General features: G+C 37.2%; 1 protein-coding gene across 1 annotated transcript; it reads left to right on the plus strand.

The window, feature by feature from the left end:
• The first annotated feature begins 22,204 nt into the window (after positions 1-22,204).
• On the plus strand, positions 22,205-25,561 carry LOC149145808 ((+)-alpha-pinene synthase, chloroplastic-like). The gene is made up of 10 exons (XM_089453076.1): positions 22,205-22,546; positions 22,662-22,864; positions 22,956-23,068; positions 23,177-23,385; positions 23,474-23,568; positions 23,843-23,941; positions 24,035-24,250; positions 24,481-24,619; positions 24,743-24,991; positions 25,098-25,561. Exons 1-10 carry the CDS (start codon positions 22,280-22,282, stop codon positions 25,395-25,397), a joined length of 1,890 nt encoding a protein of 629 aa, XP_089309202.1. The 5' UTR covers positions 22,205-22,279; the 3' UTR covers positions 25,398-25,561.
• Positions 25,562-72,089: the final 46,528 nt, after the last annotated feature.

Raw genomic sequence — 72,089 nt, forward strand, 5'->3', positions numbered from 1 at the left:
CTCTCGCATTGTTTATTTTCTTTGTTTAAGAATTCGTATGCAGGCAATTTCTGTACATGGTTAAAACCTACATTTCTTACAACTATACCAAAATATTAATGGCATTCTTTAATTTATCTCGGCAGTGGATTTCCCTAGGGTTGTGGACCATAGTCTCTAGGGTGTTCACCATGGTGCCTCGAGCTGGTTCCTTTGAGCAGCTAAGTGTGCAAGATCGACGGTGTTCTCACAATCTCCAAATCAGACGATGGGGACGCTTACCCGCCGAACAAAGTATGGTCAGACCTTTGGTGCATTTGTCGTTTGCTTGTTTGGTCTCATGCTTAGTTGAGAGGCTCCTCCTCTAGTAATGGTTTCTTCTCACACTTTCTCCTTCCAAAAGTTATTATTTTTCCTCTTGGCTAAATGTTAATCTCCAGAATTGAGTTCTATCCTTGCATGGTGGAGCGGTTTGGTTGTATCGATTTCTTCTTGAGCAGGTAAATTTCCCGTGATTCCATCTCTCTGTTATTAGTTATTGATTTTTCTTTACTTAAGTATTTGCATTAAAACTAATCCTAGCTGTTTGCCGCGTTTTTGACAGGCATTTCCTGCTCCAGGTGTGAAATCATTGAGGTTTCATGTCCAACTGCCACAGTTCATATTTCTCGATAATTCCCTTACCGGGTATGCGAGTTTTGGAGGGTTTTAGTTAAGAGCCAATTTGGGATTTAATTATTTTTTCCATTTTCATGCTAGTTGGAAGTGTTGATTCAGTTGGCCTGAAGGTTTTTCGATGCAAACCCATGTGTGTTGGTTTTCAAGCTTAGAGACATAGTCTCGACTTGTATCTCCGGGAGTATATTTTGTATAAATGTAACGGAGGTCAAACCCTCGTATGGGGTTTAGTTCTGTATTTGGCTATTTTCCATTACTCTAAACTGAGGATGTAATTTCATGTTCTTATTTTGGAATAATTTAACTCTATTCATAATCCATAAATTTCCTTGTTCGTATCGAAGCATTTGTCTTCTATATTTAACATGTAGCACAATTATTTGTGGGTTTACTATGCATACCATTTGCAATATTTTGTACTTTCAGTTCTGGTTGCAATCTTTTCTAGTTTAACTGTATCTACAATGGGTCCTTAGATTGTTCCGACTCTGCCTTCTAAGGATTGAGCGACTATGGTAAACTTTACTATCATTTCCTTCCTGAGGACTAAGAGCTATTGCTCGCTCTGGTGCGGAGGTCGAATCCTCGTTTCTCCCTGACTGGGGTTTTTCGCAGCTTTCCTTACCACTTGTTTATTTCTATAATATTTAGCACAAGATGGTTCCTTTCCTTTACGGTATTTAAATTATGTTTTTATTAATTGTTGGTGAACAATTTCCCCTAATTTCTTTTGGGTAATTTAAGCTCAGTGAACGACATTAATGTAATATAGCTTATGGACTTATGAAATGAATGAGGGTAATTTTGTTATAGCTTATTGTTTCTACAACTTGACTGTCTTTTAAATTGACAATGAATACCTCAATACCCTATTGTTTTACTATCCTTGTATTTAGAAATTATTCTTCAATTTTTATTGTTTTCCTGTGGTAACAGTGCATAACCTCATTAACTTCCAGATTTACTATTTTTGTGAAATAAACGTTAATTTACAGGTCTACTATTTTTTATTTCGATAATGAATACCATCATCAATCTATAATTTTCTATACAAACCCTTCTTAACTACTGGAATGATATTTCTCCTCATATTTAAATTGCTTAAGAAAGGTAACATGTGCATCATGTTATCTAAAAGATAATCTCTCTAGCTAGATTGAGTTATCAGATTATACTTATATGTCTCGTTATTCCCAGTTGTACTGGATTTTTAATCCTCTGATTGTTTTTCCTCCCAACCTTAATACCACTGCTGCTACGCTTGATATCTCCCCTCGAGCTACCCTTCAGAGGGTTTCTCCTCAAGAACCCTAGTCTTGAATAGTAAGAGCTATCTAGTCTTAACCAGACGTAGCTAATATATCGCTGTCTGTCCTTCCAGCACATATAATCTTTTCTTTTTCTTAATATATCGAATCTCTTCCTTTAGGTTTCAGATGCCCCCCATTCTCTTGATCTCTTGGGATAATTTTGTCTTGGAAGTAGTTAGGGTTGGGATAACTAGCCAACTTAACTGTTTGATAAAAACTGTCATCCTTTGATAACTTAGTCTCACATAAGTTTAATCAAATAATTACTGCCATAATTCCAACATTCCACTTTTCATGCATTTAAAACAAAATTACTATTTATATAAAATTAATCAGTATTCAGTTTGATTAAAAATGTAGTAAATAAATATTTACATATATGGGGGACATCACGTCTGCCCCCCCAAGATTGAACATCTTCCTGATGTTCTTCTATCGGAAATAACCTCAGAAAAAATTCCCTCATGGTCCTTTCATCTGTTGGAAATAATACTGAGAAGGGGGGTGAATTAGTATTATCAGGTTAATAATTGTATTTCCCAAATAGATTTGTATACGCTACATCAGCTAAGTGAACCGGTGTGTACATGTGACTGTACTTAAAGCAACCAGTGTATATGCAGAGAAATTTTGATTTACCCAATTTATCATGCATTGAACTTTAACTAGTGTATCAGAGATTTATTAGACAGTGCAATCAAAATAGAATAAAGCATCACACATAAGCAACACACATGAACACCAAGATATAAGGTGGAAACCCAATGTGGTTAAAAAGCACCTGCTGATGTCGTCTCTGTCTTCTTTTAATAATAAGAAAATATGTTTACAATCTTGTATTGCTGCAAACTTATACCAGTACGCAGGCTTCTACCTGTAGAAGGTTACAACCTTCTCTCATTCTCCAACTTCTACTAGAAGGGAGCTACAACCCCATAACTCTTGTACTAGTTGATATGTTTACTAGTACGTAGGTGGCGACCTACAGAAGGCTACGACCTTCTTTCTTCCTTCAAGGACCACATTTCATAAATTTTCAGACCGGATCCATCAACAACATCATAATTCAATCATCAAATACATCTGCATAAAAAAATCACAGAAACTCAACCCCAACTGAGTCAATCAAACATTTTGACAACTCATCGTTAAATCACAATCAATCTGATAATTCAGAATACTATCACCAGAATACAGTAACCAGAACCCAAACGAGAACCCAGAACTTTGCAACAGTAAACATAAACAACTGAAACATACTTTATGATGTATACGTTATTTCCATGTGTCGAACCTGCGTGTATACGCGCTTTTATCAAAGCCAACTAGTGTACACATCTGCAAATATTAATTCATAATTCTGCAGCTATTCCGGACTTCAGTTATACCCAGATCATAATATTTACAAAACAACACATGCGTCAATATTTAGATCTAGACTATACATGTTCAAACCACATAATGATAATTCATTTCAAGCCTTAAGGTCTCGATCCATCATTAGATCTTATCCGTCATCAACCGCTAAGGTTCATCCTTGGTTCAGATCAAGCACAACACCACCAGCCAATAACCTGCATACTAGATCTCACACTTCATCGGATATTCGATACTTGCACACCTGGCCTAATGATATTCTCCTCCTTTTGATAGTTTTAGGCCTTTCTCAATACCATGGACGAAAACCACTTAGGACCAATACCTAGGGTCAATACCTCGGACTAGATACCTTGGACCTATACGATGGATGAAAATACCATGGACCAAATACCTCAGACCAAAAACTTAGCTTTCCAAGATATACACGCTTTTCCTTTTGTGAAAGTGTGTGTGTACGTATACGCTACTTGTGGTCAGTGAACCTGTGTGTATATGCAGCTTGGTCAAGGTGAACCTGCGTATACCTCTCTTTCTTCATTCTTTGTAGTCTGATCTGTAATTCTTTATTGTTAACCTGTTGTACTGTGATCTTTCATCTGAGTGAGTTGCCATCAAGGAAAACATCTGTATCATAATGCCAACAATCTCCCCCTTTGGACTTGATCGCAATAACAACACGAAGTCAGCCTCCCCCTTTGACATCAAGGGCAAAGGGTCATGCTCCCCCTTTGACATACATTATGTTGGTCATGCTCCCCCTGGGTACATGCTGAATTCTCTGATATACTGAAATCTACTGATTGAGCTCCCATTATTGAGTCCATGCTCCCCCTGAGCACAAGAAAAGTCTGCAAAAAGATTTTCTAAAAGAATAACATGATTCTATAACTCAACTATGTGAGGATGACCTTCCTATCATACATACATCCATCTCCCAACCAAGTGGGTATATACCAAATTTGACTCATCCACCCAGCCAAGTGGGGATATACCAATTGTTTATACATGACAAAAACAAGAAATATTACATCATCCATCCCATGTAAAGTGGGGATATAAATACATCATTTTTCCAAGTGGACCCATTCAAATGTATGAGAAGACATATCACACCCTAGACTTTTACATGACTTGAGTAGCAAATGGTATAAATATCTGAAGTCATAGCTGGACTCAGCAACCATAATGCCAACAATGTTGAATGTATGTTAAGTCTAATGCCCCCCCTGAACTGGTACTACTTGTGCATTGTTAACAGGTCAAAGATCAATGCATCTTTGTTAGTGAGATAAAATTAATGAAAAATGCATATTAATCATCAATATCAGTCAGAGCACCCATATCAGAGCCTGCCCCACTATTTTTCTTGTCTGAAAAACATATACGCTCCTTGACCCACAGAAACCCACATGTGTATGAAACTACACTTCAGGAAACACGCGTATAATCACCTTTCTCTGAAAATTTTGATTTAACAGCGGGATGATGCAACAACTACTCCCAACATTTGTCTGAGATATTCAAATGTCTCTCTGGGCAGTGGTTTAGTGAATATATGAGCAACCTGTTCTTTGGAGGGAACATATTCTAATTTGACCTTTTTTTCAAGCACTTGTTCATGTAGAAAATGGTATTTGATGGGTATGTGCTTGGTCTTGGAGTGCATGACCGGATTCTTTGAAATACTAATGGCACTTGTATTATCACATAGAATGGAGATGGGTGGAGTACATGTGATCTGAATGTCTTGCATTGTTTACATCATCCAAAGTAGTTGTGTGCAACAAGATGCAACGGCCACACATTCTTCTTCAGCTGTAGATAACGCAATTGAACTTTGTTTCTTGCTGAACCAAGACACTAACCTAGAACCCTTATAGAATGCACAACCACTAGTGCTTTTTCTGTCATCAACACTTCCTGCCCAATCTGCATCTGTATATGCATGAAGAGTAAGATCTATATCTATGGGATACCATAAACCAAAGTTCTATGTTCCTTGAAGATATTTGAAAATCCTTTTGACTGCCTGAAGGTGTGATTCCTTTGGATTTGCTTGGAATCTTCCAACTATTCCTACTACATGCATGATGTCAGGTCAGGTACCTGTTAGATAAAGCAGACTGCCAATCATGGATCTGTAAGTTGGTTGATGTACTGCTGCCAATTCATCATTTGAGTTGAGACTGCATCCCATTACCATTGGGGTACATACAGGTTTAGAATCTTGCATAACGTACTTTTTCAAGATCTGTTTGAGATATTTGGTTTGTGAAAGAAAAATACCATCTTTATTTTGTGGAACTTATAGACCAAGAAAATAGGTAAGCTCACCAAGCAATGACATTTCAAATTCTTGCTGCATTACTGAAGCAAAATTCCAACTCATGGATTCTTCATTGCTACTAAAAATGATATCATCAACATAAACAACAATTATTAGCAATTTATCAATGTCAATCTTTGTATATAGATTGCTATCTGCTGACCCTTTTGAAAATCCCTATTGGCAGAGATATTTGTCAAGGCGGTAATACCAGGCCCTTGGAGCCTATTTTAGACCATAGAGAGCCTTTTTTAGTCTACACAAAACTTTTGCATCATTCCAAGAATGAATCCTTCTGGTTGTTCAATATAGACTTCTTCTTCTAAGTCTCCATTAAGGAAGGAATATTTTACATCCATTTGGTATACTTTGAATTTCTGAAAGCTAGAAAGAGCAAGAAACATCCTTAGGGCTTCAAGTCTAACATCAGGTGCAAATGTTTCTTCAAAATCTATACCTCTTATTGAGCATATCTTTACAAACAAGTCTGGCCTTGTTTCTAATAACTTCTCCATTTTCATTCAACATTTTTTTGAATATCCATTTAGTTCCTATGATATTTTTAACATGAGGTCTAGGAACTAATTCCCAAGTATTATTCATTTCAATTTGCTCAAGTTCTTCATTCATGGCCTTGACCCAACATTAATCATTGCATGCTTCATTTAAATTTTGAGGTTCGGTGGAGGATAGTAATGCTAGATAGCTTGAGGTTTCTGTAATAGTTCTTCTTGTCTATACACCTACCTCTTTTCCCCTAAAATTTCAGTTTCTTGATGATTTTTCTGAACATACCTGGACACAGTCTTTTCTTCTACTGTTATCTCTTCTTCTGGTGCTTCATTGGTTTCTTCTTCAGAATCATTGTGATTTCATGTGGGAAAATAATCCCCATCTTCTTCATTGTCATAATCTTCAGTTTTTATCTGTTTTGGATTTTTGCATGCTTCATCAACTATAACATCAATACTTTCAACAAGTTTCCCAAGTCTTTTATTATAGCATTTATATCCTTTACTTCAAGAAGAGTAATCAAGAATAATACCTTCATCTGCTCTCGGCTCAAACTTACCAAGTTTTTCATCAGTCCTTTTGATATAACATTTTCTTCCAAAAAATTTAAAGTATTTTACAGTAGGAGTCTTACCATACCAAAGTTCATGTCGAGTTTGAGTGTTGTTTACCCAAACATTTGCTTGGTTGAGAATAGTTACGGTGACGAATGCAGCTTCACCCCAGAAGGTTACAGATGTTCTAGATTCATCTAGCATAGCTCGAGCCATTTGTTAAACAATTATGTTCATTCTTTCTACCACTCCATTTGGCTGAGGAGTCCTTGCAGTGGAGAATTGCCTTTTTATTCCATGTTGTTCACAAAAGTCAAAGAATTCATCAGAGGTAAATTCCCCTCCTCGATCAGATCTAAGGAATTTGATTTTGCGATCTGATTCATTTTCAACCAAAGCTTTGAATGCTTTGAACTTTTCAAATGCTTCATCTTTATGCTTTAGAAGACCTATCCAACACATTATAGAAAAATCATCAATGAACAAAATAAAGTATTCTTCTTCACGAGGTGCCTTTTTCCTTAATGGTCCACATAAATCAGTATGGACAACTTCAAGAGGCTTACTAGATGACCCTTCATTTTCAATGAAGTGAGCACTGGTTTTCTTACCGAATTGACATGGTTTGCATATTGTATTTTCAGGGATTTTGATATTTGGAAGATCATGAACAGCCTGGAATCTGCATGCTTTTCTTATATGAGAAAAGCTTAGATGTCGCAATCTTCTATACCACAGCCAGTTTTCAACTTTTTTGCTTAGATAGGACTGTTGTTGTCCTCCCTTGAGTATGTATAAGTTGTTTGGAGTTCTTGTACCTTTGATCACGGTTTCTCCTTTATCAAGCTCACGAACAACACATCCGTTTGATTGAAACACCACTTCATTTCCTTGATCACACATTTGACTGACACTCAACAGGTTATGCTTTAGACCATATACATGCATAACATTCCCAGCTTTAACCTTTTCTTTCAAGAAAACAGAGCCTTTACCTTTTATGATAGCAGGAGTGTCATTTCCAAATGAGAAATTCTTTTCCTTTTCTAAGGCATTATATGAGTGAAGTTTTTCTTTGTCACCTCTCATATGTTTTGAGCATCAACTGTCGATTTATCACTAATTTTTCCATCCTTCTACATACAAGGCTATACCACATCTTTCTATTTGAGGTTCTTTCCTTCTCCATATCTTGGGATTTAATGGAGTTTTCTCCTTTTGAGATGTTTGCTGAAATTTGCTCCTGCATTCAGATTCTTCATGGCCAAAGTTGTTATAGATTGAGCATTCTATATCATTTTAAAGAATAGAAAAGTTATTATAGGAAATTTTCTTGATCCCTGTCACATACCTTTAATTTCGTGCTTCTCTATTCATGATGGTTTTGTAAGCAAAACATTGAGCAGCTTTGTGTCAAAAATTATGACATGAGAAACATTGACCATTAAAGAAGTTCCTACGATTATTAAATCTATTGACCTAGTGATTGTAGATTCTATTGATATTCATGTTTGGAGCAAACTGAGTATGGTTTACCTGAGATTGGTTGTGTCTTCTATTCATCCTTGAAACAAACTGAGTTTGATTTACCTGGTGATTTCCTTTATGCCTTTGCTGGCGATTGTCATACTGTTCATTGTTCCTTGTTGCATCAAGATAGCTTTTAGTGGAGGTTGACGTCTTCTGTGATTGAGATGCTTCTTCAGTATATCAAAGACCTGTCTTTATCAGAGGAGAACTTTTCACTTTGATAATTTCATTTAAGGTTTATGATCCTTTAGCAAATCTAAGATTGAGAGATTTCGTTTTCTTAAGATCCTTTCTTAGACCCATAATTTCACATTCTAGTTTTTCATTGTGTTTTTCTTTTTCAGCAAGTTGGTATGTCAAGGTATCTATAATCATATTCTTTTATTCTAAACATACTTTGATTTTAGAGATTTCTTCATGAAGGTCATATTCTTCTAAAGCATCCCAAAAAGTATCATCATCATAAGCCATTAGAAGTCTATAGTCATTGCTATTTTCATCTTCATCACTTGTTGATAAACCATCGCTATCTTCATTAGTATAGTAACTCTTTTTACTTACAACTTTTTTTCTACTCCATTTGGCATATTGCTTCCCTTTATCAGATTTATCTTTATCATGACATTTGGCAGCATAATGACCGAATCTACCATAGGCAAAACGTTTGAAGGGTAGTTCACCTCTATATCTTTCGGAACCCCATTGAAGCTTCTCGATAAAGTTTACTTCATCTTCTTCTTCTGAAATATGTCATGATTCATTGAGTTATTCCTTTCCTTTTGCTGAAGCTTTAAATGTGGCTTCTCTCATATCTGATGGACCTCCTTTTCTCATCTCAAAGGAAGTTAAGATTCCATGAAGCCGTGTCATAGTGATAGTCTACAGATCCTGTTTTTCTTCTATGACAGACACTTTTGATTCAAATTTAGCAGAAAAGGATCTTAAGACTTTCTTGACTGAGGTAACTTCCTTTATAGCTTCACCCAGATTATTCATACAATTGACAACCTCATCTATATGTAAGAAATAACTAGTTTTACTTTCATTGTTGTGCACCTTAAGAGTTTCATATTGAATTCTGAGAGTTTGAAGTTTAGCACATTTTACCTGAGAGTCTCCTTCGTAGCTCATAACGATTTTGTCCCATATTTCTTTGGCTTATTTGAGCTGCATAACTTTGACAAACTATGATTGTGATAGACTCACAATAATGTATTGACATTCCTAACATTGGTTTCATATTGCTTTTTACTTACCGTATCTGTAAGAATTGCTGATGGAAATGTATATCCTCATTCCACAATTTCCCAGACATCTGTTCCAAGTGATTGTAGATAGGTTGTGGTTCTTATCTTCCAATAAAAAAAAAAATCTCCCATCAAAGATTAGCGGTCCAATGGACCCCACACTTCCACACTTTGTTGATTAGTCATGATGATGGATCTCCATTCAAGCGATCAAGCTTCTTCCGAAGGACCTGCTCTGATACCAATTGTTGGAAATAATACTGAGAAGGGTGGTGAATCCATATTATCAGGTTAATAATTTTATTTCCCAAACAGATTTGTATACGCTACTTCAGCTAAGTGAACCAACATGTACACACGACTATACTTAAAGCAACCAGCATATATGCAGAGAAGTTTTGATTTACCCAATTTACCATATATTGAACTTTAACCAGTATGTCAGAGATTTATTAGACAGTGTAGTAAAAGAAGAATAAAGCATCACACATAAGCAACACACATGAACACCAAGATATAAGGTGGAAACCCAATGTGCGTAAAAACCACTTGTTGTTGTCGTCTCTGTCTTCTTTTAATAATAATAAAATATGTTTACAATCTTGTACTGGTGCAGACTTATACCAGTATGCAGGCTTCTACCTGCAGAAGGTTACAACCTTCTCTCGTTCGCCAGCTTCTACTGGAAGGGAGCTACAACCCCCTAACACTTGTACTAGTTGATATGTTTACTAGTACGTAGGTGGTGACCTACAGAAGGCTACGACCTTCTTTCTTCCTTCAAGGACCACGTTTCATAAATTTTCAAACTGGATCAGTCAACAACATCATAATTCAATCATAAAATACGTCTGCATCAACCAATCACATAAACTCAACCATAATTGAATCAATAAAAAATTTTGACAACCCATCATTAAATCACAATCAATCTGATCATTCAGAATACTGTCACCAGAATATAGTAAATAGAACCCAAAACTCTGCAACAACAAACAGAAACAACAGGAACATACTTTATGAGGTATACGCTACTTCCATGTGTCGAACCTACGTGTATAGGAACTTTTACCAAAGCTAATCAGTGTACACATCTACAAATATTAATTCATAATTCTGTAGCTATTCCATACTTCAGTTATACCCATATCATAATATTTACAGAACAACACATGCGTTAGTATTCAAATATAGACTATACATGATCAAACCACATAATGATAATTCATTTCAAGCCTTAAGATCCTAATTCATCATTAGATCTTATCCTTCATCAACCGCTAAGGTTCATCCTTGGTTCAGATCAAGAACAACAACATAATCCAATAACTTGCATAATGGATCTCACACTTCATCAGATATTCGATACTTAAACACCTGGACTAATGGTCTTCTCCTCCTTTTATAGTTTTAGGCCTTTCTCAATACCATGGACCAAAACCACTTAGGACCAATACCTTGGACCAAATACCTAGGGTCAATACCTTGGACCAGATACCTTCGACCAATACCATGGATGAAAATACCATGGACCAAATACCTCGGACCAAAAACTTAGTTTTCCAAGATATACACGCTTTTCCTTCTATGAAAGTGTGTGTGTATGTATACGCTACTTGTGGTCAGTGAACCTGCGTGTATACGTAGCTTGGTCAAGGTGAACCTACGTATACCTCTCTTTCTTCATTCTTTGTAGTCTGATCTGTAATTCTTTTCTGTTAACCTGTTGTATTGTGATATTTCATCTGAGTGAGTTGCAATCAAGGACAACATATGTATTATAATGCCAACATCATCTTCCTAAGTAGCCTCTTTAGGCCCAAAATGCTGCCACTGCACTTTAACTTGAGTGGTAACTCATCTCCATAGCATTACTTCTCTCTGATCGAGTATACCCATTGGTTCGACCAGGAACTCGCCTTTCCGTTCGACCTGTATGCCACAAGTAAAAATTTTAGTTACTTTATAAAACCAAAATATAAATAAACTATATATATATATATATATATATATATATATATATATATATATATGATAGGTCAATGAGAAATTTAACTCTCCCTATTCACCTGTATTTCTTGCCAGCTTATTATGTGTTTGGTGTCATAAATATATTTCTTTAATACCGAAATGTGAAAAAAATTATGCACCTGAATATGGCTTGCTAAAGCGAGCTGATAAGCCACCAGCCCAATTTGTGCTAAAATTTAAAAAGTACCGCAAAATCTAGGTGCCAACTTGGCCCATCCATTCCATTACAGTGTACTCTTCTTGGCTCGAACACGAACATAGACATGATCCCCAAGTTGGAATTCCTGAAAACTTCTTTTCCGATAAGCAAAATGCTTTTGTCGTTCTTGGGTGTCCTTTAAAATTGTTTGCACTTCTTTAACCATTTCTGCTAACATATCAGGTCCTAACATTAACTTTTCTTCTCGACCACCTGCAATTTGAGGGAGTCCTACATCTATGTTCATACAACACTTCAAAAGGGCTCATTTGTGTAGAAGTGTGATAAACGTTGTTATACGCAAATTCTACAAGATGTAAATACTCTTCCTACTTAGATGGTTGTTGCATTACATATGCTCGTAGCATATCCTCTATAACCTAGTTTACTCGCTCAGTTTGCCCATATGTTTGAGGGTGGCAGGAATTACTAAAATGTAGCTGAGTGCCCAGTCCTTCAAACAAGGATTTCGAGAAAGATGATGTAAATTTTACATCACGATCTAAAATTATAACTTTCGGTATGCCATGCAGCCTGAAAATAGTTTGCATAAATATATTAGCAATCTGTACTGCCTTATAAGTAGATTTTACATGTATGAAGTGGGTAGATTTGCGTAGCTTATCCACTACCACCATGATTGAATCATTCTTCTTTCTTGACATGGGCAGGCCTATTATAAAATCGATGGCTTCCCATTTCCATTACGGAATAGGTAATGGGTGGAGTAAATCGGATGGATGATAGTATTCTGTTTTGACTTGCTAGCATTCCAAACATCGGGCCAAATATTCAGCCACCTCCTTCTTTATGACGGGCCAAAAATATTATTTTCTAAGAGAGGTTATCAGTTTCTAATATCCGGGATGGCCGACATATGGAACCTTGTGATATTCATCTAAAAGTAAATCTTTAATGGCCTTTATATTGGGTACATACATCCTTGTTCTATAGATCAACAAACCTTCTTGATTTATCTCATATCTGAGCTGTTGTTCTTTGCTATTCAGAATTTTAGTTGGTTGCCACAGAGTTTGATACTCTGCGTCTTGCATTGTTGTCTCCTTATTTGTTCTTTAAATGTGTTTTGCACTTCACTGAATGATATTTCATATAAGAAAATAGATTTTCTATTTAGTGTATCCGAGACACAATTCTCTTTGCCTTTTAGGTGCTTAATTTCAAAGTTGAATCCTCTTAGGAAATCAACCCAATGAGCTTGTCAAGCATTCAAAGTGGGTTGTCTAAAATAATTAGTCAAATTATGATGGTTGGTCATTAACATAAATTTCTTACCCATCAGGTAGTGTCACCATATTTTTAAAGCATGAATAACTGTTGTCAGCTCCAAATCGTAGGCTGAGTACCTTTTCTCATGCTCCTTAAGCTTTCTAGATTCGTAAGCAACGACCTTGCTTTCTTGTGTTAGTACGCCGCCTACGCCTTCCTTGCTAGCATCCATACGAAACACATAATCTTTATTTGGATTAACAATGCTTAATATGGGCGCAGTGGTGAGTAAATGTCTAAGCCAATCGAAAATCTTTTGGCATTCTATACTCCATTTAAAAGCCTTCCCTTTCTTTTGCAGTGAAGTAGTAGGATATGCTACCCTAGAAAATCCTTCAATGAATCACCTCTAGTATTTGGCTAGGCAATTAAACGACCTTATGTTAGCTACATCTTTTGGTACTAACCACTCCATTATGGTCTTTATTTTCTATGGGTCCACAACTATTCCATCTTTAGCAATGACATGACGAAGATATTGGATATGTTCTTTAAAGAAGTCACATTTAATGTACTTGGCATATGATGGTGTTCCCTTAAAACTTGCAGAACAATCCGGAGGTGCTCCTTGTGCTCCTCTACCGTCCGAGAGTAAATCAAGATATCATCGATGAAAATTAACACAAACTTATCCAAATATTGATGGAATATACTGTTCATAAGGCACATGAAGGTTGCAGGTGCATTGGTTAACCCAAAAGGTAGCACAACAAACTCGTAATGCCCATATCAAGTTTTCTACGCTATTTTTACTATATCTTCTCCCTTGATCCTAATTTGATGATAACTCGAGCGAATTTCGATCTTTGAAAACACAGTTTCCCCCTTCACTTGGTCAAACAATTCATCTATACGAGGTAGGGGATACTTGTTTTTAATGGTTAACTTATTTAGTTGATGGTAGTCCATACACATTTTCATGGTCCCATCCTTTTTTTTAACAAAAAGTACCAGGGCTCCCCAAGGCGACACACTTGGTCAGATATATTTTTTGTCATTAGTTCTTGAAACTGCATTTTTAGTTATGTTAATTCTAGTATACTCATACAGTAAAGGGCTCAAGGTATCGGTGTAGCCCCTGGAACTAATTCAATAGTGAAATCCATATCTCTTTTTGGTGGAAGTCCCGGGATTTCCTGAGGAGATACATCTGGAAAATTCTGCACTATCGGTATATCTTATAAGGCAGTAGATTTTTCTTTTGAATTAGAGTATCTTACTTGTATTGCATAAATTTGGCACCCTTTCCAGATACATTTGTCTAGTTGGGAGGCTGTCATGGGTATCAGCTTTAAGGGTCTTATTATCCCTTGAATTTCCTATCTCCTGTCATCCTTGTCCATATAGTTAATGGTTTTAATTTTACAGTTGATGAGAGACAAGTATTTTTCTAATGAGTCCATACTGATTAAAATATCATATGACCCTAGGGGTAACACATTCAAGTCTACCATAATGGGTTGACCTGCTATCTGTAGGGGACAATTGCTAACCTTGGCCAGCACTCTTCTCTTGGCCCTCATAGCTAATTGCACTAACCAAGGATTCTTAAACTTAACAGCCTGCAGACTACATTGTTCTACTATTTTGGGGCTAATGTAACTTAAGGTAGCTCTGGGGTCAATTAAAATAGACACGGTTTGGTTGAAGATTTTACCTTCAAACTCTATCATGGTCGGTTGGTACTCTGCCTGATGGTCCTCAAGAGCAGCATTGATTTTTGGCATGCTTCTTGCCACTTCCCCGACTGTCGATGCTTCTTGAACCTGTGCTACCTGATCGGTTCCTCTACGATGTGGACAATTTTTAACATAATGAGGTCCTCCACATCCCCAGCATTGTACCGATGATCTAGCTGCCATTTCCACTTTAGTCCTTACTGATTGTTCATTTTCCTTGGTATCACTGGGAAGTTTGAAACTCGATTGATTTCTGTTCTGATTTCTATTCATCTGCCCTCTAGGAGTTTTATTGATCACAAACTTGTTTATTTTATGGTTGGAAGAAAATTTACACCCCTTTTTGTCATTCCGTTTCTTACTCCTTCCCCTTTCCACTTATTTTGTTGGTAGCATACTCGAGCCTTCTATATGACCTCATACATGATTTTTTGTTATCGAACTCAAGACGCTCTCTCATAAACAACAGCAAGTTGTGAAAAAACGTTGATGTTTAGCGAATTTGGTTATAAAATCATCCATAGTTAGTTGTCCCAATCACAGGTCATGAAATTCCTTAGCTTTCTCGTCATAAAATATTTCAGTTAGATACTTTTCCTTGAAATATCTTTCAAATTTGTCCCAAGTTATGATCTATTCATTTACACCACGAACTGTTTTTACTTCCTCCCACCACAAGGCGACTTTTTTCTTGTAACTGAAAGATGGAAAATCGAGACTTTAACTTATGGTCATATTCTCACAACTAGAAATACTTGTTCATGTTTATGAGCCAAGCTTCTGCTACCTCTTCTTGTTCGCCATCAACGAGTGGAAGTTTTATCTTTCGAAATTCTCGCTGAAGTTCCACTTTTTGTCTCTTTTGCTTGTTGTGTTCTGATACATTAACATATTCTTCTTCCTGGTTCTCTCCACCGCCTTCAGTTTCTACTCTTTCAGTACAAAACTCTTGTTCTCCGGTCATGTTTCCCTTCTCAGGACTGGAAATTGTTTGGCATTGATTTTGTTTATCTGACAGACTCTTCATGATCTTTTCTTGTTCCTACATCAACCGTTCATTATCTGCTCGCAACCGATGTTGGAAGTAATGCTTCCATGACTTCCAAGTTGTTCTTAGTTGTATTGTGTGAGTTCCTAAGTTAATAGGTGTACTAGCTATTTTTAGTAATCTAGACCCACCAGTCTTAGATCTAGAAACATCATGTATTCCTATATATGTAATGTCCATGAGATGAATAAGACATACAATGTTTGGTGTTGTGTTTAATTGATCTCTTTTTTTTCTCTCTATTTTCTAATTTGGTATCAGAGCCAGTTCTGGCTTGACTCTCTCCAGGGAGAGCCAGGAAGACGTGAGAGAACCTTGAATTATATTGCTCTATAATTAGAGTAATTGTAGTTTAGATGTGTGCTAGAAAATTTCTGGTGTGGTAGAAAATATTGTTGTGTTTTGTGTGCATATTTATCCCACTGTCTATATCTGAGTACCATGTGAATAATATTTCTCTGTTCTCGATTTCTATTTTCCTATGTGTAGATAGATATATAGATCTTCCTTTCTGATAAATTTTAGTGTTGAGGGTTCAGTGGTAGCTTCCTGAGCTTCTCCTAATATGGACCAACCACATCCCTCAAAGTTGAACGGTGACATATCTGTTGTTGTTCATAACGTGAAGGGGTCAAATTGCATGGATCAAATTAGCCAAGGCAAAAAGATCCAATCTGTAGGATATTTGAGGAGGCATCGAGGGTTTACCTACTGCCTGGATCTGCTCCCTACACTGCTTACAGAAATCTTCTCTACAAGTCGAACACTGTGTATTTATCACCATTTTTGTTTCAGAATAGATCTGTTGGGTGATGTCAAGTACATGGAGGTTTCTCAGAATGTAAACGCTCTCATCTCAGCTGGTTGCTACAACGTCGTTCACAAGTTCAGTGGGCGTCAGAGTGAATGGAATAATTAAATATTGTATTCACTTTATGGTGCATTCGTTTACTTTAAAGGTTTGATTTTATTAAAGGAATCTCATCCGTAAGTGAAGAATAATGTGTGCATGGTTTAAGGAGACATAAGGGATTAAAGATTAATTTTTTTTTATGGTAAATTTTTTGTGGTGAATTTTTTTTATGGTGTGTGAAATAAAGTTGTGGTGATTAGTTGGTATATATTAAAAAAAAGGGTTGTTGGTAAAAATCAAATCATGCAGAACCACAAAGAAGAGGCTAATTATTCAATAGATTAATATGACTCATTGTGCTCCGGGAGCATTAGTCACAGTTATTTCTTAATATGTTCAATATGGTGTGACTCGTTGTGCTCCGGGAGTGTTAGTATAGGTTAGTTTATAAGGTCAAGTCGTAGAATTGCCTGTTGAAGACATTCTGTATCCAGAATGCTATCCTAGATATCTAATGAAGGCTACAGAGGGTCATGGATTCACATATGGTGGCAGTTCCATAGGATGGTTCAATATCGAGACTAACCCATTGTGCTCGGGAGGTTGAGACGCATCAATTCTGCAAAGTTCATCAACGATGGTTAGAGGTAATTACATTTTAAATGGAGGTCAAGTGACAGCTCAAAGATGTGGCGGTGAAAGAGCAGTGTTTACAAGATTCTCGAGTGGATGTGGGTGTTAAAGATGACCATATCACGCAAATCTAAAAAACATTTATTTATTGTTGTAATGTGGGCTTTTAATATTTTCTACATGTAAGCATTAAGGGAGGGTGTTGGAAGTAATGCCTCCATGACTTCCAAGTTGTCCTTAGTTGTATTGTGTGAGTTCCTAGGTTAATATGTGTACTAGCTATTTTAGTAATCTAGATCCACCATTCTCGGATCTAGAAAGATCATGTATTCCTATATATGTAATGTTCGTGAGATCAATAAGACATATGGTGTTTGGTGTTGTGTTTAATGGATCTCATTGCTTTCTCTCTATTTTCTAATTGTCGAGCCATCTCTTCTTTTAATACTTGCACAGTTTCTAAGATGGCAGTGTTAGTATTTCGTGGCCCTACTCCCAGTTGTACCCAAACTTTAGGATTAGTTTCTGGGAAGGTTGTTGCTCCTGTCCCTATCATCGTTCGGTGTGGTATGGTTCCCACTCTTCTCATACTAGCTTCTTATTACTTCTCTTTCTCTGTGCACATCACACAATTGTTGTTAATCATTATTTTCCAGAGGCCTCGTTCTTGTAACCTGAGCACTCAAATACAACAGCCACAAACCCATATTTTAGAAACCTATAAAAAAATAAAAAAATAAATTGTATAACAAATAACCACATTGACATTCATGGTAAATTCTAAAAATCTATTTTAATGATCGACATTATTACATTGGTTAAAATCTTGACATTAGAGAAAAGGACTATATTACACCACAAATCTTAATTATTTACGGATGTCATTATGGTACAGGAGTATTAATGTTTGTTTGATTCGATATGATTAAATGTCTCTTCGCATTAGCTCAGTCACATTTCAAGCCTTAACTAAATTCAATGCTTATACACATTTGCCTTACAACTATACCAAAATCTTAATGGCATTCTTTAATTTTTCTAGGCGGTTGATTTCCCTAGGGTTGCTGAACATAGTCTCTTGGGTGTTCACCGTGGTGCCTCCAGATGGTTCCTTTCCGCGGGTAAGTGTGCAAGATTGACGGTCTTCTCACGATCTCCAAATTGAACGATGGAGACGCTTACCTGCTGAACAAATTATGGTCGGAGTATGGAAGTCGAACCTTTGGTGCATTTTTTGTTCGCTTGTTTGGTCTTAGGCTTATCTGAGAGGTTCCTCATCTCGTAACGGCTTCTTCTCGCACTTTCTCCTTCCAAATGTTATTCTTTTTCCTGCTGGCTGAATGTTAATCTCTAGAACTAAGTTCCTTCATGTTGCCACAACTTATCTTTGGTTCTATCCTTGCATCGTGGAGGGGTTTGGTTGTATAGATTTCCGCTTGAGCAGGTAAATTTCCCGTGATTCCATCTCTGCGTTATTAGTTATTAATTTTTCTTTGCTTAAGTATTTGCATTGAGACTAATTCTAGTTGTTTTCCACGTTTTTGACAGGCCTTTCCTGCTCCAGGTGCAAAATCGTTGGGTTTTCATGTCCAACAACTGGAGTTCATATTTCTTGGAAATTCCCTTACCGGGTATACAAGTTTTGGACAGTTTTAGTTAAGAACCCATTTGGGCTTTACTTATTTTTTCCATTTTCATACTAGCCAGAAGTGTTGATTCTGTTGGCCTGAAGGTTATTCGATGCAAACCCATGTGTGTCGGTTTTCACGCTTAGAGCCATAGTCTCGACTTGTATCTTTGAGAGTATAGTTTGTATAAATGTAACGAAGGTTAAACCCTAGTATGGGGTTTAGTTCTGTATTCTGCTATTTTCCATTACACTAAAATGATGATGTAATTTCTGGTTCTTATTTTAGAATAATTTAACTCTATTCATAATGCATAAATGTACCTGTTCATGTCGAAGCATTTTTCTTCTCTATTTAACATGTAGCACAAATATCTTTGGGTTTACTATGCACACCATTTGTGGTATTTTGTACTTTCAGTTCTGGTTGCAATGTTTTCTAGTTTAACTGTATCTAAACTGGGTTCTTGGATTGTTTCGGCTCTGCCTTCTAAGGATTGAGCAGCTCTCGTAAACGTTACTATCATTTCCTTCCTGAGGACTATGATATATTTCCCGCTGTGGTGCCAAGGTGGAATCCTCGTTTCTCCGTGACCGGGGTTTTTCACAACTTTCCTTACCACTTGTTTATTTCTATAATCTTTAGAAGAAGATGGTTCCTTTCCTTTACAATATTTAATTTATATTTTTATTAATTATTAGTGAACAATTTCCCCTAATTTCTTTTGGGTAATTTAACTTCAGTGAACGGCATTAATGTAATACATTTTATGGTCTTATGAATTGAATGAGGGTAATTTATTTATAGCTTATTGTTTCTATAGTTTGACTGTCTTTTAAATTTGTTGGGTATACGACCAAAGTCCCACATTGACTAGAGGTGGGGAGGATCATGGATATATAAGGATGGACAAATATCTCCATTGGTATGAGGCCTTTTGGGGTAATTCCAAAAGCAAATCCATGAGGGCTCAGGCCCAAAGTGGACAATATCATACCATTGTGGAGATATGTGGTGTCCAGAGTCCTTACAAGTGGTATCAGATCCATGCCCCGAAGTTAGCCAAGTTAGCAAAGTGGATGAATCCTCGGAATATCGAACGAAGGTGGTGGGCCCCGGTAATATCACGATGGGATCCGTGGATGAGCTCGGTTAGACAGGCTGTGTGCTCCGGATTCTTCATGGACGTGTCCTGGTCCCAACATGGTGAAGAGGAGTTGACCTGGGATAGAGCAAGCTCTCGAGGCAGGTGGTGTTCCATGTAAGGCGTGTGCTTCCAACGCATTGGAGCGGAGAATCCTAGTTGGTAGAGAGTGGACGGATGGATAATCATTTGAGGGGAGGCTCGATGGTCCTTTGTTCGAGGGGAGGATTGTTGGGTATACGACAAAAGTCCCACATTGACTAGAGGTGGGGAGGATCATGGATATATAAGGATGGACAAATATCTCCATTGGTATGAGGCCTTTTGGGGTAATTCCAAAAGCAAATCCATGAGGGCTCAGGCCCAAAGTGGACAATATCATACCATTGTGGAGATATGTGGTGTCCAGAGTCCTTACAAAATTGACAGTGAATACCTTAATACCTTACTATTTTACTGTCCTTGTATTTAGAAGTTATTCTTCAGTTTTTATTGTTTTCCTATGGTGACAATGCATAACCTAATTAACTTCCAGATTTACTATTTTTTCCAAATAAATGTTAATTTACAGGTCTAGTGTCTTTTATTTCAATAATGAATACCATCATTAATCTATAATTTTCTATACAAACCATTCTTAACTACTGGAATGATATTTCTCCGAATATTTAACTTGCTTAAGAAAGGTAACATGTGCATCATGCTATCTAGAAGATTTTCTATACAAACCCTTCCTAACTACTGGAATGATGTTTCTCCTAATATTTAACTTGCTTAAGAAAGGTAACATGTGCATCATGCTATCTATAAGATGATCTCTGTAGCTAGATAGAGTTATCCGATTATATTTATCTGTCTCGCTTTTCCCAGTTGTACTGGATTTTTAATTCTCTAATTATTTTGCCTCCCAAGCATCCTCTGATTATTTTGCCTCCCAAGCTTGAGACTGGCACTGCTCCTCTTGATGTCTCCCCTGAGCTACTCTTCACAGGGTTTCTCCTAAGAACCCTAGTCTTGAATAATAAGAGATATTTGGTCTTAACTAGCTACTATATCACTGGCCTTAACGAGAGGTAGCTACTATATCATTGTCTGTCTTCCTAGCATAGTTAATATTTTTATTTATTTTTTAATATATTGAATATCTTGGTGGTCTCAAATGCCCCCCATCCTCTTGATCCGTTGGAATAATCTTTTCTTGGAAGTAATTAGGGTTGGGGTAACTTCCGAGTCTAAGTGTTTGAGAATAAAACTGTCATCCTTTGATAATTTATTCTCACTTAAGTTTAATCAAATAATTACTGCCATAATTGAGCATTCCACTTTTCAAGCATTTAAAACAAAATTACTATTTATATAAGATTAATCAATATTCAATTTGTTTAAAAATGTAGTAGATAAAAATATTTACATATATAGAAGACATCACAATAGCGCTTAGCATAATTAGATTTTATCCACATAATTTCTAATTAATAACCATTTTACCAAAAAATATTTTAACAAAACACCCTATATCACTATTTATTTTATACCAAACAAACTTAATTCTATAATTATAATATATAAAAAAAAAATATTAATTTATTATTAAATTTATTTTAACCATACATTTATTAATTTAAATAAAATATTTTTATAACTTTTTAACTAATTTATATTAGTTAAAAATATAAATATTGATTTACTATTATGAATTTCGAAATTTATAATAATAAAAATTAATAATAATATTTTTATTAGGTTTTTGTTAATGTGACTCATCTAATATAAAATAGTTAAGAATGTTGTGACCAGGCAAGTTGATTTACTATATATGACCTTTGAGCCTACTTTGTTTTAAATTTAGAATTAATTTTTTTATTTCTTTATCTATTTTAATGATTTATTTATTAATTTTAATTACATAATTATAATTATTAATTTATTTCAATAATAAATTTATTAAAATCTTCACTACCTTCATAATTTATTGATTACCTCTTAAATCGTCACGACGTATGGATAGAATTTCTTCAACTTATCTTAATATTATAGGTATTGACTTCTCTGCAACTATAGTAATATCTCCGTAGAAAAGTGTGACATAGACGCCGTACATGGTAATCAATAATGCTGAAGTGATGTGAGTGGTGACATGGTGGGGGAGCAAGAAAGCTCTATATATGGGCCACGGCAGTAGTGTTCCACCGCATATATTTTAGTTCGTTATCTTGAGCTATCTACATAGGCCAAAACCTGTCATAAGCCAACAGAAATGGCTCTGGTTTCTGCTCTCCCGTTGGGTTCTAGATTGTGTCTGTGCAGAACGTTGTTCGGTTTTTGTCATGGGCTGAAGGCTATCCATAGAACAATACCCAATCTTGGGATGTGCAGTGGAGGGAGATCCTTAAGTACACCTTCTATGAGCATGAGTTCGACCACCTCCGTTTCTAATGATGATGGGGTACCAAGACGCATAGGTGGTCATCATTCCAACCTTTGGGAGGACGATTCCATAGACTCTCTCTCTACGTCCTATGAGGTGGGTAACTAGCAACTTCATCTGAATTTCTTCTTCTTCTGCATATTCCTTTTCTCGTTCACGACTAGTTCATGGATTAATTTTCTGCTCCAATTTACTACTGTATATGGTTCAGGCACCTTCTTACCGTGAACGTGCTGATAGACTTATTGGGGAAGTAAAAAATATCTTCAATAAAATGTTAGAGGAGGATGGAGAACTTTTCAGTCCCCTCAATGACCTCCACCAACGCCTTTGGATGGTCGATAGCGTTGAACGATTGGGGATCGATAGGCATTTCAAAAATGAGATAAAATCAGCGTTGGATTATGTTTACAGGTCTGTCCGTCATCATTTTTAATCCATGCTTTATATATATATATAGATATATAGTACACGCGATTATAACAAGAAATTATTTGCCCGGCAGTTATTGGAGCGAGAAGGGCATTGGACGTGGGAGAGAAAGCGGTGTGACTGATCTCAACTCCACCGCCTTGGGTCTTCGAACTCTCCGACTACACGGATATACAGTGTCCTCAGGTATATGGGGGTTTTATTAATTAATAATTACTCTTTGAAGTTTTCATTATAACTGAGCCGGCATTTACGTGGAGACGTTGCCTGATGTTACTTATACATTTATGCCAGATGTTCTGTATCACTTCAAAAACGAGAAGGGGCAGTTTACCTGCTCTGCTATTCAAACAGAGGGATACATAAGAGACGTCCTCAATTTATTTCGGGCATCTCTCATTTCCTTTCCTGGGGAAAAAGTTATGGAGGAGGCTGAAATCTTCTCTACAATGCTTTTAAAAGATGCCCTACAAAAGATTCCGCCCTCCGGTGTTGCACAAGAGGTGAGGCAGTAATACGAATACCACTTACCATGATATTTCATTATTTGTTGCGACCTGTCTTTTAACGTTTCAAATTTGTGGATCGCAGATAGAGTATCTTCTAGAATTTGGTTGGCACACAAATCTCCCAAGGATGGAAACAAGAATGTACATCGACGTATTTGGACAGGACACTATATTTGAGTAGGTTCATCAATTTTATTTCCACGTTATAAAGTCTGCAATGTTATTTTTTTTTTGTTTATGTGTAGTTCAATGCACAAATACTACTCGCAGAGAAATTCAAAATCTTACTATAAGGTCTGAGCTGAAGATGGATGAATCTGAATATATTGCATGAACAAACACAGCTGGGCCTGGCCATATGACGTTGTTTGTCTTCCTGGAAATCTGTATTTTCGTAATTTAGTATCCATGTAAAATTTTCAATTGATTCCTGATGCAATTTTTGGTTTAGGACGCCATATTTGATCACGGAGAAACTGTTAGAGCTTGCAAAACTGGAATTCAACATTTTTCACTCTGTAATAAAGAGAGAGTTACAATCTCTCTCAAGGTAATGAGCTGTCATTGCATATCGTGTGCAAATTAATTCGATTTGAGTCTTCAAAAATTCAAGAATGTAAAAATGTGAAGTTTATATGTGTAGATGGTCGAAAGATTATGGGTTCCCTCAAATAACATTCTCACGGCATCGTTACGTGGAATACTATACTTTAGCAGCTTGCATTGCAAATGATCCTAAACATTCTGAGTTTCGACTCGGATTTGCGAAAATATGTCAAATTGTCACGATTCTCGACGACATCTACGACACCTTCGGAACAATGGAGGAGCTCGAACTCTTAACCGCAGCATTTAAGAGGTGATAATTGCACTTACATAGGGAAACCTATTTTACAGTGTAACCTTAAGGCTCTCTGGTTTTTGTTGTTCATATATATATATAGATCCCCACACACATATACCTACCCTCTCGCTTTCAAATAAATTTACTGTGAAATTAAGAAAATGTATATTACGAAATCGAGTGAAGCAATATACCCTTTGCATAGAGAAACCGACATGACTAAAAAATGTGTTTATAATGATCAGATGGGATAAGTCTTCTATAGAGTGTCTTCCAGACTATATGAAAGGAGTGTACATGGCGGTTTACGACAACGTAAACAAAATGGCTCTAGAGGCGCAGAAGATTCAAGCACGAGACACTGTCAGCTATGTTCGAAAATCTGTATGAAGAACAATAAAACATACATATTCAAATATTTCTTTGTGAGAACCTTAAACTTAGGAGAATGATTTAACTGAGTGATGATCAGTTAATTTTGTTTTGCTTGTTCTTGTACCTGTTCAGTGGGAGGCTTATATTGATACGTATATGCAAGAAGCCAGGTGGATTTCCAGTGGGTATCTTCCGACGTTCGAGGAGTACCTGCAGAATGGGAAAGTCAGTTTCGGCTCTCGCATAGCCACCCTCCAACCCATGCTGACGTTCGGGTTTCCTCTTCCGCCTCGCATCCTGCAGGAAATTGACTTTCCATCGAAGTTCAATGATTTGATATGTGTGATCCTTCGACTGAAAGGTGACACTCAATGCTACAAGGTAATCCCCATAACCTTTTATGTCAAAACAAATGAAGTGGGATATGTTCTGCAATAACAAATGAAGTGGGATACATATTATAGTGACATTGGCATGGTGAATGTAGGCTGACAGGGCGCGTGGAGAAGAGCCTTCGTCCGTATCGTGTTATATGAAAGACCATCCTGGAATAACAGAGGAAGATGCTGTGAATAAAATCAATGCTATGGTCGATAACTTAACCAAGGAACTGAATTGGGAGTTACTTAGACCCGACAGCGGTGTTCCCATCTCTTACAAGAAGGTTGCTTTTGACATTTACAGAATTTTTCGTCACGGTTACAAATACAGAGATGGGTTCAGTGTTGCCAGCATTGAAATAAAGAATTTGGTGACGAGAACCGTCGTTGAAACTGTGCCCTTGTAACCACACTTCAAATGTACAATAAGTTCCTGAACCTTGATGTTGAGTACGGATGTCAGGTTCATTAGTCAGCTAATAAAGACATCCGTCTCATTCTATTGAGGACACGTTCGAATTGGTTGGGAGCATAGAAGATACAATATTACTACAATATAAAATGTGTGGCTTCATGTCAGTCTATTTTACTTGGATATAGTGAGATCATCAATCTAGAGGAAGGGATAACCCTAAAAGCACCGTACGTGTAAGCACAGTAGACCATGTAAGCCGAATTTAAATACAGGAAATTGATTAAACCTGAACAAAAGAACATAATCAAATTTAAATAAACTAACTAATAATACTGCATAATTCATATAAATATGAATGTTAATTTATTTCAATTTTAATTTTAAAAATATAAAATATTATAATTAACATTTATAATTGAATTCATACGGACTTCTGTTTTCACTGTTCTTTGGACTAAAGGTCAATTATTGTGTTAAACCGTAGTTATCTTGCATCTAACTTGGACAAGTTTACAGATGAAAATATTCGGTGTACATTCGCACAGGACCTTTGCTATTGAAGGTTGTGAGAGTGTTTTCTTACGCATCAATTTCGAAGGAAAATTCGGACTGTCGTGGTTGTAAGTTTTTTTCCCTTTAAAATCAAATAAACATTTATTGGTTTCAACTCCGGAAAAATCCAAAAGATAATCTTCTTGCAGCATGCGTAGAAATATTGGGCAGCTAAATATAGGTGGGAAAATTTTAGAGGTTAATATGTTTTTTCCAAAAATAATATTGGTCCTTTTTTTTTTTTAAAATTGATTTGTCTAAATTAAAAAATTAAGAAAAGGTACAGTCCACGATAATGGGTACCTTTATTTGATATTCAATTTATTCAACTATCTATAGTGAATGCATAATCTAGGAGTTCCATTTTTCTCCTTTACAAACAATACCCGTGCGCCCCTTGTCTTTTTCTCATTCAATTTATGTTTTTTCCCCTTGTCTAAACTAAAAAAATAAAATAATGTAACAAAAAATAATTAGAAATTTGAATGTATCCATAAAAATATAGCCAAACCTTTTATAACTTAAATGTTAGGGTTAGTAAAATTGGTCAAGGTTTCTAACATTTAAGATAAATTTTCATCATTAAAATTTTCCTAATAGAAGAACTAGAATGACTTCATTGCTTTAAATGATTTCATTACAACAGTATCATTTTGCATTTGTTCAATACTATTATTAGATGCAATGAAATGGTATACATATTTTATTTTTAAATAGTTTTTTAAAATGGAACTAATTATACTATAATACATTGTTATCTCTCATTTTTTCTAAATAGGTTAAGGTTTATGTAACCCAAAGAGCTCTCACATTAGGCTGGACCAATTTAAGGATATAAGGATTACATGTTACTCTAAGACTTTTTTGTATTTTGTAGGTAATCTAAAAGAGAGTGTGTTATTAGGTTTTCATTATTGAATGTATTCCTACTAGCACTACAATATTTGAGACAATATTTGCTTTTAAGACAATATTTGAGACAATTTTTGGGTAAATTGTCTTAACTTGAGAAAAAAAACTAGCTTATTATCTTAAATATTGTCTTTAAGTGGGTGTCTCATATTATTGTCTTAAAAAATGTCTCTAAAAAGACGACAGTATATAACACAAGTATTATTGTCTCTCAAGAGACAAATTCATTTCTTTCTCTCGAGAGACAATAGTTGCAATTAAAGAAATATTGTCTATAATATGTCTTTCACCCTACTTATTGTCTCTTGAGAGACAATAAAAAATTATATTCAAAGATAATAAAATATCACTTTTGTCTCTTTAGAGACAATATAAAACAATCAATCCAAAAAAATATCTCTCCATTGAAATAAATCAATATGAAAAGTATTTATTTAAAAATAAAATTACAATATCATTGCTTAATCCATGGTATGTCACAATGGAATCGAGCCACCAACCTCATTCTTATAAGGCATGAACTCTTCCATTGAGATAACAACCTTTAGAGAATTATGATTAGTGATGTCAAAGGCCTCAACACATATTCTGTAGAGAGTGTCGAGTCTTAACCACTCTTCAATACATTGGAAATAGTTTGGTAACGTCCTTGCAATGATTTTTACCCACCAGCTTGCGAGCTTCAATCTATTGGAGCTAGCATCGAAGTTTGTTCTATATTTGTATTTTCGAAAGAGTTGCAGTATCAAGTGCCATTTCTGAAACTTTGAACATGGTGCTCTTCTTTGATGACCACTTCTATATTTTCTCTTCATTCTCCAATCTAGACATGTTCTCCCATTGTTGCTTCAAAAATTGTCACACTGCTCTAAGGGAAACCCTTGCTAGGCACTTCTGCAAAGAAAATCTTAAGCCACCAATTTATTCATACAATAAAATCCCTACTAATATTAGTAACAATAATGTTACATGCAATACCTACCAAAAAATAATGGACAATAAATAGTGTTGATTCTTATCTCTATGCAGTAAAAGGTTTAACTTATAACCAAATATCATCAATGTTATAAAGAAAACTAAATATAAGGGTTAGGGCTACACAAGGTATGAGTTGGAGCTACACTAATATAATATTTCATAGAAATTTAGGATAATTGAACACCCATTATCATAGTGAGCTATAAACCCAAATAAATTTGAGCTTTAGAACCAAACCGAGTATGATATGGAATTTGCATCAATCCATTATGTCATTGAAAGTTCCAATTATATAATTACCACTACCATCCTGAGCTCGGTCCTCATTTATTTTATCTTCTGATTTGAGATTCTTATCTTTGACTAAATGTTAAATGCCCGCCTCATCCTTATTTATTTTATACTCTGATTCTAGATTCTTATCCTTGACTAACTGTTAACTACCCAACCTTATCATTACACTTATCATCGTGAACCTAAATTTCATAACCATTCTTCATTTGTAATGCACCTCCATCTGTCCACAATAATTCAACATTGTCATTCTAGGAAATGGAGCTAAGATCCAAAAATAAAACAAAATTAAAGATCATGAAATGTGTAATGTTGGAGAAAAAATCCCAAGATAGATTTTGAGATGCATCAAGAACCATGTAATTCAATACTCCATCAAATAATCATTCTTGGAAAAACCATCAACAACATTCTTGTGAAGCAAGTGCAAACAATATATTGATTCTTAGCACCATCTAGCATAGCCCTAACCATACACAAAGTCGTATTCTTAACCCATACATGAAACTTGAATACTATGGAGTTATGATGCATGCCTGAGCCTATGTCCTTGTGCAAAAAAATTACTTTTATAAAATGTATTAAGGGCATAATGCATGCTTAATTATATGTTCAACCAAAGTAAGCAATAAACCACAAAATTACATCGCTGACATTACAATCGGGCATCATGAAAATGGGAAACAAGCCATCCAAAATAATAATAAAAAGTTGCATAATGAGCAAACAATGTAGAACAATACTATTGCACTCTTGGTAGCGTAGTGGGATATGCAAAACATAAGAAAAAAATAACCCACTCTGGAAATAATGTCAGTGTGATTGATCCAGGTGGATATTGGTGGACACCTGCCTATTCCACTTGAACCCTCACCATTGTTTCTTTCATTTTTTCAATTTCCTTAATTGTAGCACAGCTTACTATTTTTGGCAGTTTTTCAGGTCCTGAACTTCTCGAGCCGTTTTTTGGCAAAATACCTCTCCGAGGACTACAATTGCTGACATAATTTCCATAACAATCGTCAACAGTTTTTTGCCAAAAAAATGTTGTTTAGGGCCTCAAAACGGCTCTAGAAGTTCACGACCCGAAAAACTACCAAAAATAGTAGATTGTGCTACAAGTAAGGAAACTGAAAAACTGAGAGAAACAATTGTGAGGGTCGAAGTGGAATTGATTTGTCTTTGTATGATTATTTTTTCTTGCTAATAACAATTACAAATTTATAAACATGTGCATGCTTATTGCTTCTTGTGTTGAGGTTTCATTAGCTATTTGTGCATACAATCAGGTAACTTTATTTAAGTTAAAAAAACATTCATGAGAAAAATAGCTTCAGAAACAAACAATAAACATGTACAGTGCAGCAAACCATCAAATAGAAACATTAACACAATGTTTTGATGGAGTTCACCCCTCATGGGCTACATCTCGTTGGGCCAGCTTCCATGGCTTGGGCCTCTGTATTAGCTCAATGTGGAAAAAATGATATTTACAAAGATCTATGGCTCCTGATACCTGTACCAATGTGTTCAGAATGTCCAAATTAGCCAAGAACACCTCTTTCTGAGCTCATTTTAGTCGAAATTGACTTCTCTAGGGCTCAGTCAGTATTTTCCTACAGTTTCTCCTCTAAATTTGGAACATCTGCAGTTAACCCTACTAAATTTCATGGGAGGCACAAATTTGGGGGAAACACCGAATTTATCACCAATTTAACTGCAGTTAATTAATATATAAACTACACTTAACTAAATTGAATGTGGTATTAGTGCTAAGCACAAACTGTGGCCTTCAATGACAATGTTGGACTGTTCACATGGAACATTTAAGTCACATTTAAAAAATGCGGTTATGTCTGTCAGAACCGTTGGAACTATGGTCAGAACTGTCAAGTTAACTAAAAGTTTGGGTTGTGGTGTTCACATGTTCGGTTTGCAGAACTGTTTGGTTGGAGCCACCGACGACTGTGGCGGTCTATTGTATTATGTTCACATGGGGGTAGGGCTAGCCTGCGGGGTGGCATTCCCCTAATCACCAGCCTTCAAATAGTTATAACTTAAATACATGTCGTGAACACAATGGTCAAGTGAAATCATGTAGAGCGGATGGTTAAGGCTTGAGGTTGGTATGCGGTAGGTCGTGGGTTCAACCTCGACCACCACCAATAAATTTTGCTCCATAGTAGACCACCAACCAAGCCCTTGCGAGGTACCATGTGGCGGACTTTGGGCTTGCCATGTGGAATTATTCCACTGGTCCAAAAATGTACCAATAAAAAAGCACCAAATCACCTATAAAACCTAACCATATGGTGACACTTGTTCGATCCTGATTCATTGTTGACCAATCATTGACCATGCCTAGTCACTTTCCATATCAGTGGTACGGACTACTGACTGTGCAGTGACTAGGCATTTTTTTTAAATTTCACAAGTTTAGAAAAGCCATCAGAACACAATAACTTCCTCATACGAACTCTGTTTTCAATGAAACAAGTTGTGTTATGATTGTTCTTCAGAGACGGACGTGGTCATTCAGGTTTTGAGCCAATCTGAGAACTTCTATTTTTGAGCTAAATACTCAGCACCTGATCATTCCTCCCCAATAGAAGCCTTTTGAACCCAAAAAGATACTATCAGTTGCTCAGTAGGTGAGTGTATAGCTCCATCACCTTCTTAATATGCGACCATTTGGCTTGAATAGGCTTTTGTCCCTTGAGTCCCACTCTATGGTATTCAAAAACCCCTCTCTTTGATGTTTTGGTTCTCTTGTCAAGCATGAGATCTTGTTGAAGCTCATCTAGATATTCTGGCGAGACATCATCTATTGATGGTAGTTGAACATGATCTCCTTGATCATCAAACAATGGAGGCTCAAACAATCTCAAATTCTCAACATTAACAAGAGAGTATATTTTCATATAAGGAGGCAAATCAAGCTTAAATGCATTGTTACCAATCTTTTCCAGAATTTTAAAAGGACCATAACGGATTCGTTTAAGACTTTTAGGTTACCCTCCAAGTCTCTCTTTGTTAATATATAACAAAACTTCGTCTCCAACTTCAAATTTGTGATCAACCTATTGTTTTTCGTGCCTTACCTTGTAGTTGCTTTGACTTTTCTCAAGTTGTTCCTGCATTGTGTGATGTATCAACTGAATTTTCTCTATGAACTTCCTTGTCTTATCGATGTCACTATGACTTTCAATGGCAACATCTTTCTCAAATATGAAGTCCAATGGCGATCTTGGCAAGTACCCATAACATGCATCAAATGGCAATGTGTTTGTGGAAGAATGTTTTTCCCTATTTTATACATGTTTTATGTCATGCAACTATTCATCCCACAACTTGGGATTTTTTCTACAATATCATCTAAGAAGATGAATAACTATTCGATTGACCACATCGGTTTGTCCATGTATTTGTGGATGAAAGGTTGTGCTTTTCTTCAACTTTGTGTCCATCATGTCCCACAAATTTGACAAAAAATTCCCAACAAATCGAGAATCTCGATCACTTACAATAGAACTAGGAAGACCAAAATGAATCCAAATGTTTTGGGAGAAAAGATGGGTTGTTTGTTCAGCTATAATTTTCTTTTTACATGGTGTTAGTATGCACATTTTTCTAAACCTGTCTACAACTATATACAAGTAATCATGACCTTTCTGTGACAATGGAAGACCTCCTACAAAATCCATTGAGATACTCTCCCATGGACATGAAGGTACCGGAAGTGGAGTGTGTAAACCAAGTTTCCTATTTCCAAGTTTACTTGTAGCACATAAAGAACATCCTCTTATGAAATGAGAAACATTATCCAACATGTGTGGCCAATAACAATACCTTTGAAAATTCGCTACTGTCTTGCCTACACCAAAGAGTCGGGAAATCAATGAAGTGTGTACCTCCCTTATGATATTGTTTCTTTCTCCCTGTGGAATACAAAACTTTCCCAAGTGATAAAACAAACTGTTATGCACATGATAATCCAACTCTTCAATTTCATTTCCTTGACTCAAGCTTGCATATACTTTTTGAAAGTCACTATCATTTGCATATTTTTATATGTAACTTTCATGCAAAACAGAATTATGCTTGAGTATAATAGATGAATTTACAATAGGCCTTGAAAGCATATCATCTACCTTATGTCTAGTCAATTTAGTGCCCTAAATTGCTCTACATAAATTATCAATTTGGGTATCGTAAACTGATGAAGTGTAATGCACTATAAGTGCTTAGTTAAATTTTTCTTACTTCGTTGTTTTATAGTTTATGTTGTTTTTGGGGCTTTTGTTTCTTATGCTTAATGAAATTAATCTATGAAAGAAAGTTATGCTTCTAGATGAAATCTCTAAATGTTAATGGACAACTAAATCTAATGACTTTTAATATTAAAATCTAATTTCTAGAGAAGGGAGAAATGAAAATGAAATTAGATAAAACAAATCAAAACATTGAATAGTTATATTAATCTAGGCTGGCAAAATATCTATGAAATGAAAGCAAAAATGATAATGCTAGTTTAAAACAATACAAAAACAATTATGATCTACTACAGGCTCAAATACCATTGAGAGCATTCAATATAGGAAGATGTCGAAATCATCTTCTTGAAATGACTTAAGCAATTGAGTATACAATATATGTGATCTTAAGAGAGCATGGGAAATGAATCTATCACTGTTGCATGAACAAACACCCAAATTCAGTCCAATTGGAAAATAGGAGGACTACTTTCCTGGACAATTTTGATAAGCATAGATTACACAGTTAGATAAATCTACAAATGGAAAGCAAATACAAAACATGTAAAGGAAAACTAATCTACTGTGTGCTCTAATGCTCCAACACCAATTGGAAAATAGGACGACTACTTTCTTGGACTATTTTGTTAAGCATAAATTACACAGTTAGATAAGCCTACAAATGGAAAGTAAATACAAAACAAGGAAAACTAATCTATTGTGTGCTCTAATGCTGCAAGCACTAATTGGAAAATAGGAGGACTACTTTCTTGGACTATTTTTTTAAGCATAGATTATACAGTTAGATAAATTTACAATCAACCGGTTGAACACACTTGCATGAATCAAACTTGCATGAATGGAAAATCTAAACTATTAAACTTGAAAACAATCATAAAAATAAAACGAGATACTTGAATGAAATCAAAGAAAAATTAAAAAATAAATTCTACTCTACCATACATTCTAATATGCTCCATGATATCTCCTACTTCACATCTCGTTCCATGTTGGGAACCTCAAAGCTTTATTCAAATTATTCAAAATCACAAAGTACAAAATAATGACAAGTTGAACTAACAAAGTTAACAAAGCTTCCAAATAAAGGAGAGAGATCTCCTATTTATACAAAAATATGAGAAATTATCTCATTAATGAGAGTCCATGAATCTCTCCCTATATCTCTAGAATTATAATCAAAATAGAAAATGATAAGACACATGTCTTCTTACAGTTTTAATATAAATAAAAAATGTTACACATATCCTCATGATCCCATGATCTTCTCCACTCAAATTCGAATTTGGCCTTAGGATGCCACATAAAGGTCTTTTAGAAGCTTCCTTTTGACCTACACATGTGAACAATCTCATCCCACTTGTTAGGTATAAGCATATGCACATTATTTTCTACTTTTTAACCACAAATTCACTTAAAAATGCTCAGAATTAATAAAGTTTGGAAAAACATAAATGTGACCCAATAATGATGAAAGTGAGATGAATGTAGTAACATGGTAGTGAAATTAAGGTGAAATGGAGGTGATATAATGGACATGGTAGTGAAAGTGTAATGGAAGTGAATGACAATTTCAATACCCAACATACCACCCAACTGAAGCTATTGCATGTCCTCATGCAAGATATATTACATTAATTCTTTTGATCCTTGAGCTTTGACTTAGCTTTGCATGATATCATTTGATAACTTCATATTTCTGCAAAGTGTTTTACTTGAATTGCAACATGGTTGGTTCTTGTGTTACAACCATATTTGTTGTTGCATTCAATTTTGATCTTTGAAATTTTCATAATGATAATTTGATTATTTTTGCAAAGTATATCTTTATTGGATTGCATCATGGCTAGTTCTTGTGTGACAACCATGATTGTGTTTGTATCCAATTATCCTTTAAGCACTTTTGAAAATCCATTGTATGCTCATAATAATAATGTAATAGTTAATATATTTTGGAAGTATGTGGGCTTCTGAATATGATATGAACATGGCAAGATATCAATATGAATGGATTTCACCCCCAACTAATGGTATTGTCAATTTTATGAAATGAGGAAGGGAAATGTTTTTCCAACAATTATCATTCTAGCCTTTTATGGAATTCTATGGTAAAAAGTCATAAAATGACGTACCTTAACTTACCCTTTGGAAATGGATGAGTTGTATGTGTGGTGGCTACAAAATTCTGGTTATAATCTTCTTCAAGTGGATGGACAAAAAGAGTCACGGATAAAAGAGTCAAGATGAATTTTTATTGCTTCTACTAAAACTTGTTGAATCTGCTGCAAAATGCTAAAAATAATAGTCTTCATGTCTTCAAAACTCATTGGCACAATTCCTGCTATGTGAATAGATGTTCTGATGCTGAACATAGTAGGAAATTGTTGACTTAGTGGCCATTAATGGATGCCACTAGTCAACACGAGAACTCTCACCATTGATGACAATGAGAGTCAAGATGCCCAAACACATCTTGCTAGGTACGAATAAATTTGCCGATGTCGAGTCACCTATAAGATCCAATGAACAAGGGACATTAATGTATTCCCGTTTCTCGCCGGCATGAGGACTTGCCATTAAGGCATGCAAGCCTCAAGGTGTTTTTGCAAGCAATTTAGACTCAAAGGACTATGCACTTGATAATTTGCATTGAAGCAGGGTTTATTTGCAAAATGAAAATGATAGGAAAGGGAAAATGAAAATGGAAGATGGAAATGGAAAGTAATAATGGCAATGGGCAATAAGCATGTAAATGAGCCTCTTGCTTTTATTTGTGGGTTAGCAGTGGACAAAAAGTAATGGAAAGTGTATGTGAATGTAAATGAAAAATATGAAGGGAAATGAGGTGAATGGTTTATTAAGAAGTATGGATGTAATGGAGACAATAGTATCTGAAAGTTTTGCAAGTGCTTGGATCTGATTTTGCATTAGCATGTGCTCATGCATTGATGTTTCTTCTTTGTTGTTGATCATCCTCTTACGAGAGACACTATTCACTTATAGTCATCTGTCCTTCCTCCTGCAACATACAAAAAAAACTAATACTTCTTCTGCAACAGAATGTAAGACTATCAAAAGTGAGAGGTGATCAATCTCTCTAGTTATGACATTAACACACAAAACTAAGAATTCGTACTAATGAAACAAGTTCATGAAGGAAAACCAAAAGAATTTATACTTGCTCCGGAATTAGTGCCTCAAGTTAACTGTTATATCTTTTGAGAAATTTCTTCATTCTTGACTGTTTCAAACTCTGATGATGGATTTCTCATTGTGTAGGTCTTATCGATATCTTTCCAATGCCACTTGAATCGTCAAAATCCAATTTCATATGAGAAAGTTAAACTGATTTGAACAGTGAGGTTTCTCAGCTACAGAATTGATGTTTAGCTGCGGAATGGCTTTCTAGCTGCAGAACATGCACAGTTTCTGTAGCTAAAAATCTTGAACAGAAAGTTAGCTATGATTTTTTCATCATCAGTTCAAAATTAATTAATACCATCTAGAAAAGTGAGCAAATAATCTACTTATTTCATTGATTCAATTTTTTTTATTTTTTATTTTTTACATGTGACCCTTTTTTTTTGTTTTTCATTTTGCTCCCTGAAGTTACGAAGAACATGCAGTGACATAGTGATAACACACAACAAATCAATACTCTATGAAGTCTTAAGGACAAAGCAGTTTTCAGAATTTGCACAAGAGTACCAAAATTCCTGCCCTGATGTTTTCCAAGCTACCCATGTAGTCATTTTCCCCTCTATAAACCTGGAACCTGCAAAAGCATGAAAGTAGTTGTGGAATAACCGATTAGCTATAGAATGTGGCTGCATTATGTAGCTAAAAGACAACTAAGACATGAGCTTTCTGATTTAAGTTATTAGAAAACAAATTTTATGCAGCCAAGTACCAGGAAGAAAGTCCAAGACTGCCCATTTGATCCAGCTAAGGCTAGTATGGCATCTACCTTCGCAAGATGGATATCATTTAAAACATGAGCTTTCCCAGCATAGAATATTGTCAACTGGAAACTGATGTTATACATTTCGGGCCAGTTGGAATGCTGGATTGTTTGGTAGCTGGTGCACTTGGACCAATCATTCATGAGTCTGAATGGAATTGGATTCTTAGATTTAACAAAATATCATGCCATATGGATTCAATTCCACAGCATCATTAGTTTTTAAACTAAATTTTTCTTCCTGGAGCATGCCGTGTTCAAACAGTGCTCTGTTCATTTAGTGAAAATCTTTTTTTTCCCACGCAGCATGCCAAATGGGGCTTCAAAGAACTAGAAATTTCACCTAAACCGTTACAAAATTCTCAAAACCCTTTTTAGGTTATCTAATTAACCATGTTCCTAAAAAAACCCATATTTCGGTTTTCCTAAATTCGTTTCCATTTAACCGAAACTTTCATTTAGAATTTGACGTTTTTTTTCAATTCTACATTTTCTAGCAATGGTCAGATAAAAGCTAGCCTTGAAAAAAAAATTATTTGTAGGTTTGTTGTTGGTTTTCGTCAAGAATAGTCCGTCCTGGATTTGTCCTTGCCTCCCTGGTGTACTATTTCTTTTTCTCTCTTCATGTGGGCAGTGTTTTTATGGACCTTATCCTCGGCTACATTGGTGACATTCTATGTTGGGAGGTGAAGATCTTGCAGATCCTTAGTTGATTGCAGTAAACGAGAGTAGCTCCATATACATAATTGTTATCTTTTTATGCAAAGATTGAGATCAGATTCGGAAACAAATATTTGGTGAAAATAAATATTAAATTGAGAGCATAAGTTGAACTACGTAAATTTAGATGATTATAGTAACATGCAAAGTATATCAGCCAGCCAAGCCTGAGATGTCAACGATATATGTTTTATCCATAGGTTAAATGTCAAATCCCATCCATGCAATCTTCGACCAAATGCTTCGGTTCCATTTCTCAACATTCATTTTTTCAAAGCCATGCATAATGTTTGCATCAATTAAATCAAACGAAATGATGAAAATATTTTTATTTTTTATTTTTTATTTTATTTTTTAAAACATAAAAATTCTTTTTCTGATCCTCCAGATCACACAAAGTGTAGGAGGAGAGAATACTCAAGAAATTATTAATTTTTTTTAGATGTAATAAATAAGGTCTCCTAATTACACTTCCTCGACAGCGGTGCCAAAATGTCTAGTCAATTTAGTGTCCTAAATTGCTCTACATAAATTATCAATCTGGGTATCGTAAACTGATGAAGTGTAGTGCACTATATGTTCTTAGTTAACCTTTTTCTTAATTCATTGTTTTATAGTTTATGTTGTTTTTGGGGGTTTTGTTTCTTATGCTTAAGGAAATTAATCTAAGAAAGAAAGTTATGCTTCTAGATGAAATCTCTAAATGTTAATGAACAACTAAATCTAATGAATTTTAATGTTAAAATCTAATTTCTAAATAAGGGAGAAAAGGAAATGAACATTAAATAAAACAAATCAAAACTTTGAATAGTTAGATTAATCTATGTCAGAAGAATATCTACGAAATGAAAGCAAAGATGATAATGCTATTTTAAAACAATACAAAAACAAGTATGATCTACTGTAGGCTCAAATACCATTGAGAACATTCAATATAGGAAGATGTCGAAATCATCTTCTTGAAATGACTTAAGCAATTGAGTATATAGTAGATGTGATCTTAAGAAAGCATGGGAAATGAATCTATCAATGTTGCGTGAACAAACACCCAAATTCAGTCCAATTGGGAAACAGTAGAGCCACCTTCATGAGATGATTTAGTGAGGATGGGAAACACAGTCTATTGTGCTAATTTGAAATGGAAAGCAAATACAAAACATGTAAAGGAAAACTAATCTATTGTGTGCTCTAATGCTCCAAGCACCAATTGGAAAATAGGAGGACTACTTTCTTGGACTATTTTGTTAAGCAGAGATTACATGGTTAGATAAGTATACAATTGACCGGTTGAACACACTTGCATGAATCAAACTTGCATGAACGGAAAATCTAAACTATTAAACTTGAAAACAATCATAGAAATAAAATGACATACTTGAATGAAATCAAAGCAGAACTACAAAGTAAAATCTACTCTACCTTGCATTCTAATATGCTCCATGACATCTCCTACTTCACATCTCCTTCCATGTTGGGAACCTCAAAGCTTTATTCAAACTCTTCAAAATTACAAATTACAAAGTAATGACAAGTTGAGTTAACAAAGCTTCCAAATAAAGGAGAGAGATCTCCTGTTTATACAAAAAGATGAGAAGTTATCTCATTAATGAGAGTCCATGAAACTCTCCCTTTATCTCTAGAGTTATAATCAAAATAGGAAATGATAAGACACACGTCTTCTTAGAGTTTTAATACAAATAGGAAATGTGACACATACCCTCATGATCCCATAATCTTTTCCACTAAAATTCGAATTTGGCCTTAGGATGCCACATAAAGGTCTTTTAGAAACTTCCTTTTAACCTACACATGTCAACAATCTCATCCCACTTGTTAGGTATAAACATATGCACATTATTTTCTAATTTTTAACCACAAATTCACTTTAAAATGCTAAGAATTAATAAAGTTTGGAAAATCATAAATGTGACCCAATAATGATGAAAGTGAGATGAATGTAGTGACATGGTATTGAAATGAAGGTGAAATGGAGGTGATATAATTGACATGATAGTGAAAGTGTAATGGAAGTGAATGACAATTTCAAGACCCAACACCTTATTGTAGATTCCCTTTTTATACCTGATAACCAAATGAAATTATTGTAGAAAACCCATCCATCTGAAATGTTTTAACTGCTACGACTTTGACTATGACTGTAAATTCTGCAAATGGTTGATGGTCGATATGGATGATGGTCCCCTTCCCCATTAAGTAGTGCTTCCATTTCTCAACACTTTGTACCAATGCATAAATTTTTTTGTCATATGTGGGATAGTTAGTTACAGCTCCATTAAAGATTTCACAATGAAATGAAATGGGATTACCATGCTGCAATAGAACTTCTCCCATGGCATAATTGCTTGCATCCATTTGAATCTCGAATGGTTGTCTAAGATCTAGAAGGGCTAGTTCTGGTGTTGAACTTATCTTTTGCTTTAAAGCATCAAATGTTTCTTGTTGTACATCTCCCCAGTGGAAGACATTCTTGACACTTGTCAATGCATGTAATAGAGCTACAATGGAAGAAAAATTAGCAATAAACTTTCTCCAATATTGTGTTGCCCCTAAAAATATTATTACCTCTGTAACTATATTGCGCTTGGGCCAATTCATAATGACCTCAACCTTAGAGGGGTCTATCTTTAGCTCACCTCCTCCAAAAATGTGTCCCAAATACACTAAAGAAGTCTTGCCAAATTCACACTTCAACATCTTTAAAAAGAATTGTTATTTTCTCAAGACATCAATTACTTTGTTCACATTCATGACATGTTCATCTCTTGACTTGTTGAATATGAGGATATCGTCTAAGTATACAATGACAAAATCATCTAAAAATGGTCTCAACACATAATTCATTACCCTCATGAAAGTAGTTGGAGAATTTGTAAGACTGAAAGGCATAACAAGCCACTCAAACAAACCTTGTTTACTTTTAAATGCAATTTTCCAAATGTCTTCTTCAGCTATCCTAACTTGATGATAACCACTTCGTAAGTCTAACTTAGTGAAATACTTTGCATACCTCAATTGATCAATAAAATCATGAATTCTTGGGAGTCGATAACGATTCTTTACCGTGATTTTGTTCATTGCATGGAAATCCACACACATGTGCCAAGTTCAATCCTTCTTTGGCACCAAGACAATGGGCGAACCACATGGAAAAGTAGATGGCCATATGATACCTTTGCTAAACAATTCTTGAATTTACTTTCTGATTTCCAATCTCTCCATAATAGACATGTGATACATGCCAATGTTTGGAGGCAGAACATCCTGTTGCAACTGAATTTCATGTTGAATTCCCCTCTTGGGAGCTAACCCCTTTGGTTCTTGAAACATCTCTCCATGCTTTCTTACCACATCCAACAAATCAGATTTCAATTTGTCATCACAACCTTCAAAAGATTCATAATCAATATCATTCTTTTTCTTAATCATGAGAAGCACAAAATTTTTACTTGCATTTACTAGTCCCTTCATCTACTCTGCATTAGCCAAAGAAATCATCACCTTTCTGAGATGGGCTCTCACTATGTACTCCACCCTATTATTGAGAAATATGTTTTTGTTGTCATGGTGATAGAATATTTATTTTCTATCATACAAATAAGTACTACCCAAAATGATTCCTGAGATGTCAAGTGGAACTACATCTAAGTCAACTTCATCAATGAACTTTCAATAATGATGAACTTGAATAAACACTTCCTTGTAACCTGTAAATTTGCATTGTTAACTATCCAACCCAAAGGATATGGCTTATGATGAGGTACAGTTTAAAGTTTTAGGTTTTTAACCAAGTCTTCTAAAATCAAGTTTGATTGTGACCCACTATCAACTAATGCATCAATCTGTGTATGATTTGAAATCACTCTGACATGAAACAACTCTATTCTTGACTCTTCATTTGGAGTGTTATTTTGACTATGTTCCAAACTAGTGCTTGCAACAATTTCTTTTCCTTTTGTAACCATCGCTGAGATCTTGCTTTCATCACCAGAATCTGAACCAAGGTCATGTTGTGTGGTAGCGGTTGTCTTTTGTTTTCCCTTATTGTTTTTTTCTTAGGCATTAATTTAAGATGCAATTTTTAGTAGTGGGTTTCATCATTCCTCTATCTGGAACAATGTTTGCATGTGATTTTCTCCCCTTCTTTCCTCACATTTGCATTCTTCTTTCCCTTCCATTTTCCACCCTTCTCTTTCTCCTTACCCTTGAATGGCTTCCTCTTACTACCCTCTTCCTGAATGTTCTTTCCTCTAGATTCAATGTGCATGGCTTGCTCACATACCTCATCTAAATTGCTAGATTAAACATAAGGATAGTATGTTTCAGATAGGAATGTAAACCCCGAATATATTTCAACAGTGTATCTTGGGAATTCAAATTCACTCCTAATAACAAAGTCCTTTTCATAAACTCATGTGTATAATCTTAGATTGTTTAGCCTTTAAGCTGCCTAAAATTCTACCAACTCATAATGGCTTTTTGCATATGGGCTAAAGGATAAAACTGTCTTTTAATTGCAGAAACAAATTCAACCCAAGTGATGGATATATTACCATGGATTCTCATTTTCTCATGAGTCTTTGCTTCCCACCAAACTAGTGCAACTCCTTCTAGCCCCAAAGAAGCCAGCTGGATCTTTATGTCGTCCTCTTAAAGATTTTGAATTCTGTAGTATACCTCCAACTTTCAAATCCAGTTGTCCAAATTTTCTGCATTCACCTCTCCATTGTACATGGGAAGTTCGAATTTTATGTCCAATTTTAGTAATGGAGTCTTTCCTTTTGGGGTTTTGGAATGAGTATGGGCAGTTTCATTGGTGGTAGTGGAAGATGATGCTGTGTGAGATGGTGAAGATAATAAGGAAGATGATGAGGATGGTGGAGATGGAGGTGGATTTACACCATTCCCTATGGAATCCTTATTCTCAAATTTTTTTTCCTTTGAGCTTCTATCTCCATTTGGATGTTTAGAACTCTCTCCAACCATTCTAGTGTTCCTCCCTTCATAGAGGACTTTAACCATCTCAGTCAAAGTATAGAAATCTTTCTTGAAGTATTCCTCTTCTGAAGAGGGACCTTCAGGCTCTCTTTCTTTAGACATAATGGTTGTGGATTTAGGTTAAGAAATTGGTACTGCTTGTACCTCTTCAATCTCGGTTGAAGGAAAAACTTGAGGAATTTCAAGTGCTACTGGAATTGGAACTTTGGGCGGTGAGGATTATGGCTGTGGATCTCCTTCCTTTGGGCATTACCTCAGGAGTGGAAACCAATAGCTTCCCTTCTCCTTTCTGCAAATTTAACCTTGTCAGCATCACAATTTTGCAACCATTAAAACCCTAGTTTCACAAACTCAAGAAATCAAGAAATTCAACTTTTCCTCTGATACCAACTTGATATGCTTTTGTATTATTAGTTTTGTTATGCTAATAAAAATTACTGATTTATAAACATGTGCATTCTTATTGCTTCTTGTGTTGAGGATTCATTAACTATTTGTGAGAAAAACAGATTCAGAAAAATAGCTTCAGAAACAAATATTGAACAACAAACATGTATAGTGCATAAAACCATCAAAGGCACACATTAACACACTCTTTTGATGAAAGATTTCGCCCCTCCTCGGCTACATCTCCCTGGTCCAACTTCCATGGCTTGGGCCTCTGTATTAGCTCAATGTGGCAAAAATGTTGTTTACAAACATCTATGGCTCCTTATACCTACACCAATGTGTTCAGAATGTCTAAATTAGCCAAGCAAACCTCTTTCTAAGCTCAATTTGGTCGAAAATTGACTTCTCTAGTGGTCAGTCAGTCTTTTCCTACATTTTCTCCTCTAAATATCGAACATCTCCAATTAGTCCCGCTAAATTTGTTGGTGGGCCCGAATTTGGGGGCACTGTCGAATTTACTACCAATTTAACTAGAGTTAATTAATATATAAATTGTGCTTAATTAAATTTAATGGAGGATTAGCACTAAGCACAAACCATGACCTTTAGCGGTAATGGTGGACTATTCACATGGAATGGTTAAGTCACATTTAAACATTGTGGTTATGTCCATCAGAACCATTGGAACTGTGGTTGGAACCACTAGGTTAACTGATGGTTTGGGTTGCAGTGTTCACATGTTCGACTTGCAGAAGTATTTGGTTGGAGCCGCCGATGTTACCATTACCGTGGTGATATATTGTATTGTGTGCACATGGGGGGATGGTTGTCCTACGGGCTGACCCTCGCCTAACTTCCAGCCTTTGAATAGTTATAGCTTAAATAAATGTCGCAAACACAATGCATAAGTGACATCGTGTAGAGCAGACGGTTAAGGCTTGAGGTTGGTATGCGGTAGGTCGTGGGTTCAGCCCCGAACACTGGAAATAAATTTTTCTCTGTTTTAGACCAAAAACCCAACCCTTGGGAGGTGCCACGTGGTGGCCTCCTAGTTTTCAACGTGACATTCTTCCATTGGTCCGAAAATGCAACAAAAAAAACACGCCAAATCACCACTATACAAGCCAACCATATGGTGACACTTTTCTGATCCTAATTCACTTCTAACTAATCATTGACCATGCCTAGTCACCTGCCACATCAGCAATACAGATTGCTCACTCTGCAATGGCTGGGGATTTTTTTTTTTAATTTTGCATTTTTAGCAAAGCTATTAGAACACAATAAATTCCTCATACGAACTCAGTTTTTGACGAAACGAGTTGCGTTAGGATCATTTTTCCAAGACGAACATGATCATTCAGGTTTCGAGCTAATTTGAGAACTTTTATTTTTGAGCTAAATACTGAACACCTGATCAGGAATAAACCAGTGGCCACCAATATCCACCTGGATCAATGCTCCCACCTTAGGAAGCAATGGTCCCCATTGCATTGAGTTCCTCCATGAGATGAGGAAACTTCTACTAAACTTGGTCCCTGGTGAGCCATTTTCCTTAGTGAAGGAGTTGGCCTGCTTTGACAACTCTATATAGATGTATCCTATCTTGCCGAGTTTTCTTGATCTATGTTTCCATGATTTGATCAATTGTGGCCTGTTCCATGAACTTCGGGTTGAGCTCTATTAGTGTGATCAATTTTGCAATGTTAGATGTGTCCAAAAATGGTGGAACGTACGGCTGAAGGCGATCTACATTGAACACTAGGTGTAAACCAAGGAATGGTGGGATGCTGAGCTCGAAGGAATTTTCACCGACGACCTTGGTGATAGTGTATGGCCCATACCAAAGCAGGTGAAGTTTGCAGTGGGGTTCAGCAACACACTCCTTCTGCAAATGTACCCAAACATTCTCGCCCACCTGGAACTTGTGCGACACTCGATGTTGATCATGGTGTTTCTTCTACTTAGAATTAGCTTTGTCCAATATATCATGGACCAATTGGCGGATGTGTTAAATGTGCTCAATGAATTTGTTAGCCCTTTCAGCTTCGGACTACACATGAGTCGAATCTACCTGACTAGTTGCAAATGGTATGGGCACGTCAATGGGGCATAACCCCAACCCTATCTGAAGGGGGTTGTGACCTGTTGAGCTATGGAGAGGTCGGTTGTCGCTATGTTGGACATAAGGGAGACTTCCATCCCATCTGTGTGGATTATTTGAGTGGTACATGTGCAAAATGTGTACGATCAACCTATTGACAACCTCTGTTTGGCCATCAGTTTGGGGATGGAAAGTCATGGACTTAGTAAGTTTTGAATCCAACATCGACTAGAGACTTGACCAAAGCGAAGAAGGAGGATTCTTCTGGGCATAGCGAAGAAGGTTTCTTCTGGGATAAAAAAATAAGAGTTTCTTATGGGGTAGCAAAGAAGGTTTCTTCTAGCATAGCAAAGGAGTTTTCTTCTTGGGCAATGGAGGTTTCTTTTGGGGCAATGAAGGAAAAAATATTCTAATACACTTGTTCTGGGAAACCGAGATAGAGATCTAAAGACCGAGATTCTCTAGAGGAAGCTAGTGACATCATTGAGACCGACTTTCTCTAGGAGAAGTCAAGAACAAGCTGTGTGAAGTATAGAGACTGAGTTTCTCTAGAAGGAGTCAAGGAAGTAGTTCAAGGTCAAGAAGAAATTCAAGGAAGAACTATAGCATCAAGGTTAGTGGCAAGGTTCTTGGGGGGATGCTAGAATCAAGTGGTTGTGTCAAGGCCTTGGTATTCATCAATTGAATATCTGGAAGAAGATTTTTTTATCAGGTTTTCCTCTCAAGAGGTGAGAGGTTTTTGCCCGAGTTGACAAGCCTACATACTGTGTCACTTTTCTTTTATTGTGCATATTCGTAATTGTCTTAATGAAAATAACACAATAATAACATTAAAAAGAAAAGACTATAAGATAAGAAGTAAAAGTATATCATCAAAAATTATCAAGTAGAGAAATCTTTTAACTATTCATCCCCTAGATTTCTCAACATGGTATCATAGCTAAGGTGCTGAAGTCAAGATTAGGCACTCAAGCAAGTTGACATACGAGAATAAAGCTTCAAAGAAGGATCAAATAAAGTCAAAGAACAAAAAGCAAGAAATAAAGATATACCAAAACCCTATATTGAAGAAATATACTCTAGCAAGATTCTTGAAATTATATTAAAAAAGGAAGCATGAAGAAAGATCAAAACTGTAGAAGCACTTCAGAAATCATCACTCTTACATCTCCAAAGAAGTGGAAGATATTAAAATACAATGAAGGTTAGATTGAAAGGGAATCTTATCTCTATTAAAGCAAGGATCTCATTTGGAAGAAAATAATCCTAAAGAAGGCAGTATTCCCTCATCGAAGAAAGAACTGTCTTAAACGGATCATCTGAAGCAACGAAATCATCATTATCAAGTTTAATATTATATCTTCACAAGTAAGTACCCTTTTACTATAATCTAATATAGTATAAATGACTTCATGTTTCAAGGAGAACTATAAGCTAGTTGGGATATCAAACTTCATTTCATGGAAAAGAAGGATATACACAGTCCTTGAATTAAATGAAGTCATTGATCATGTCTATGAAAATGTCTCCAAGCCATCCGGAGAACAAGAATTATCTGAATACATAGAAAGGGATCTCAAGGCTCAAAATATTCATAAGGAATCTATTAAATATCCTCTCATTTCCTATATGGATGAGCTGGAGACATCTAAAGAAGTATATGAAAAGTGGGTGGATCTTTTATCTAAAAGCAAGATAGAAAAGATCATATCACTTAGATCTGATCTATATAAATTGAAGGTGTGAAAGGATGAAGGGATGTTTTCACATATTTCAAAAGCATCTCAAATAAAAGGTCAATTACAGGATTTAAGATAGACGATATCTGATAGCGAAATTATCTTCGTAATTATAAATGCATTGACTGATGAAAAAGGTAACCTCATATCCTCTAAGGAAGAGGAAGTTATCCCATTCATCACAATATGGTCTCTTTGCAAGGCAGAATAAGATAGACTAAAGAAAGAAAGTAACAAAAGATCAGATAAAAGTGATCAATTAGTAACAAAAAGAAAAGAGAAAGTTGGAAAGTTTGGTTATCCAAAGAAAAATAAGAACATGTCTAAGGAAAGATTGTATGGTTGTTAGAAACTTGGGCACTATAAAAGGGACACTCCTAAACGTAAAAGGAAAGGAAATAAGCCCATATTGCTGAGGAAGTGAAAGAATATGAGACAAAGAAGGTTAAGAAGGAAGGAGAAAAAAGATATCTACTATGACTGAGATGATATTCTTCACTAGAAGGTAGTTTTCACTTATAATTTATAGATAGGAAGTAATGTAAATAAGATAGGATGCATAATATTAGAGAATATCAACATGATAGAAGCATTAGAAGTAAGAGCTCATGACATGGAAAGAAGAAAGGAAGTATATAATAAATTCTACTAATGACAAAGAATGGGAGCTCTTGGAAACCTCATTGAAATCTCAAAACAAGTAGAGGTCATGATCAATGGGGATCATCATACTATAGTCAATAAGGAAACATATTCCAAGTGAGGATATGAAAGATCTTCAAGTTCCTCTGATGGAATCCTTATCAAAAGATTCACCGATCTAAAAGGAAAGCAAGAGTTTCATCAGTAATTCCAACTCATGGGATTTAATGGATTATGGTATGATGACATAACAGGAAGAAAGTCCTTAAGGATACATGAAGCTGCTACAGGAAGTCTGGATGAATCAAAGGAAATATGAGGTATGTATGCTTACATATATTATTATGAAAGTCATGTCATATGGTTGTAGATAATATGGATCACTATTTCCATCTTGGGAAACACGATCAAAAGAAGAAGGGATCTCCTCCTACTAAATATTGCAGCAAGGCATAAGTCGCACTACATGAAATCAACATAATATGTTCTCATATGAATCATGAGGAAGCTAACTACAATTGAGGAACTCTGATTGGAAGCTCTTGAGAATGACGTGGGTTCAAAGAAAGGAAGATATCGTGAAAAATATTCAACACGGAAGGCATTCAACATCCGATACCAATAATCTTTGACTAGAATATGTCCCAAAAGATATGTAGACTTTGATAGGAGTCGAAAAAATATGGATACCCTTGACAATGGATATCTTTGGGAAATGATTCAATCTGCATAAATGATGTTGATACCTATAGGAAGATGTCATGATGAAAGACCATAAAATGGTAATGTTGGTTTAAGTGTTCATTTCTTATTTTTGAACTAATATTTATATGGGCTTATGTAAAATTGCCGAAAGGAATATCTGTGGATGACATCCAAGGGGACCATATTGAAGGATGTAAGATCCTTCTAGAAAATATGGAATGTAAGAAAGCAGAATGCCATGAAGAAAAGCAAGATGGAAATCTCATGGATCACCTTATGATGAAACGAGGACATGACTAACTCATGGATGAAAGTGGTGGATGGTGTGCGTCGTATGAAGAACACCCAAAAGATGAAAACTCAATGACAAAATAAATTTATAACATCGAGGAAGAAAGGAGTTCTTCAAGTAGTCGGTTGTTCCATGTTCTCCACATGAGGAGTTATTATAGGTCCCTTGTTAAGAGGGAGCCTGAAAAGAAGTTTCTTACTTGGAAGAAACTTGGAATTCTTAAGCCACGAGGGAGCTTAGGTACATTACTTTTGTGGGAATGAGTACATTACTTTAGTGGAATATGTCCTCCCTATTTGACAGGGAGAGATAGAAATGTCATTCTGGTCTTCATCTCAGAAGCCATAATGGAGGATTGGGTAATAATTTGGCATCTAATACTCTTTGAGGATCAGATAGGGCATCCAATAGAAGAGAAGTCACGAAGGACGGATATTCTTTAAGAGTCGGGGAGTTCAAGATAAGAATATTCCTCGTGGAACACACCCTGAGTACCTGGGTGGGGTATGTTCCGAGAGATACAATGATGAGAGTGTCTATAAATCATTGGTCTCACCTGCATTCAACTTAGATCTTGTGGAGATATGGAGCTATTAGTCAAGGCCTTGCTATGTAACAATCTTGGTTGATAGTATGCTATACAAATGAGTTACCAATCTGAATTATTCTTATGAGAAATTATTCAAATCGAGAAAGTCGAAGTACCATTATGAGTACCTCCCTAGTTAAGAGGGAGTGTTGAAAAGTGTAACTAGGTTCAGTCTTCATAATGACATGAAATTATGATTTTAGGTAATATGATGTAAAGAAGAAAAATAGATTTATTGTATTTCTTGCTTCATGGGTTTCATGAGAAAGAGATTTTATTTTTGAGTCAAGACTCCCATTCAAAGTCTTTAGGAATTATTTTTCATCTATTCATAAAATTATAGAGTCATTTTCATGTAATGAAGTCATGTTACACTTTGTAGAAGGGAAATCTTTTCTATGTAAAGTATCCTCTAAGACCTAGTCACTCATCCTCTTCAAGTCGGCCTACAACAATGGAAGAATATGCTAGTAGAATTCGGCCTCAACTCTAGTGACGACGTTGGCCTAAAGGATGTGTGTTGAGGTGTATATATAGCCTCACTTAGCCTCACTTGAAGGCAAGAAACCCGAAATATATCCAGTGAAGAAGTGCGAAAAAGAAGGTCTACAAAAGAGAAGTGTGAATAAGTGATAAGGAGAGTTTCTTCGGGGCAAGTGAAGAAATTTTTCTTCCATGCAAGAAAAGGAGGATTCTTCTAGGAATAGTAAAGAAGGTTTCTTCTGGGATCAAAAAATAAGAGTTCATTATGGGGTAGCAAAGAAAGTTCCTTCTAGGGAAGCAAAGGAGGTTTCCTCTCGGATAACAAAGAAGGTTTCTTCTGGGGAAACGAAGGAAAGATTTTTCTGAGATACATGTTTTGGGTAACCAAGATAGAGATCTAGAGACCAATATTCTCTAGAGGAAACTAGTGAGATCATAGAGACTAATTTTTTCTAGGTGAAGTAGAAAAGAAGTAGTGTGAAGTATAGAGACTGAGTTTCTCTAGAAGGAGCCAAGGAAGCACTTCAAGATCAAGAAGAAATTCAGGGAAGAGGCAGAGCATCAAGGTTAGTGACAAGGTTCTTGGGAGGATACGAGAGTCAAGGGTTTGTGTCATGGTCTTTGTATTCATCAATTGAATACCTAGAAGAAGAATTTTTTATCAAGTGTTGGGCATAGAATCCCCCCAAGGCATGCTTTGGGGCTTAAAGCCCAAGTTTTGACTGAATCTTTTTGTAAAATCTTCACGAATTGCGGGCGCGGGGCGCGAGAGTATAATAGAGTCACAGGGTTGTCCACCCTAGTTTTTGTAATGTAATTTCAGCTGGATACACCTACCCATGGTCCGTAGACCATGGGATTGTATAAATAGAGCGAGGCTGTAAGTGTAAAAAATAACTAATAGAAGGGAAGCATGAGAAGTCTAAGTGATTGAGTCAAAGTGTAAAGTGTGTCTATGGGTCGTAGAGTAGGAGAAGGCTCTGCAGCTAGGTGCACAGATGCCTAGCAGTCCGCAGCTGAATCCGCGTACCCCTATACTTGAGTGCGCAGGGCAGGTCAAGTTTGTAACAATTGGGAGAATCAATAAAGAGAATTTTTGATATTGTTACACAAAAATATCGTCACCATGATTATTTGCAGTCAGTATGGGTCTATCATCACTTGTACTATCCTCCTAAGCAAGTCTCAGACCTCAGCTCTTCAAATCATGCTTTGAAAATGAGAGAAAGACATTAAAAATCAATGTAATCTGGTTCCGCGCTTTCTCTCATGGTCACCTGTGGCCTCGCACCTTCTGAGTACAAAACCTGCGGACCTACCCGCTCTGTCCCTAACGGTGTAGGTGCGGACCCCTGTGAAAGTAAAAAGGCGCAAGTTTTATCTTAAAAAAATCACTTTGGGTTAATTATAGAGGTTTCTAGAAGGAATTTTGACATGGATTGTTTGCTTTGAGGTGGTTCATGCATCCCAAAAGAGAAGGAGCTAATCCCTTGATGAGATGAGCTATCCCTTTGAAGGAGGGATTTATCCCTTTGAAGGAGGACCTAGTAACCTCCCTCCATTGCACTATAAATATAGGCATTGGGCTAGTTGCTAAGGAGGTTAGAAGCTGAACATTTTTTAGGGTAAATGCTGGTGAAATCACGACTTCCTAGTTGAGCTTAAGAGGAGAGATCACACATCTTTTTGGCTTCACTAGGGAGTGAGTGAAACTTGTCAAAGTAGAGGATACTTCTTGATGGACCCTGGGAGGAGCTTGTATAGCGTCAAGGCAAAGGTTGTAAGGTTCTTCTTCTTTTGAATTAATACAATCAAACTCATTTTTTCTCAACAAGTATCTTATGTTATTTGTTTCATGGACTCCTTGACTTTCATGTTAAATATGTTTTATGCAATTGGCATTTCAGGTGCTATTTAATTTGTTTGCCTTGTTTGTGTTTGCAGATTCGCGAAAAGGAGCTCATTTGGATCAAACGAGCGAGGGCATCCACAAGCTTGCATTGGACCTAAGGTAGGCCCTAAAAACACTTGTTTGCTATTGTTTATTAAAGCATATTTAGGGAAAGATAGTGTCTAGTTGGTTTGCTTTTCATTAGGTCTTCTTTAGATTCTAGGAAGGTTTATCTTGTCCGCAAGATCGACTTATTCCGTGTGACAAAATGGTGACTCCGCTGGGGACTTGATTGTTTTCCTTGTTTTTACTTTGACCTGAGAAACTCTATTTTTGTTTCTGTTTTTGGCTTGTTGTGTGTAAAATTGGGTAGAGTTTGTAGATCCAGGGTTATTTTTCATTTTTCATAGCTTTGGGAGAGGACCACACCCTAGCCGTTTGACACAGTGCGTACTTACCCGCAGCTTGGCTTTTAGCACAGAGCGGGACCGCACCTGTGCCAACTGTGGGCCTGCAGACCCTGCCAAAATTTTGAAAACCCTAAAATTTCCTCTGTTAGTTAGCTTAGTTTGTCTTTAGAAATTGTTATCCACTGCCCAGACCTACATATAACTTGTCAGAAGCTTTCGTTGGATTCATTTTGTTAGTGTTAGGGTTTTAGGTGAAATTCCTAGGAGTTTTGCTTGTTGGGTTTGTTTTTCATTGTGGTTGTGTAGTGGCTCTAAGCTTAGAAGTTGTAGGGACTTCAGATCACCTTAGTGTCTACCAGCCTTCTTATGAGTCTGACCATTGATGAAATCTCCCCTTGTTCGAGGAATCCGCTTTGAGTTTTCTCTTTACAAAACTTCGAAAAGCTTGTATTTGAAAGTTTGGATTTTCATTTTCAAAAAGAAAAAAAAATTGGTTGTTCTTGACTGATTTGTGATTCTGCATAAATTAGTCCTTAGCTTGCATCTAGCTGAGTAAAACATCCTTAAAAAAGACTTTGAGTAGGCTTTGACTTCAAATAGATTTTCATAATTTGTAGATCTCAAAGTTAGTCATTTTCATTAGTTTTGGGTGTTTTATTACAAAATATAAAAAAAAATCTCTTTTGAAAAAAGTTTGTTTTTTGTAGTGTTTGAGTGCTTTGAAACGAAAAGGGAAATTTTTGTGAAATAATTAGTTGTCTCATTTTGAGTGCTTTGGAAAGGAAAATCTCTTCTTTTAATTTCTTTAATTGAAAAAGATTTGTGTTTACAAAGTATTTTGCATTCTCAAACGCTTTCTTAGTTTAGAAGTTCATCGAAGAGAAAAAGATTATTTAGATCATCTTAGGTGCAATTTTAGTGATTTTGAGTCGAGTCTTCATACCACGAGTTTCATCTCCGCACCTTTGGACTTAAACAAAAACCACTAAAATTAATGCTTAAAGTAAAATTCACCTAGTAACTTTTTATTTCTAGGGCTCTAATACACCAACTTAGCTTAGGCTAGTGTCTTGGAGTAGGAGAGTAATTAACTCTCCAAGACAGTAAAAACAAACAAGTAGTTGTATCTTGTGGTAGGGAAGAAATCCAATTGTTGCATTTATGCTCTGGGAAAGCTCCTCTTAAAGGAGAAGCACGAGATCGTGTCCGAACCAGTGTGGGAATCAATCCTTCCTCATTCTGAACGACGCCAGATATTCATGTATTAAAAACAGTAAACCTAGGATTAACCATTGTCGAGGAGCTTGGGGTCACTTGTTGGTAAACCTTGGATTATGTCAAGGAGCCTTCAAGGGGATTGAGCTTGCTACTCTGCCCTTGTGTGCGTATCGGATCGTAGACTCTTCCCCCAGGTGTATTTGTCTCAGTTGGTAACCTTAGTGGCCATATTCTTTAGGACTCTTCCTAAGGTGACAGTGGTGGGAAGATTCCACTGTACCTGGAGCAGACGTCGGTTAGACTCACTTGGATTTTCTGGGGGGTTCACTTCACTCGAGACGGTTAAGTGGAGGAACTTGTGCTAGTCTATTCATTAAGCAGGTTGCCGGGGTAACTGTTCCAACCGCCATTTCTGTACTGAACTCTGCGACGTTGGATTTCATCACCAACTAGTGTTTTCGGTCTAGAAAGTTACTGTTTGTGTGTGTTTGATCTCCTAGATTCTTTAGGCGTGTGATTCAAATTTGTTTGGTTCTTTAGAGACCTTAGGTGCTTTTATTGAGATTTGACTTTGTTTGCGTGTGAAGTAGTTAAAAGTCTTTAACTGTGGCTGAATTACCAAGACAGTCCCGTAGACTTCGGGGCAAGTCTTCTGAGATTATTAACGTGGCTGAGTTACTGAGGAACTCCCGCAGACTTTGGGGCCAACCTCCTGAGGAAGTACCAAGCCAGCTTGAAGGCTTAAAAGTCCTCGTAACTCCTAGAGACAGTAGAGTTGGGTCACCTGAGGAAGGAGAATCTTCTTTGATAGTACATCCTGATTTTCGAACGCCAGTAGCAGAGTATAATCCACAGTCAGTGTCTGTCTCCGAAATCCCTGGTAGCTTTTCATCTACTAGTGATATAGGTGAAGAACCCGAAATATCCGAGCCTAAAAGTGAATTTGCTGCTACTCCGACATCGGCGTTTGTTTCTCCAACTTTTAGTGGTCCTGGTTCACCTAGGGTAGAAAGAGTAATCACTCAAGATCTTCCTTTTGGACTTATTTCTATCGAAGAACTTGCTCCGGAAGAAGAAGAAGTAGGCATCTCTATCCCTGAAAATCAATCGGTTATTGAACTAAGGGAGCGTGAATCGATTTTTTATAGTCCACCTAGGAGCAGTTCTTGGTATCTTTCTTTGACTAATTATTTAGAAAACTCAGGGTTAAGTTTTTCACCACCTCGTGCTCCTTATCATTCAAAACCTAGAGGTTTTTATACTCCCGTAAATATGTCAAGACAGTCATCCATGTTTACTCAATCGCCCGAATCCTTTTTGTACGGTGGTCCATCTGTTCCCTCTGGGTATCAGTCTCTTTCTGGTACTTTTTTGGGAGCATCTCCTCAACCCATTGAGCAAGGGTTATTAACTGGAAGCAATGGTACAAAGCCGTTGAGTGTAGAAGACATCCTTATGATGTCAGGTTCTATTCCCAATCCTCAAACTCAAGGTGGCCAGTTACTGCCTGGGGAGCAGCCTCAATTAATGCCTGGGGGGCAACCTCAAGGTACATAATTTGCATCTGGGGGGCAACCTCAAGGACAATACATACCTACGGGACAGTATGTTCCTCAAGGTCAACCCCAGACTCAATAAGTACCCCAAGGTCAACCCCAGTATCAATTTATTCCTCAAGGTCAACCCCAGTATCAGTATGTGCCTCAAGGGTATCAACCCCAAGGTTAATACTCGAACCAAGTTTTCCAACCACCCCAAGGTCAAACATATGTTCAAGGAACGGGAAATATACCTTTCAATTATCAATCCTACCCTCAACCCGGTTATGGTCCTCAATATTCTCAACCAGTTATGGGTCACTACCCCGGAATGAATATAGTGTGGGATCCATCGCAAACCCAACAGGTGTTGCAACCAAGGGTACAGTTGTCATCTCAAACTGGACAACCCTTAGTTTCTGGCACACCCCAGCAACCAGTCCAGTCTAACATTCAAACTTCTGTACCTTCGGTAGTTTCTCAGCCTGGGCCCAATACACCTCGTACTCCACCTCAAACAACTGCTACAATTGCTGCAACATCTATTCAAACTACCCCACCTACTTCTGGAGTATCGACAGCTCCGGTTTCTATTGTTCCTATATCTACTCCTCAGACATCCTTACCACCGTGTAGATCTACAATTCAAACTTCGGTTCAGATTCCTGTAGGACAACCTGGTTTAAGTTAGGTTGTCACAAGTCAACCACAATTCACCTATCAACCGTACCAGGGACAGTACCAATTCAGTCCTCTTCTCCAGCAGCCAGTTTATAGTATCAACCGTATCCTGGGTACACTTATCAACAACCTCAACAACCACAGTACAGTCCGGTTAATCCTGGTTTTCCGGGAGGATACAATATCCCGAACGCGATTCCCATTCCTAGTTATCCTGGATATCCTCCTCTTGGGGCTGGTCTCATGACCCAGAGTTTCAGGGATCCTAATTGGCAGTTACCGTTTATCGCAACTTTGGACTTACTTGACTTGTCGCGCCTAACAAACGAACCCATTAATTATCTTCCGTTTTGGCCGCCATTGCCGAATAAGTTGCCCAGTGACATTCCCAAGTTCGAAGGTAAATCAGGAGAGGACCCGTCGAATCATGTGATGACTTACTACCTCTGGTGTGTGTCTAACTCCATCACAGATGATTCAATCTGTCTTAGACTTTTCCAGCGCACTCTAATTGGTATCGTGGCCAAGTGGTACATTGAGTTACCGTGAGGCACTTTTTATAATTTTAGTCAGTTGGCTACCTCGTTTTTAACCCATTTTCAGTTGCCAGTCCGATATGACAATGGCACGGAATTGTTAACTTCGCTGAAACAATCGAAATCCACTTACATTTCAGATCATATTCATGAGTGGAGATGTCGACGTCGTTTAGTGAAGGTATTTATTCCGGATCAGATCTTCGTTGAGTGGTTTGTAAAATCTTTGTTGCCAAAGATCACTGAAGATGTTGCTAAAGACGGCGTTGTTACTGAGGAGCAAGTGATTTCTCAAGCACAGTACCTTGACTTGGTCTATACTCAGTCAGGTACGTTACATGAAAAAATCCCCGATCTTCCCAAGCAAAATCAAATCACTGCAGCTCCTTCGGGATCTCATGTCGCTGATGGTATGATTGGCACGATTAACACTAAAAGTAAGAAGAAGTCTTCCAAGAATTCTTCCCCTATCATAACCTTGCCTGACTCCCCGACAGGAGATTCTTCTTCAGAGATTTTCGCCGATATTCACGTTGTAGAGTCATCTACAGCCAAATCAAAATCCGGTGGGAAGAAGAAAGGAAAGAAGAAGAATAAAACGGACAAAAGTTCAAAGGAGAAACCTGAAAAAGTGGAATCCAATGATGAAAAGCGCAAACCTCGTTATCCTTGTCTCATTTGTGACGATGAACATTTTAGAAGAGACTGCCCTCATCATGTAGAGGTTGCGAAAATTGTCAAGGGTTCCCAAACTCCTGTTGTTTTGAAGGATCCTTTTTCGGCTCAAGACAATAAGATGATAGGTTCATCCTGAGTGCCAATGAAGAACCCATATTGATGATGTCCCATGTTAGGATTGCGACTCGATCGTAAGATTATGGTAGTAAGAGTCCCGTTGATGGTAAAGAAGCAGAATCTTCTCATTCTAATCCATCGACCTCAGCTCTCGGTTCTGATCCACTACAAATCGAGAAACCTAATCCAGACTTGGTAATCAAACCGCCCGCCAAGGGTATACTTCGAAAGTCAGCTTTAAATCTACATGCGAGAGCAGCTCAGAATTATAACATTGTTGAGGATTTAGCTGTTTCACCCTCAGCAATGCTGGCTTTGGAAGTGCTGCAATCATACCCAACACAACGTAAATTACTTTTGTCGGCTATAGGAGCTATTGATGTTCAAGTCCCGAACCTAATAATTTTTTATCTAGAAAATAGTACACTGCATTTGCCTCATCAAATGGCTTTCCAGATTCCAGTGATAGTAAAAAACAAGCCTATTCATCGGACTGTAATTGATGAGGGAGCCTCAACGTGTATTATGTCGATACAGTGTTGGAGATAGCTTGGTTCTCCTTCACTAAATAAATCCCCGACGATTCTAAAGGCCTTTGATGGCTGTGGGTTTCATCCTTTTGGTATTCTACATGATTTGCCTATAGTGGTTGAAGGAAAAACCGTTAGTCTAGATGTGGAGGTGGTTGATGCCCCTCTAGATTACAACATTCTCTTGGGTCGAAGTTGGTCTTATGCTATGACAACGGTCGTTTCATCAGTCTTTCGAGTAATAAAGTTTCCACACAATGGAAAGATCATAACAATAGACTAGCTGGCTTACTTTTCATCCGACCCAACCTCTTCAGAGAGTATTCAGCATGTTGGTAAAACGACTATCCCATATAAGGATGTTGGAGTAGGATTAGTTAAAGATGTCGGTTTACTAGGAATTTTTCATTTTACTCCAATCAACGCATCATCTTCATTCGCAACCATTCATATGATTACATCAGATACCATTATTTATGATGATCCTTAGATCATTCCTTCTGAATCTGAGATACACTCATTTGGTAATTTCATGCCTTTGAGTCCATATGAAATTGCCTATGAAGTCGTGCAGTCTTTTACCGACTCATGTTCAACCGAAAATGACTTAATGAATGTGGTCTGTGAGGAATCACTTTTCACATCAGCCTCAGATTTAACTACGTTTTCTGAACTTTTTCACTTTGATGAGCAAATTCGTGAAATCCTATGTTGGGTCCCTATAATACTAGTGATTACCCCATTACTATTGTAGTTATACCCCTTATTTATATTGTTGTGCCCCTATTACCCCCCATATTGTTATTTATGTGCCCCATAGAAGCCCCCTATTGTTATTTGTGTGGCTTTATATTATTATTGTTAGGTCGGCTGGATTATATTGTGGCTCCTTAGACTCCTATATATAGAAAGGAGGTTTTGTCATTTGTATCATCCAAGAATTGTTCATTTATGTAATGTAAAGGAGGTTGCCCCCTCGAAGAGGCTGAATTCTAAGGTGTTGATCTATCTTTTCTATCTTTTCTTGAGCTGGTTTCATAACATTTGGTATCAGAGCTTTGGATTCTAGGGTTTCGCTGCTCCAAACAGGTCATCGTGGCATTTTCGCTATAACGTTTTTTTCTGTGACGTTTCAGAAGTTGCAAAAAAAACCCATTTGAGAATAATTGACGCTGAACCTTGGGTCCGAATTTCAGATATGTTCGCGAGATATTTTCGGAGATATGATCTGAGGAAGTTGTCCCTTCTGCATACTCCTGAATTACATTCAAAACAGGTGACCTGGGGAAAATCGTCATAACTCTCTCTCTGAGGATCAGATTGAAATTTCGTAAAAAGGTACAGAAAGAGGACAGACTTTAGTTTCGTATATGTGTGTTTCAGATTCAAAGGTTGAAACAATGACTCATGGCACGTCGTACAAGTTCGCTCTACTGAACCAGTCTAAAAGCACGTCACTGTGGGAGATTTCACATAACTCTTACTTGGAGAATCCAATTTGGCTCAGACTTGTGGCATTGGAAAGAGGACGCAGAAGGCTACTATAGGTAGCAATTTCAGAACTGGATGATCCGAAATTACAGAGATACGTCAGATTCAATATCAGGATTCTATAAAGTGAAAAAAGGTGTGTAGTTTTTTTTAAAATTTTTATGTAAGCTTGGTTTAACGGAATTCAAAGGGCATAGTAAAGCATTATTACCGGTAACTGATGCCCCAAGGAAAGAAAATGCAAACACCTAGTAAGGAACCTGAAAGCTCTAGCATGACTCATGAAGAAGAGGAAGAAATGCTACATGATATATCAAAATTACAAGAACAAGTGCAACAAAGGTCACGCTCACAAAAGCTAACAGAAGCTAAGATAAGTGGCGTGGAATCTAAGATAAATGGCATGGAATCTAAGATAAATGGTGTGGAATCTAAGATAAAGGGCATGGAAACTAAGGTGGAGGATTCGATGGTAAATTTGAAGATAGATTTGAAGACAGACATGGAAGAATTGAAGAACTTGCTACAAGAAAGGGTCACTAATGGTGAAAAGGTAGTAAAGGAAACTCATGATGAGAACAAAAGAAATGTTAATCATGATTCCATAGACTCTAAGGTTGGATCGAAGACTCGCCATGTTCCAAAAATCGATATGAGGAAGTTTGATGGCAAGGATCCTGCCACATGGATATTACAGATGGAGCAATTCTTCGATCTCAATAATGTGCAAAACACACAAAAGGTACGTATGGCAACTTTATATTTGGAACCAAATCAGTTTGTATGGTATCAATGGCTTTGTTCTCGTAAACAATTTATCACTTGGGCAATTTTTACGGAAGAATTGATAGCACATTATGAGGATACAAAAAGCAACACTTTTTTTAGCCAATTGATAAGTCTCAAACAAAAGGGTTCAATAATGGAGCACATTGAGGAGTTCCAAAAATTGAACATAAGGGTGAAAGATATTCCAGAGGAGCATAGGATTGATGTGTTCATAGGGTCTTTAAAGGATAATATCCAACATGATGTGCGCCTTTGGGAACCTGGTTCATTGGAGAAGGCATTCAGGTTAGCAAGAAAAATGGAAAGCAAAATTATGGCAACTAGGAAGCATACCATTCACAACTATAAAGATGGAAGTGTTGTTGCCCATAGTCTTCCACAACCTACAAGGTTGACACCACAACAATTGGAAGAAAAAGAGCAAAAGGGCTTTGTTACAATTGTGATAGCAAATATACAAAAGGTCATAAGTGTGCTGAGAAGAAATTATTCTACATAGATTGTGAAGAGGAAGAAGAAAAGGAGCAAGAAAGGTCAAAAGGAGAGGATATATTCCAGGAACAAAGCCTAGATGAAGAACAAATAAATCCGACCATATCTTGTAATGCATTGGCGGGAATTACCACTCCTCAAACCATCAAGATAGAAGGACAAATCAAGAAGAAAAAGGTAATAGTGTTGATTGATTCAGGAAGCACCCACAATTTTATTCATTGTAGGGTAGCAAAAGAATTGAATTGCTTCCTATATCCAGCACCAGAGTGTCAAGTGATGATTGCAAATGGAGGAACAATAAATTGCTCTGGAAAGTGCCATAATATCAAGCTATCCATGGGAGAATATGTATTGACTAGCCCAATGCTTTCCATTCCAATGGGAGGTGCGGATGTTGTACTTGGAGTCCAATGGGTACAATCCTTGGGTACAATATCTTTTAATTTTCAAGAACTTTTGATCAAATTTTCTTCGGAAGGAAAGGAAGTTGAATTAAGGGGTATTGCAGGGAAACCAGGAAAGATAATCAGCTCTCATGGTATGACAAAGCTTCTAAGAAAGGAGCAAAGAGGTGTAATTGCACAATTATGCTCGCTAGATGTTTCCACATTGGAATCATCTATTTTTCCAGATCTCCAAAAAGTCTTGGACAATCATTCCAAGGTATTTGAGACTCCCAAGGGTCTCCCACCTATTCGTGATCATGATCATGCTATTCATCTGATTCCAGGAAGTGTTCCTCCAAACATCAGGCCATACAGATATCCCTATGTCCAAAAAAGTGAAATTGAACGTATGGTTGGAGAAATGCTAGAGGCTGGTATAATTCAACCGAGTCAAAGTTCTTTCTCAGCTCCAGTAGTATTGGTGCACAAGAAGGATGGATCATGGCGCATGTGTCCAGATTATAGGGAGCTCAACAAGCTCACTATTAAAGATAAGTTCCCCATTCCTGTTATTGATGAATTACTAGATGAATTGCATGGATCAATTTACTTCACCAAGTTGGATCTTCGTTCGGGATATCAACAAATCAGAATGAAGATTGAAGACATTCCAAAAACGGCATTTAGAACTCATGAGGGTCATTATGAATTTTTGTTCATGCCTTTTGGCCTTACCAATGCACCTTCAACATTTCAAGGTTTGATGAATTCAATTTTCAAACCATTCCTTAGAAAATTTGTGTTAGTATTTTTTGATGATATACTAATCTACAACAAGTCTTGGAAGGATCATGTTGAACATGTTGACAGGGTGCTACAACTATTGGAGGAGAAACAATTATATGCAAAAAGATCCAAATGTTTCTTTGGAGTCCAGGAGGTGGAATATTTGGGTCATATTGTATCTCATGAAGGAGTTAAGGTAGACCCTAGCAAAATTAAAGCCATTAAGGAATGGAAAATCCCCACATCCATAAAGCATCTGCGAGGATTTCTTGGGTTGACAGGGTATTATCGCAAGTTTGTTAAGAATTATGGGAGAATAGAAACACCTCTAACAACATTATCGAAGAAAGATTCATTTTCATGGACTCCGGAAGCAACAAAGACCTTTGAACATCTTAAAGAGGCAATGTGCCAAGCACCGCTCTTAGCTACACCGGACTTCACAAAAACCTTTATTGTGGAATGTGATGCTTCAGGAAATGGAATTGGTGCTGTTCTAATGCAAGATGAAAGACCCATTGCTTTTGAAAGTCGTCCAATCAAGGGAAAGTTTTTAAGCAAAGCTATTTATGAGAAGGAAATGTTGGCAATACTCCATGCACTTAAGAAATGGCGACCCTACCTAATGGGAAGACACTTCAAGGTAAAAATGGATCATGATAGCCTTAAATATTTTTTAGAACAAATATTATCCTCTGAAGAGCAACAAAAGTGGGTCACAAAGATGTTGGGTTATGACTTTGAAATCATCTACAAAAAAGGGAAGCAAAATGTGGTGGCAGATGCACTCTCAAGAAAGGATGAGGATGTGGAAGCATTGTTGTGTGCCATTTCTATTATCCAACCAGATTGGATTAGCGAAGCAAGGGAGAAATGGAAGAATGATGAAGAAGTGTGGGCACTTATTCGAAAGCTACAACAAGATTCTAGTACTTCTGATACATTTAGCTGGAAAAATGATTTGTTATGGTACAAAGATCGCTTATACCTCTGTAACAATTCCCAGCTAAAACAAAAGATTCTTATGGAATTGCACACCTCTCCCTTAGGACGGCACTCAGGATTTTTAAAAACTTACCACAGGGTTAAGAAGGAATTTTTTTGGAATGGCCTTAAATCAGATATTCAAAAGTTTGTGGCGGAATGTTTGGTTTTCCAGCAAAATAAAGTTGAAACAATTAAGACACCGGGTCTATTACAACCTTTATCCATTCCAAGCCAACGTTGGGAGGAGGTTTCAATGGATTTTATCACAGGTTTACCCAAGTCTGAGGGAAAGAGTGTCATCATGGTGGTAGTTGACAGACTTACCAAGTATGCACACTTTTGTGCATTATCACATCCATTTAAAGCTAGTACAGTTTCTACTGCATTTATGGAAACAGTTCAAAAGCTACATGGAAACCCAAAGATTATTGTAAGTGACAGAGATCCCATTTTCACTGGAAATGTTTGGACAGAATTATTTTCTTGTCTTGGTACTCAGTTAGCTCATAGCTCATCTTATCATCCTCAATCTGATGGGCAAACTGAGATAGTAAACAAATGTTTGGAAGGATATCTTCGTTGCTTTGTATCTGATAAGCAGACACAATGGGTCAAATGGTTGCCTCTGGCTGAATGGTGGTATAACACTTCCTTCCATACAGCAACAAAATTGACCCCATTTATGGCACTTTATGGGTATCAACCACCATCCATCACATCATATTTAAGAGAAAATTCTAAGGTTCAGGCAGTGGAACATCACATCGAACATCAACAACAAGTCCTCCAACTCTTAAAGGATAACCTTGTGTTGGCACAAAATAGAATGAAACAACAGGCAGATCAACATCGCAGTGAAAGAAGTTTTGATGTAGGTGATTGGGTATTCCTAAGGATACAACCATATAAGCAAATGTCCCTAAAGCAAGCTAAGAAGGATAATAAATTATCACCAAAGTATTATGGTCCGTACAAGGTGTTGCAAAAGATTGGTACTATGGCATACAAATTGGAGCTTCCTGCAGCTTCTCGATTGCACCCAGTCTTCCATGTTTCATGTTTAAAGAAGGTTATAGGTGACAAGCTCCCAATTCAAACAATATTGCCAGAACTTGATGAGGAAGGAAAAATTATATTGGAACTGGAAGCAGTCATAGAAACAAGAACTCGACAGCTACGAAATCGATCAATTTCAGAGTATCTTATCAAGTGGAAGAACTTATCCACTGAAGATTCCACATGGGAGGATGAGAATTTTATGCAGAAGTATCCAGAACTACTCAAGCGTTGAGGACAACACTTTTTTGAAGGAGAGGGGCATGTTGGGTCCCTATAATACTAGTGATTACCCCATTACTATTGTAGTTATACCCCTTATTTATATTGTTGTGCCCCTATTACCCCCATATTGTTATTTTTGTGCCCCATAGAAGCCCCCTATTGTTATTTGTGTGGCTTTATATTATTATTGTTAGGTCGTCTGGATTATATTGTGGCTCCTTAGACTCCTATATATAGAAAGGAGGTTTTGTCATTTGTATCATCCAAGAATTGTTCATTTATGTAATGTAAAGGAGGTTGCCCCCTCGAAGAGGCTGAATTCTAAGGCGTTGATCTATCTTTTCTATCTTTTCTTGAGCTGGTTTCATAACATCTTATGTGTAGATGATTTACCATGGGAAGATCTCCATCACAGATCTTCGTTTTTACCTGAGGATGATCGTTTTGAAAATGATTTCTCATCAATTTTTACAACTGAATATGTCAAGGAACCTCAGAATCTAATAAAACATCCCGATTCAGAGTTAAATTTGGGAAACATCTCTCGAACTATTCGTAGTGACATTTCGGTTAAGCCCGGAATTGTTGAGAACATTCATATAGGTGCCTCATGTACAAATGACGAAATTCAATTATATAAGGCCCTATTTCAAGAATTCTGCGATGTGTTTGCCTTGTCCTATGAGGAAATGCGAGGAATTGATCCCGCGATTTTTGTTCATGAGATCAAGACTTACCCGGACGCTAAACCCGTCCGCAACGTTTGCGTCAGATTCACCCACAAAAAGCTGCTGCAATTAAAGCAGAAGTTGAAAAATTGTTGAAAGCAGGTTTCATTTATCCAATCCCGTTAACGGATTAGGTATCGAATATTGTTCTGGTTAACAAAAAGTAGGGAACAATAAGAATATGCACGACTATAGGGGCATTAATCGAGCTTGTCCAAAGGACAATCACCCAACCCCCTATATCGATCAAATCATTGATGATTGTGTCGACAGAAAAATATTTTCCTTTATGGACGGTTTTTCCGGATACAATCAAATCAATATTCTACCTTACGATCAACCAAAAATGGCTTTCATTTGTCCATGGGGGACATTTTCTTATTGCAAATTACATTTTGGGCTTAAGAATGCTGGAGCAACTTTTCAAAGGGCAATGTCTTATGCGTTTCATGACATCAAGCACATTGTGCAACCATATCTCGATGATTTGCCTGCTCATTCCTTACATCGAGATGATCACCTCGTCCATTTAAGAGCAATCTTTATGAGGTGTAGGCATTATCGTATTCGGTTGAACCCACACAAATGTGTCTTCTGTATAGAAACGGTTCGATTGCTGGGGTTTGTAGTTTCGAAGGCCAGCATTCGCGTTGATCCCTCAAAGGTCGAAGCTATCATCAAATTGCCTCCTCCTTCGAGTGTTCGCCAACTCCAAAGTTTGCAGGGGAAAGCAAACTTTTTACGATGATTCATTCCTAACTACACCGAGGTCACAAAGGGTTTTACCCAGTTGTTGAAGCAGAACACTCCATTCTATTGGGATGAGATAGCTCAGAAATCTTTTGATGCACTCAAGCACGCGTTGACCCATGCACCGTTGTTGCATCCTCCCAATTACAACCAGGATTAATTCTTGTATCTCGCCGCCTCTCATTCCACCATTGGAATGGTCTTAGTTCAGGAAGATGAATTTGGAACGGAACATGTGATATATTACCTCAGTCGAACCTTAAATCCCACTGAGCTAAAATACTCACATGTGGAGAAATTGGCATTGGCAGCCGTTCAAGCTATCCAACGTTTTCGTCACTACATTCTACTATGTAAAACTACTGTAATTTCGAATTGCAACCCTATGATCTACATTTTTACAAAGCAATTGCTAGGGGGCAAGTACTCTAAATGGATCGTTATCCTGCAAGAGTTCGACTTGGAATTTGAGAAATCTAAGTCTAAGAAATCATTAGTTTTTGCGGAGTTAATGTGTGACTTCCCGCATGCTGACACGGAAACTGTGGCGGAGGAGCCCATTGCGGATGAATCCTTGTTTCTAATCAGCACTTTAGATCCGTGGTATGGGGATATCATCGTTTATCTCCACACCCAATCCTTTCGGCCAGAAATTTCAAGGTCAGAACATCAAAAAATTCGATTCCAATCCCAACAATTCAGAATTATTAGAGATACTCTTTATCGCCATGGGGCGGATTCTGTTTTTCGACATTGCTTAACTCATGAAGAAGATGAAAGGGTTCTAAATTACTGTCACTCTGGAGCGTGTGGTGGTCATATGTCTGGGTTTTCCACAGCCCAAAAGATATTGTGCGCTGGCTACTTCTGGCCGTCTTTATTTAAAGATTGTATTACGACGGTCCGAAATTGTCACAACTGCCAGACTTTTTATCGTAAGATGCGCGCTCCACCCTATTATTGCCGTTGGTCCTTTTGCGAAATGGGGTATCGATTTTATTACATGTAACCCTCACTCAGCCAGGGGGCAAGCATATATGATCCTTGTGGTAGACTATTTTACTAAGTGGGCCGAGGCGATGCCTACATTCGAGGCAGACGGCACGACAGCTGCAATTTTCGTGTTCAATCATATAATTGCTAGGTTTGGTGTCCCGCAAGCAATAATCATTGATCATGGGCGTCATTTTCGAAATGGTATGATGACCGAACTTACAGGTCATCTTGGTTTACGTCACGATAGTTCAACCCCTTATTATCCACAAGCGAATGGTTTGGTTGAATCCATCAACAAAGTGTTAGTTATCATGATCCGATGAATCATTGGGATTCATCGGTTGAATTGGCACAACATGCTATTTTCAGCGCTTTGGGCATACCGAACTTCAGTAAAAACAGCATCAGGGTTCACTCCTTTCCAACTAGTCGATGGTTTGGAAGTCGTGTTACCCATTGAATGCGAAATCCCGTCACTACAAATGGCCATCGAGTTACTTCCAGCCACTTCCGAAGAGGAAAAGCGTTTCTTGGCTCAATTAGATGAGAATCGACGTGATGCTGCATTGGCGATTGAGACTCACGCAAAACGAATGAATGCTCAGTATGATCGAAATGTGACCCCTCGAAATTTTTCGGAAGGAGATATAATCTTAGTGTATGATCAAGCTAATGATAAATTAGGCACTGGAAAATTCGTTCCTATGTGGCATGGTCCCTATGTTTTCAATCGAAAGCTAGCCAAAGGGGCTTATGAATTGGTAGACTTTGATGGGGACTCTTTGGGTAAACCCAGAAATGGCCTTTACTTGAAGAGGTATTATGCTTAAAAGAATGGGTATGGAGATTTAGTTAGGATAATTTTTCTTTCTAGCTAGTGTGTTTTAGTTTAAACAGTGTGCTTAGCTTAGAGAGTGATTTTTCGTCATTATTCCTGCTTATCTTGGTTTTACTCTTGATATTGCAGATGTCGATGCCTCTCCAAACATACATTGGTTTCGTTGATGGTGCTTGTCGTAATACATGGAACATCTCTTCTGCAGCTTGGGTTATCTATTCGCCCTCTGACGATTTAGTATCTATGCATGGGGTAAGCCTCGGTCAAACAACGAACAACATTGTCGAGTATAGTGCAGTGATTGAGTTATTATCTGAATCTATTTCATTTGGGATTCGGAGTTTGATAGTGAGGTTAGATTCTGAACTCGTTGTATTACAGCTTAATAGAGTGTATGCCATTAGAAATCCAGTGTTATTAAGATTATTTTTGAGAGTGCGTCTCTTGGAACGTGAATTTGATTACATTGAATATCATCATATTCCGAGATCTTTAAATACATTAGTAGATGCAATTGCTTCTCGAATGTTAAATATACATTTGCAATAATCATACATGTAAATTTAAAACCATTCCATAACATGATTTACAAGATAAAACGGTAATAGTGATATATATATAGGAGTGTGTCAAAAAATACATCGTCTTCGATCTTAGGTTGAAAAACACCTTATGATCGGCAAAAATGATAAGTACAAAAAACAAAAATGTCACATGTGCCCACAATAGGCGATCATCCTATCACTGGTGATGATCTCTATAAGAAACCACTGCACGGGCCACCTTGCAAAGGAACCTCCTAAAGGGTCCCGGGACTCCAATTACATAGCACTGAAGTCGACGAGGAATGTCATCTATAGTGGTCTTAGGAATATCTCCTGTCAAGCGCTCGAGATGACCCTCCAACTCGGCCAAAACCTCTACTTATTCGTCCTCTGGGGCTGGCGCGGGTGCAACTGGTTACCTCCTCTCGAAAGGCCGGAAAGCGGCCGGTCGCTGTGCACCCACATCTGCATTTTAAATTTTTACTATCAGTTTTGAGACGATGGAAAAATAACAAAAAAATTAAAATAGAAAAAATGTTGAAAATAATTTTACCTGACTCATCCCACTGCTCTCCTGGTGGAAGAACCATGTCTGGGTCACCACGAAAATCTATCCCAGTGTAAGGGAAGTCCTGAATGGAAAAGACCTGGTTTTCCAACCATTGGAAATACTCAAGTTTGAAGTGAGCAACCTCTGTCCTCTCGTCCGGGTGACGGGCCATGACTGCGACCCATCGCATCAGTTTGGGCTCTCGAGGAAGCCCAGTTCCAACAGTAAGGTGTTGTGGGATCAGCATAGGAACCCTCTCCAAGCCAAAACTCACAACCAAAGCCCCATAACCAAAGGTCTTTAGTTGTCTGTTGTTGGCCTTGGTCAGTTGGCCTTTCAGATTGGCCAACACGGCATCGCACCAGTTGAAGATGGTGCCTCAAAAGCAATCAACTGCCATACGCATCTGGGATCCGGTGGCAATATGTAATGCGACAGCTCCGCAAAGTCTGGTGACAGTGAACACAATCACCATGAGCTCAGGACGGGATATGGTCTTTATGTCTATCCCTTTGTCTCTAGCCTGGTTGTCGCAGTACTCTAGCCTGAGGCTATTGACAGACTGGCCACCTAGCCTAGCCCCAAACAGAGTTAAGTCTTCGCCTCTCTTAGGAAAACCGGTCAAGAAATATATGTCCACCGGCTCGATTTCGAGCTGGTGGCCACCAATGAAGAAGCATTGGTCCTGTATGCTCCATCTGTCAACCAGCCAATGTAAGAAATCCACCTGAGCCCTCATGCCAGGAATGGCCCAGTATTTGTACAATCCACACGCCCTCAAAGCATCAAGTGAAGGCTGATGATTCCATGTGGTAGCATCCATGTCCTCATGCTCTCGTTCATGCCAATCTAGCATGATGTACTCTCTGCATCAAGTATAAAGACAAATTAAAATGTTAGAAAATATTTTGTGTGGTCCATTTTTGAGAATTTTTGGGTTCAAAACCCTTGCGGCGGGGTACGCACCCTCCGGTCTAGACACAGTGCGTGGGACCGCACTTTGTCTACACGGAAGGTGCGGACCCCGAGCTTTTTCCCAATGGAGAAAAAGTCGGGGTCTGCAGGCCCGCAATGGTAAACCTGCGGGCCCCCGCGCACTGGTTTTGCGCCTAAAAACCCTCCCAAAAATGAAAACAAAGGACTAAAACAAAAAATTAAACTGTTAAAAATGAAGAGTGGGATGATGTGGATTACCTGGAGAAGACGGCGCTCGATTCCGACGGTTGGATTTCCCGCAAACTTCACGGGAAGTTTTCTGAGCAAAAGCACTATTTTCTCACCTAAACTCAAACGGTAAAAATGAATTGACAAAGGCCCTTTTTATAAGTTTTTTGAGTAAATAAATTTGCAAATTTGTTTATGTTTCACTTTGAAAAGGTATTTTGCGACGTTTTTATCCATTTCAAACAGGTACGAGTAATGTTTGTATTTTTGTACAGAATAAAGGATTATTTAGGCAAATCTATCATTTTCGACGAAAAACATGTAGAGTCATCTTTAAGCTCTTTTCTGACTCCTAAAACATGAAAAGGTTGCCGAGTGTTTCTTTTAGACTCATTAAAACGGAATTAGAAGACGGTCCACTTACAGCTCTTTTCTGACCGTAAAAACATGAAAAGAGTGCCAGATTTTTGTCGTTTCAAATTTGATATTGGTTATAAAACGACGTGTCATTGATCGCTTTTTTACTTTTTCGGGTCAAAGGCACTAATGACGAAAAGTACTCCTTGGTCGTAAAAGATCAGGCGGTTCTCTCAAGTATTATTTTATCCTTTTTCGGGCTTGGGAGACACAAATTTACGAAAAAGGTCAACCCTGGAGTCTTCTTAAGTTTTTTCAGACTCTCTGAAATTGAAAAACGCCGAGTTTCTCCTATACTGGACTCGTTAAAATTTCACAGTAAAGGACCTGTTCAATTACAAACAGGAACGAACCACTCCTTCTTAGGGTTCGAATTTAAACTAAGTTGGACTCATCCGAAGGATGAGCTTATAATCAGGCAAATGTTATCCTCCTCAAGCTTGTCAAAAATAAAGAGGTACTTGCCAGAAATGGTGGGGGAAAAGAGAGAAATAGGCTCATACTTGGGAACTCCTTTGCCTAACAGTTGATCAAACCACATTGAAAGTCTTCAGCCGGTTTCTGAGTATTAACTTTGGGTCAATTGTCACCAAACCATCTGTCGTGTCGTTATGTGTTCAAGAAGTCACTGCCAATAAGCCATTCATTTCCAAAATATCTGTCATCCATCTTGACCATCCCTGAGTCAGTCCTTGCAACTAAATTTCTTCAACTTGATCTATGATTTCGTGTTGTGGGCTTGCCTACGACGGATCGCTTTCTATCGACATCAGCTCATTATCTAGAAAGATGATCTAGAAATCGTCAGTACCTTGAGATCTGCATGCCTCAATGGCAGGTTTCTCGCCTTTGACGATAGTTTACATCATTGACTTTCGATCAAAGGATTCCGTGACATGTTCGACATCAACACATTTATTCGCATCTCATGGATTGTACTGGGTACTTTGAGAGCCATTGACATCACTGGTGGTTTCTCTCACACTTGTTAACAGTTTACATCATTGACTGGTAATCAAGTGGTTTCTACCATGTTCGACATCAACACATTCATTCGCATGGATAGAATCGTACTATTTCGGGAAGTAGAAATGAAGACCCTGGATCTAGTTTCCACAATCGAGGCTGCGAGGAATTTTGTATTCATTATATAATGGACTATTCATAAACAGATGGTTGCATCCATACTGTGTCCACACGAGTCTATACTTGTGATGTTTTACAAGATCATTCCTGTATCAGAGCAGTAGTTAGTTTCTAGTCAGTTTTTATCTGAGTATGGGAATGCCTACCTCAGCGATGATATGATCTCATATATATATTTTGCATTGAATGTTTTTAAAGGTTCGAACTAGGTTCTCCACAAGATGATCCTCGAAATGATAAAGTACTTCACTGTTCCTAAATGATAAGAAATCCTCATCTACTACAGACTTCGCACTTTAGGGGGCAATCTGTTACACAAAAATATTGTCACCATGATTATTTGCAGTCAGTATGGGTCTATCATCACTTGTACTGTCCTCCTAAGCAAGTCTTAGACCTTAGCTCTTCAAATCATGCTTTGGAAATGAGAGAAAGACATTAAAAATCAATGTAACTCCGGTTCCACACTTTCTCTCATGGTCACCTACGGTCCTGCACCTTCTGTGTACAAAACCTGCGGACCTACCCGCTCTGTCCCTAACGGTGTAGGTGCAGACCCCTGTGAAAGTCAAAAGGCGCAAGTTTTATCTTAAAAAACTCACTTTGGGTTAATTCTAGAGGTTTCTAGAAGGAATTTTGACGTGGATTGTTCGCTCTGAGGTGGTTCATGCATCCCAAAAGAGAAGGAGCTAATCCCTTGATGAGAGGAGCTATCCCTTTGAAGGAGGGCTTTATCCCTTTGAAGGAGGACCTAGTAACCTCCCTCCATTGCACTATAAATACAGGCATTGGGGTGTTTGCTAAGGAGGTTAGAAGCTGAACATTTTTTAGGGTAAATGCTGGTGAAATCAAGACTTCCTAGTTGAGCTTAAGAGGAGAGATCACACATCTTTTTGGCTTCATTAGGGAGTGAGTGAAACTTGTCAAAGTAAAGGAGACTTCTTGCTGGACCCTGGGAGGAGCTTATACAGCGTCAAGGCAAAGGTTGTAAGGTTCTTCTTCTTTTGAATTAATACAATCAAACTTGTTTTTCTCAACAAGTATCTTATATTATTTGTTTCATGGACTCCTTGACTTTCATGTTAAATATGTTTTATGCAATTGGCTTTTCAGGTGCTATTTAATTTGTTTGCCCTGTTTGTGTTTGCAGTTTCGCGAAAAGGAGCTCATTTGGATCAAAGGAGCGAGGGCATCCACAAGCTTGCGTTGGACCTAAGGTAGGCCCTAAAAACACTTGTTTGCTATTGTTTATTAAAGCATATTTAGAGAAAGATAGTGTCTGGTTGGTTTGCTTGTCATTAGGTCTTCTTTAGATTCTAGGAAGGTCTATCTTGTCCGCAAGATCGACTTATTCCGTGTGACAGCTATAATTCCGTGTATATTTTCCTGGTTTAATGCATGATTGGATATAATTTGCAAGTATAATGTTTATTTACTACGTGATCGTGTATGAATGTTTTGTATTATTAATTGTAACTTAAGACATTCAACTAGGCGAAGGTAATTAATTAACGTTGGAATATAAGTAAGATATCGGGTAATAATGCAGAGCGCGACACAACCCCTAGTTAGGGCTGCACGAAGGAAGTGTATCAGGCTGCGAGGAACAGGAAGTGCGTGAAGCAACCTACACGCAGGAACAAACCGAGGACCAGTCCTACCTCTATGACATCTCAAGGGTGCGGAAATCTGATTCTAGAACCCTCCCATACTACTTCGGGTGAGACCTCAGTTCGCGCTCCGCAAACTGTTGCCGAAAGGGCTAGTAGTACAAGGATTTGTTTGGCTAATTAACTCCAAAAATGGGTGAGTCCCCAACCAGCCAACAAATGGTTCCATTGCCATGACCGGGATCTGCATAGAGATGTCTGATGTCATATCATTGGAATCTGACAAAAAAAAGGAATTGAATATTAGTTGGACAGAAAGATTCACGAGTTCGTGGCACAAGAAAAAAAGAATCTGTGACTATCAAAGGAAGAGTTGTTAGATTGCTAGTTGTATATGGAGATCCACAAAATTTTCTTTGCATCCTTCCTCACTAAGTTGTACGAGTGGATCACAAAGCTAGCAGATAGCCAAGGAAGG

This window comes from Pinus tabuliformis, chromosome X, assembly GCF_031772625.1.
Source record: "Pinus tabuliformis cultivar Carrire ecotype Pingquan chromosome X, CPIR1, whole genome shotgun sequence".
In the NCBI taxonomy this organism is placed as follows: Eukaryota; Viridiplantae; Streptophyta; class Pinopsida; order Pinales; family Pinaceae; genus Pinus; species Pinus tabuliformis.

Coding starts and splice junctions, on each gene's coding strand:
- LOC149145808 (XM_089453076.1), top strand. CDS start 22,280: ATGGCTCTGGTTTCTGCTCTCCCGTTGGGTTCTAGATTGTGTCTGTGC. Junction 23,069..23,176: donor CGGATATACAGTGTCCTCAG/GTATATGGGGGT, acceptor CATTTATGCCAG/ATGTTCTGTATCACTTCAAA. Junction 24,992..25,097: donor GTGACACTCAATGCTACAAG/GTAATCCCCATA, acceptor TGGTGAATGTAG/GCTGACAGGGCGCGTGGAGA.